General features: G+C 36.1%; 1 long non-coding RNA gene and 1 pseudogene across 1 annotated transcript; both read left to right on the top strand.

Annotated features, from left to right (window-relative positions):
• Positions 1–46,331: 46,331 nt before the first annotated feature.
• LOC120237223 lies at positions 46,332–67,455 on the top strand. Its single transcript, XR_005529896.1, has 3 exons — positions 46,332–46,569; positions 57,422–57,750; positions 65,835–67,455. It is a non-coding gene; the product is annotated as an uncharacterized LOC120237223 (long non-coding RNA).
• LOC120237248 lies at positions 59,373–59,493 on the top strand (annotated as a pseudogene).
• Positions 67,456–72,089: the final 4,634 nt, after the last annotated feature.

The raw sequence follows: 72,089 nt of genomic DNA, 5'->3' as shown, positions 1-72,089 counted from the left end.
TAGAGAAGCGTAAAAAAGTTCATTGTAGGTCTCACACATTGTCGGACCCTGTGTTGGACGGAATCAGCAGGGTCAACAGGATTCGTAGTGTCAGCAGCAGTGTCAGAAGCTGCAGGTGGAAAATGACTGAGTAAAAAGAAATTACACTTTTTGAAAGAGAAGAAGAAGGAATACACAAGTGGGGCAGGGGCAGTGGAAGAGAAACAGAATCTGAAGCAGGCTCCACACCCAGCATAGACCCTGATGTGGGGCTCAATCTCACGACCGTGAGATCATGATCTGAGCCAAAGTTAAGAGTCAGATGCTTAACAAACTGAGCTACCCAAACGCTCCCCCATATTTTTAAATTAAAAAATAATAAAGTAAAAGTGGATCATAATTCTGTATCCTAACAGTGAACACTCAGACACCAAAATTAAAAATACAGTTCTATTTTTGTTCACTTAAACAAAAACAACATTTAGGTATAAATCTAACAAGCACGTATGCTGAAAAATGTAAGATGCTGATGAAAGAGATCAAAAAAGATATAAATAAATATAGACCCAGACGATCTTTGTGAATTAGAAAACTCAACGTAATAAAGACGTCAATTTTCCCCAAATTCCCATACAGGTTTAACGCAATTTCTATCAAAATCCCAGCAAAGATTTTGCATAGCTAGAGGTAAGATTATTCTAAAACATATATGGAAAGGCAAAGGAACTAGAAAACTCTTTTTAAAAAGAGTAAGTGGAAGGAATTTCTCTTCTTTATTTCAAGACTTATTACAATGTGACAGTAATTAGGATTGTGTGATGGTGGTGGAGGAATACACACATTGATCAATGCAATAGAATAAAGAACCCAGAAATAGCTTCACACAATTACACCCAACTGATTTTTGATAAGGGAGCAGAAGCAATGCAATGAAGGAAAAATAACTTTTTCAATCAATGGCACTGGAGTGATTGGATGTCCATAGACAAAAACAAAACAAAACAAAACAAAACAAAACAAAAGACAAAAAAACCCAAAAAACAACAAACCTCAGCCTAATCTTCACACCTTCTGGAAACTATAAATCAAAATGGATCATAGACTTAATCGTAAAATGTAGAACTGTAATACTTTTAGAAAGAAAAGAGAAGTGTTACGGATCTAAGAGTAGGCAAGGACTTCTTGGACTTGATACCACAAGCATGATCTGAAAGAATTAATCAATTGATTTCACCAAAATAATAAAAAAAAAACAACTTCTGCTCTGAGAAAGACCTTGTTGAGATGCTCAAAACAAGCTACAGACTGAGAAGACAAAATTCAAACCACATATCCAACAAAAGATGAATATCCAGAATATAGGAAGACTCAAAACTTAGAAAACAACTCCATTAGAAAACAGGCAAACACGTTTGTGGACAGGATGCACAGATAGCACATAAGGACACAAAAAGACCAACAGCATTAGCTATTGGGGAAAATGAAAATGAAAATCTCAATAAGGTAGCACTACACATCTATCAAAATTACTAAAAGAAAAGAATAGTGACAACCCAAATGCTAGTAAGAATGTGGAGAAACTGGCTCACTTATACATTGCTGGTGGGGATTTAAAATGATTTAACTATTCTAGAGTGCCTTCTTAGCGCAGCGGGCAGCGTGTCAGTCTCATAAAATGATTTAACTATTCTGGAAAACAGTTTATTGGTTTCTCAAAAACCAAACATGTAACTGCCATACAACTCAGCAATTATACTCCTGGTCATTTATTCCAGAGAAATGAAAATTTATGTTCACACAAATCTTGTACACAAATTTTCATAGGAGCAATTTATGTAATATACACTGGAGTGTGCAGGGGAGATACTGTTTAATGGATGAATGATTAAACACACTGTGATATTCATACCATCAAATATAACTTCACAATAACAAGAAATTAACTTGATACACCTAACTTGGATCAATCTTCAAAAAATTATATTACATTAAAAAATGCCAATCTCAAATGTTGTACACTGTAGAATTTCATTTATATAATATTCTTGAAATAACAAAACTGGTGAAATGGGGAACAGATTAGTAGTTTCCAGGAGTTAATAGGTGGGAGGGAACGAGAGACAGGAGAGAAGTAGGGGCTATACTACAAGGGTAAAAATGAGAGATAACGGAAAAGTGCCGTATCTTTTTTTTTAAGTCAAATCTTGTTTAATCTTTTGTATATTGTTTTTTTAACTTAAATTCCAGTTGATGAACATAGAGTGTATTTTAGTTTCAGGTTTACAATATAGTGGTTCAACACTTCCATACAACACCCAGTGCTCCTTGCAATAAGTGCACTACTCCTTAATCCTCATTACCTATTTCACCCATCCCCCCAACCTGTTCTCCCACTACTTTGTTTTCTATAGTTAAGACTCTGTTTCTTGATTTGCCTCTCCCCCCCACCTCTCTCTCTCTCCCTCTCTTTTCCCTCATTGCTTATTTGCTTTGTTTCTTAAATTCCACATGTAAGTAAAATCATATGATGTTTGTCTGACTGATTTATTTTACTTAGCATAATACTTTCTAGCTCCATCTATGTTGTTGCAAATGGCAAGATTTCTTTCTTTTTAATGGATGAGTGATATTCCATTGTGTATATATACCACCTCTTCTTTATCCATTTGTCAGCGGACACTTGGGCTATTTCTATAATTGGCTATTGTAGATAATGTTGCTAGAAACATGCATCCTTTTGAATTAGCATTTTTGTATTCTTTGGATAAATACCTAGTAGAGCAATTGCTGGATTATAGGGTAGTTCTATTTTTAACCTTTTGCGGAACCTCCATACTGGTTTCCATAGTGGCTGCACCAGTTTTCATTCCATATCCTTGCCAACACCTGTTGTTTCTTGTGTTGTTGATTTTAGCCCTTCTGACATGTGTGAGGTGATATCTTTTTATAGTTTTGATTTCTCCTTCCTTGATGATTAGTGATATTGAGGATTTTTTCATGTGTCCGTTGGCTATCTGGATGTCTTCTTTGGCGAAACGTCTGTTTATGTCTTCTGCCTATTTTTAACTGAATTGTTTTGTAGGTGTTGAGTTGTATCAGTTCTTTATATATTTTGGATACTAACCCTTTGTCAGATATGTCTTTGCAAATATCTTCTCCCATTCCATAGATTGCCTTTTGGTTTTGTTGATTATTTCCTTTGCCATGCGGAAACTTTTATTTTGATGTAGCCCCATTAGTTTATTTTTGCTTTTGTTTCCCTTGCCTTAAGAGACACATCTAGAAAAAATTCACTATGGCTGATGTCATAGAAATTACTGCCTGTGCACCCTTCTAGGATTTTTATGGTTTCAGTTATCCCATTTAGTCTTTAATCCATTTTGAGTTTGTTTTTGTGTATGGTATAAGAAAGTGGTCCACTTTCATTCTTTTGCATGTAGCTGTCCAGTTTTCCCAACACCATTTGTTGAAGAGACATTTTCCCCATTGGATATTCTTTCCTGCTTTGTCAAAGATTAATTGGCCATATAATTATGGGTTTGTTTCTGGGTTTTCTATTCTGTTCAGTTGACTTATGTGTCTGTGTTTGTGCCAGAATTGTACTGTTTTGATTACCATATCTATGTAATATAAGTTAAAGTCTGGAATTGTGATGCCTCCAGTTTTGTTTTCCTTTTTTTCAAGGTTGGTTTGTCTATTCCAGGTATTTTGTGGTAAATTTTAGGATTGTTTCTTTTACTGCTGTGAGAAATCCTGTCGGTATTTTGATAGGGATTACACTAAATCTATAGATAGCTTTGGGTACTGTAGACATTTTAACAATATTTATTCTTGCAACTCATGAGCATGGAATGTCTTTCCATTTCTTTTGTCATCTTCAGTTTCTTTCACCAGTGTTTTATAGTTTTCAAAGTATAGATCTTTTCACTTCTTTGGTTAAGTTTATTCCAAGTATTGTAAATAGAATTTATAAAATTTATCTTTCTGCTGCTTCACTATTAGTAGATATAACTGCAACAGATTTCTGTACATTGATTTTGTATCCTGTAATTTTGCTAGTTTTGTATCCTGCAACTTTAGTAGCTATTTGGTGGAGTCTTTCGGGGTTTTTATATATATTATCATGTCATCTGCAAATAGTGAACGTTTTACTTCTTTCTTACCAGTCTGGATGCCTTTTACTCCTTTCTCTTGTCTGATTATCGTGGGTAGGACTGCCAGTACTATGTTGCATGAAAGTGTTGAGTGTGACTTGTGGGGATGAGCACTGAGTGTTATGTGGAAACTAATTTGACAATAAACTATTTGTAAAAAAAAAAAAAAAAAGAAAGTGTTGAGTGTGAACATCCTTGTATCCTTGTCTTGTTCCTGGCCTTAGGGGGGATGCTCTCAGTTTTTCTCCATGGAGTATGGTGTTCACTGTAGGTTTTTTTTATATGAAGCTTTTATTGTGTTGAGGTATGTTCCACTAGACCTACTTTGTTGAGAGTTTTTATCGTGAGTGGATGTTATACTTTGTCAAATTCTTTTTCTGCGTCTATGGAAATAATCATATGGTTTTTATCCTTTCTCTTGGTGTGATGTATCACATTGATGGATCTGTGACTATTGAACCACCCTTGCATACCAGGAATAAATCCCACTTGATTGTGGTGAATGATTGTTTTACTATATTGCTGAATTTTGTTTACTAGTATTTTTTTGAGGATTTTTGCATCTATGTTAATCAGAGATACTGTCCTGTAGTTCTTGTATGTATGTGTGTACGCGTGCATGTGTGGTATCTGTACCTGGTTTTAGTATCAGGGTAATACTCACCTCGTAAAATGAATTTGGAAGTTTTCCTTCCTCTTGCATTTTTTTGGAATAGGTTGAAAAGAATAAATATTAACTCTTCTTTAAATGTTTGGTAGAATTCACTTGTGAAACCTTTTGTTTGTTGGGAGCTCTTTGATTACTGATTCAGTTTTATTACTAGTAATTGGTCTATTCACATTTTCTATTTTTTCCTGCTACAGCTTTTGTGGGTTATATGTTTCCAGGAATTTATCCATTTCTTCTAGATTGTCCAATTTGTTGGCATATAATTTTTCATAATATTCTCTTATAGTTATTTGTATTTCTGCGGTGTTAGTTTTTTTCCTCCTCTTTCATTTGTGATTTTATTTGGGCCCTCTCTTTTTAATTTTTTTATTTTTTATGAGTCTATCTAGATTTTTATCAATTTGGTTGATTTTTTTGAAGAAATACCTCCTGGTTTCATTGTTTTGTTTTAATGTTTTTTAGTTTCCATATCACTTATTTCTGTTCTAGCCTTTATTATTTCCTTCCTTCTGCTGGTTTTATGTTTTGTTTGTTCTTTCTTTTCTAGTTCCTTTAAGTGAAGGTTAGGTTGTTTTATTTGAGATTTTTCTTGCTTCTTGAGGTAGGACTGTATTGTTATCAACTTCCTGCTTAGAGCCACTTTTGCTACATCTCAAAGGTTTTGGATTATTGCATTTAACGTGATACACCTTTACCATGTCCACGTCAATATCTTGGTTGTGATAATCTACTACAGTTTTACAAGATGTTATACTTTGGGGAAAACTGGGTGAAAGGTACATGAGATTTCTATATTATTCCTTACAACTGCTTGCAAATTATCCCCAAATTAAAGGTTAATTTTTTAAAGTGTCCAGTAAGTCACCAAAATTAAGGTTTACAACATCAAATTGCTACTTAAAATTACTTATTTTCAAATTTTAGAGTGTAAATTATGTTTCCTAGAGGTACTTGGGGTTAGGATAATTTCCATTTAAGGTCATGTTATTTTTTGCTGTCAGTTACCTCTCCCATCCTGTATTAAAGAAATTCTTTCAGTGCCATTTATGAAAGTCATTAACAGTCTGAGTTGGGGCTGTGATAGATTCTGGATTTAGTCAATTACTAAATACTCATAAATACTCAGTTATTACCTACTCATATAAATGATTGTGCTATCCCTTTTGTCTAAAAGCATATTTATTAACTTAATATAAAAATTAACATAACTTTTAACTGTATTAAAAGATGGATACTTTCCAATATTGGCAGAATAAAGGACACATACACAGTTGGTGAGAGTACTAGTTGCCACAGATTTTTGGAGAGAAATTTGGTAATAAATAACAAAATATAAAATCTCCCATAGTCTTTGGCTCAGTAGTGACTCATGTAGAAACCAAGCATAAAGAAACAATCGTACACAAGGATAAACAAGTGTGTTCACTATAGCATCAGTTATGATCATGAATACCTAGAAATGATCAATAGTGGGATGATTGGAAAGATTATGTTATATTCACACAGTGGAATATTATAAAGTCATTGAAGAAATAGATCAATATGAATTCCTGATTTCAGGGGCTAGGGGATTTTGCTGTTTCCATTTTTACTTTATATGCTCCTCTGTTATTTGAATATAGTTTCAACAAACATACAGTATTTCTGTAATTTTTTCATGAAAATTAAATGACATTTATGATAGATAAATTATGCTCACTGAAATAGAACTAGCACTGTGAAAATTGTGGAAACATTTATATACTTTTGTGGAAAATAAACTTGCTAAAATCATTTTTACAGTAAATTTCCAATTACTAATATTTGTTAACAGCACAATTATGAGGACAATTACATGTGAGGAAAATTTATATGTGGCTTGGCTTAAGATTTCAAAATTTTAGGGGCGCTTGGGTGGCTCAGTCGGTTAAGCATCCGACTTCGGCTCAGGTCATGATCTTGCAGTCCGTGGGTTCGTGCTCTGCATCAGGCTCTTTGCTGACACCTCAGAGCCTGGAGCCTGCTTCAGATTCTGTGTCTTCCTCTCTCTCTGCCCCTTCCCTGCTCATACTCTGTCTCTCTCTGTCTCTCAAAAATAAATAAACATTAAAAAAATTATTTTAAAGATTTCAAAATTTTAAGTAGATTTAGGAATGTATATAGATGTGTCTTATCACTTGTAAGTTCTGTCTTTAATTAATTAATCAGAGAAGTAAAATAAGACCTAAATTTTAATAATTTTCTAAATATCTGAGAAAAAGCACTATTACCTAAAAGAGGTGAACATGAGTAATGAATGTGTGGGCATTGGACTGGACATTGAACAATTTTCATATACAAAGCACATCTTGTGTTAGCAATGGTATTAAAAGTTTTCACTATATTTAGGTTAAATAAAAAATATGATTCTTGTTTTCAGCTGTTTATTGGAATAAACCTTTAGAAGAAAAAAGTAAATATTTCGAATATTGACATTAAAATCTTTACTATATCATAGATATCTCAGGACTTTGGCTTTCTCACCTTTAAAAAGGAAGGGGAGTGGGATACTAAATCAGTGGTGAGCAACTTCATTACACCAGGTCAAACACAAAAAACAGTATTCACAGGCTACACTTTTAGCAATGGAAATTGTATCTTTTAAAATCAGGAAATGCCATAACTATCAACTGGGCTTAAGTAGTCCTTTATTAATTTGCTGTCACTTGAGGGTTTCAAAATGTTAGCCAATTTTCCAAAAGTTGCATAAAGGATACACACTGTAGTATCCAAGTATAGTGCTGTCACTTAAACAAAATTTGTTTTTGAAAATATTTTTGAAACAAATTATTGTATAATCTGTGTGATGGTTAATTTTATGTGTCAACTCAGATGGGTCACTGTACCTAAATATGTGGTTGAACATTATCCTGGAAGTTTCTATGATGGCATTTTTAGATGAGATTAACATTAAAATTTGTGGACTTTGAGTAGAGCAGTGTAGACAGGCCTCATTCAATCAGTTGAAGGCTTGAAAAACAAAAGACTGAGTTCCCCGAGCATGAGAGAATTTTGCAACAGTCTTTGAACTTGAAAGGCAACATCTGCTCTTCCTTGAGTCTCCAGCCTGACAGTCTTTGGACTTGAACTATAACATTGCTTTTCTCTGAGTTTCCAGCCTACTGGTCCATCCGTCAGATTTTGGACTTGACAGCTTTCATAATAGCATGAGCCAATCCCTTAAAATAAATCTTTAAATATATATAAATCTTTTACATACCTACACACACACAGACACACACACACACACACACACACACACACACACAAATGATTCTGTTTCTCTGAAGAACTGTAAGTAATACAATATGCCTAATTTTCCTAGTGTATTTAACTTTAAAATTGCTTACCCATTGCAAATAAATGAAGCAGCAATCCTCATGTCTCACAATCCTCATTTCAGGGTATCTCTGACTTAGTAACTCTCACTGATCATTTAGTGAATCCATTCTTGAATCTTCTTTCTTTGCAGACCTGACTAAAGTGCACCAAAGTGTTAAAGACCACAGAGGTCCCAAGTGGAACCACGGAACCTGAGTTCTTCCTCTGACACATTAAGCTATATGTGACCAGAACTCTCATGTAGTTCATTTTTAGTTTCTCCCAGAGATATCCTATAGTCCGTAACTCTAAAGGTAACATTTACTATAAATAGGGTGTATAGATGATTGTACAAGTTGGAACGAAAAACTGAGTGGTGGGAGCACCTGGGTGGCTCAGTAGGTTAAACGTCTGACTTCCGCTCAGGTCATGATCTCGCGGTCCGTGAGTTCAATCCCTGCATCAGGCTCTATGCTGACACCTCAGAGCCTAGAGCCTGTTTCAGATTCTGTGTCTCCCTCTCTCTCTGACCCTCCCCTGCTCACCCTGTCTCTCTCTATCTCTCTCAAAAATAAATAAACGTTAAAAAAATTAAGTGAAACTGAGTGGTGAACACTTGAAACAATTGTTGCTGTGATGGGTATGAGATTTTTATTGGCTTTGGAAACATTGGTTTTCTCATAGTAATGATGGTTTAACTGTCCAGGCTGGTGATAAAAAGGAGGATTTGAGGTGTTCATAGATAAGATCATGTAGGAGACCCAGGGTCATAAAGCAAGGGCACAATGGCTGCCAGTGTTTATCATCATTCCAAATACAAAATTATGCTTTTCTCATAGAATTCTACAACTGGAAGAGATTTTATAGAGATGTTATTTCATTCAAACTCTCATTTTTAGAAATTAAGAAATAAGAGTCAAAGAGACATAAATCACACTTTATCAGAACTACCAATCTTAAGATAAAAACAGTATATAAGGATAGGGCACAGGAGGCACCAGAAGGTCCAAGCAAGCAGTGTGGTCTGGAGGCTCAGACTGACACTTCCTCCATCACAGTTGTATGAGGCAAGACCTCTTCACCACTGTTTACTTATTCTGCATAGGATGTCTTACAACAACCGACAAAGAAAAAAAAAGAGCAAAGCTGATTTATGAGCTGTCAGCTCAGTATGAGTGTACAAGCCAAAAATGGATTGGGACTTCATTATAGCCCCTCGCCATGGTGACCTTGAAAGACAGTGATTGGGGAAAATCTTCTCGATAGACAGAGCTCCAAGGGGCACAACTAATTTTGGTGGAAAGAAAATAGCCCAAGATTAAAATTTATGCAAATTCATGGATGGCAAATAGCTTGGAAGGAAAAAGATGGGAAGAGAGGGACAAGAAGGTCTGTTGTCATGGTTCGTGGATGGAATAATGGGGGTGGGCATAAAGTGTGAAGATCTTTGAATTGCATGTTTGTGTCCACAAGAGAACATCTATCCTGGAACAGGCATTAAACAACCAAGTAATTAGAGTAGACAAAACGTCAGCCAGACCATGTCAGCCAACTCTCTCTGTCATCAGAGACCCAGGTGTTTGAACACTGGGTACAAAGAAACAGAGTAACTGTGGTGTCAAGGATGGAGGCTCTGCATGGACCCAACTACATGATCTCCTGTTTACTAAGACTAACATAACTTCTGCCATTGCTGAATGACCAACAGCAAGACAGACAAATGCTAACTCCCATATACGGCACCATCCCTTCAAGAGGCCAACCAGCCATGTAGTGGCAAGTTGAATATATTGGACTCATTCCATACTAGAAGAAGCCTCTGCACATTTTGGATTAACATTTTTTTACTCTATACATATTCTGATATAGACTGGGCTTTCGTGTCTGAAAAACCTCAGACAGCATTATCCATGGGATTACAGAAAGTTTAATCCACCCACATGAATTCCCAAGAACACTGCATCAGACTATGGCAGTAACTAGTTCTTAACCAGGGGCAATTTCCCCCCAGGGGACATTTGGCCAAGTCTGGAGACACTGTTCATTGTCAAAACTGGGAGGATGCTACTGACATCTAGTGGCTAGAGGCCAGAGTTGCTGCTAAATATCCTATAATGTATAGGATAATTCCCCATAAGAAAGAATTATCTCACCCAAAATGTCAATATGCCACTGTTCAAAAACTCTGGACTAAGGAACCCACTTTATGGCACAGGAGGTACAACAGTGGGCCCACAGTCTTAAGATCCACAGGTGCTGTCACATACCGCAGCATCCAAAAGCAGCTGGCATAGAAGAGCAATAGAATAGCTTATAGATGGCACAGATCAGGCACAGGCTCAAAAATGAAAACATGCAAGGATAGGGAGTCATATTGCAGGACATGGTATATACTCAAATCAATGACTATTATGTGATGTTGTGCCATTGGTTAGAATACATGGTGCCGGGAACATAGGGATGAAAGTAGGAATGACCCATAGGGAATTTCTGCTTCCTTTTTCTGAAATTCTGACCTCTCTGTGTTTAGTAGTCTTGGTTACTAAGGTGGAAAACATCCACCAGGGACGTACAAATTATGGCTTATTCCTGTGTATTTCATACTCCTCATGCAAGAAGCCAGCGGCAAGGAAAGGAACACCATATTCACAGAGGAAATTGATCTGATCATTAGGAAGAAGGCTGATATGACATATTGGGGACAGGGAGGAATATGTTTGGTATATGGTTATCTCTTGGTACTTCTTTGTCCTGTTTCAATGGTAAATGGACAAACGTAGTAGCCACAGTCTCAGAAGGTCAGAAGGGCTTAATGACCCCGGGGTTTATGCAATCAGAGATATGACTTTGGGTCATCCCACCAACTAAGCCACCAAGACCAGCACAGGCACAAGCTGTGGGAGACAGGAATCTAGGATAGATTGTGGAATAAGAAGACGATGACTTATCACAGTTGTAGCCTCAAACCCACATGCAGCAGTGAGAGCTAGAGGTTTCCCCATTAATTTTCCTCTAATTAAGTTTACCCTAGGAAAGACAACCACCAAAGTCCCAGAGGAATGACCTTTAGGGCTTAGGTGAAGTAAGAGGAACAAAGAGCAAATGCGGACAGTAATGGATGTTGTGCTACTCTGCTTAGATTCCTCTTCCAAAAATGAAGGACTAATTCCCTCAACTGCTGAGTGTGTTGCTGGCTGATAGCTCTCAGCTGCCTGTCCTCTTTGGGATTTGCTCTCTGCTGAAGAGAGCCACATTGCTCAAGGTCACTCTCCAGAGGGCAAGATGCATCCCAAGACTGGTTGATGTGGGGTATGAAGGCCTGTCTACTTTCCCCAACTCAGGGAATTTCTAAAAGGCCATTCCAACCTCATGGCTCCTCCTTGGGCTTGCCTTCGGTGTTGTTACTGCATTGTTGTTACTGCATTGCTGCACAGTTTCTCCCTCGGCTTAATTCTGCTTCTTTACCATCCTGCACAGGTGTTCATCCTTACAGCAATTCCCCCCAAAACATTGTGAATTCTAAGCTCCATCTCATAGTCAACCTTCTGGTAACTTGCAACTTTAATACATACTCTGCAGTCCATGTAAAGATATAATGAAAGTATGCTGCTTCGACTTGCCAGAACTTTCCTTCTTCGTTGAAAGCTTCCCTTCAAATGTCTGTTCACAGACACACATCATTCTCTTCCTTGCTTTTGCTTATTCTCTTTCATGTTTGGGAAAGTTTTCTGCTAGAAGCCAGAATGGCAATTGTTAGAACTACAAAGAAAAGCACATAAAAGGCTGTCCTTTCCTACTTCATTTTTATCTGCAACAAATACCCTGTGATACAAAGATTGAAAGGAACAATTAGTTTAGTTTAGTTCACCAACCATTTGGCCTGAAGCATTTGTTTATGAAATACAAAACTCACCTTGATCTAGACTCCATTTTACTGGTGATCCTTTTTGCTTCTTCTTTTAAATGCATAGACTTTGTTTATGTCAATGTTGATTTTAATTACCTTCAGGAAGACTATAACTTTGATTTGTTTGTCCAACAGCAGTGTCAGGTTCCTGTGTTTTTCATTTCTCTTGTTGTATGTCAGCCTATATTGGGGGTGGAAATGGGGCCACTGGCTAAAGAAAAGTGTCAGTGTCAAGTGTTAACTGAAGAACAAATGAAGAACCTCAATAATATTACAGCCCATTTGAAATTATAGTCAAATATCTTATTGGCCAGACCTGAGTTCTAAATATTTCTATTCAGCAAATAAGCTTAGACTATTCCCTTAAGTGCACATTTCTATGGGAGAAAAATCAGAAAAAAATTAAATATAATTGGGATAATTTCTTTAAGTGCTTGATAAAATTCACCAGTAAGACCATCTGAGCCCAGCTTTTTCCTGGGGGAAGGAAAAGGAGTTGTTGTGTGTGTGTGTGTGTGTTTAATTCAGATATAACTGACATATAGCATTATATTAAAAGTTCAGGTGTCAACATACTGATTTGATATATGCCTATATTGCAAAGTGATCACTATAATAAATCTAGTTAACATCCATCACCACACTTAATTACAATTTTTTTTCTTGTGATGAGCACTTTTAAGATCTACTTTCTTAGCAACTTTCAAATATACAATACAGTATTGTTAACTAGAGGCACCATTCTATACATTACATCCCTAGGACTTACTTATTTTATAACTGGAGGTTTGTACCTTGTGATTACCTTTTAAGTATGACTTTTATTTACTTAATAGGATTACTCAATTTTTTCTTTCATTTTTATCAATCTGGCTTGGTGTTTTTCTCAAAAAAAGAAATTTCTCTCTTTCATCTGATTTATTTTCATAAAATTTATTACAGTATTTAATGTTTCATTTTTTCTTATATTGTCAAATTTTTACCTGTACCACTTACCATTATCCAAAACACTTCCTCCATCATATCTTACAGTGCATATCTGCTGATCAATGCTTTCCCGAGTTCACAGGTTTCGATTTTTTCTTTAATAAGTTTAAAGATGTTCCATTGTCTTCTGATTTCTCTTTTCTGTTTCTAATGAGGGGTCAGCCTTCTTACTGTTGATTCCTATATTTAAGGTATATTTTCCTCCTGCTTTTTTTATGTACTGTTTATTTGACTTTGGCTTTTAGAAGTTTAAAATAATATGGCTGGGGTTTTTCCCCTGCATGGTGGTGGCTTAGATTCTTATAATTATGGGTGGATTTTTAATAAAATTTTGAAATTTTCCAACCAATATTACCTCGAATAATTTTTCTGCCCTATACTTTTTCCTCCTCTCTTTCTAAGACTTCAGATGCACAAATGTTAGTTTATTTGCTGCTTTTCTACAGGTTACTAATGTTTTGCTTTTGTTTTTTGAAATAATTTTTATGCAAAATTTACTAATAATAATTCTGATAGAAAAATTAAAAATATCAAAAGGTAAACACTATTAACAATTCATCTTTTTTTATAAATGTTTTATTTATTTCTGAGAGAGAGAGAGATAGCGTGAGCAGTGGAGGGTCAGAGAGAGAGGGAGATGCAGAATCTGAAGCAGGCTCCAGGCTCTGAGCTGGCTGTCAGCATAGAGCCTGACGTGGGGCTTGAACCCACGAACCGTGAGATCATGACCTGAGCCAAAGTTGGCCACTTAACCGACTAAGCCACTCAGATGCCCCAACAATTCATCTTATACTGTTGGAAGTGGAAGTTTTTTTCTTCTCTTCCAAAGTTAGTACTTCATTTTCTTTTTAATGTCTGTTAGCTTTGCCAGGACTTGTAGTTTGTATTGATCAAAAGCAAGGATAATAAGCATTTTTATCTTTAATATAATCTTCAGGGGCAAATATCTAAAATTTGACCATAGCGGAACAGTTTGCTAAGATTATTGAAAGATATCTTCAATAAGCCTTAGAGAGTTTCCTAATTTTAAGTATTTTGCTGTTTTTAAGTAAATTTTGAAATTTGTTGCTTTTGTTTTTCTTCAACTCTTGAGAAAATATGGGACAGTCCTCACTAGTGCTAATCTCTAAACATTTCAAAATGTCTCCATTTCTGAATCCATGGAGGATTGCACTTCCTTGTCCCTTAGAAGTCAGATTCGCGGTGTTAGGTGCTTTGGCTTATGGTGTGAGCAGAAGAGATAAGTGTCACTTGTGGGCAGGATTCTTCAAGGCCAATGTGTTGCAGTTTGCCAGGTTCCCTTCTTCTGACTTAGTGACTGTGTAGAATGTGTAGAGAAGGAGCTTCCTTCAGCCTGGCTCCTTCCATGACTATGATGAAGAGAACTTTTTGTCAATGTTCATCGGACGGGTAACATGAGAAAAATTTAATTTTTATCATGATCAACTGCTCAGGTATTATTAGGGTTATTTATTCATGTAGAATAGCCTACCTATCATTTATTCTTATTTTTATACTAAACCATTCTTTTGTTTGAAATACTTACACTTGATCATAATATATTACATATCAATATTTCTTTTATTCCATAGCTTCCTTTTATAGTTAATACCATACCTAGCATACCTAATAGGCTAAACCAGGTAAGTAATGCAGCTTAGGAAATATTTTCTTTACCAAAAAAAGCATTTTCTTCCAAGTTGAATATATAGTTCCTATCCTCAGGGAATACTAGCCAGACAGTTTATTTAAACAAATTAAGTAAGCTTCCAAAGATAATTCTACCTGTGCTATGTGAGCTTGGAGAAAAAAGAAGGAAACTTTTCTAGCCAGAGTGATCCTGAAAGGCTTCCTGGAAAAGGCAACATTTAAACTGAGCTTAAAGGATGAACAGAGTTATGATAAGAAAATTCTAGGTACAGTCCATTAACTAAATATATTATGAGGAAAGTATAAACAAGCTATATTAGCAGAACAGCAAGTTATATACACTTTGCCTTACAATAAATAGTAGAGTTAATCTGTAGGAGTGTGAATTTGATTCTATAGACATCAAAGGCTTTTGAGTAGGGGAGAGAAATTTTTTAGTTTTAAGAAGATGATTAATATTACCATAGGATGAATTGAAAGAGGTAGTTTCTAGAAGTCATGAGAGATTGGGAGGGACAAGGATTTTTCATTATTGAGGTGAGACAGTGAGGGCCTGGACCAGGGGATGGAAAAGAAGGAACAACTTTGAGTTTTGTTGGGCTACATGGTTTACAGGTATATTCGTCTATGACTTAGCACTTGAAAAGCTACCATTCTTGGTTTTTGTATACTGTGAGCCCTATAAATGGAGTCTATAACTAGATACACCTTATTGGATAACCACTTGAAATGTAGTATTTTATGTTATCCATTCCGTATGCTAATGTTTAGTACTAAAGCCAAAAGTGAAAACACAGATGCTTAGGGAAAGAAAAGTTGGCAGCACAAACTTCTGGGAATTAGGTAGAGTATTTTTTGTTTGCTGTTTGTTTTTTGCCTTCTGTTGCACTATAGGCAGTTATGATTCAGGTATCTTTATTTATTCTGATGGGGGAAAAAATCCTCGCACTGAAACTCAGGCGTCATTATAAAGAACTAGCTGTAATCAACAGCACCCTACCTTGCCATGTCTTATATGACAGGAAGGGACTGTTGATCAGACTTTTTGTCGGCTTTTTTAAAGGCCTTTTGGAAATTGTGATATTTTTCATGTTCTAAAGCATCATTTGTCCAAGGGAGAGGGGTTGGGTGTCAAGCATGGGGGTTTTAGAGGTTCTAAAGTGGTCACTTGAGAGTCATTTCATAATATATTTGTCGGCATGTCTTTCTTCCAGTTCTGGTTTTGTTACCTTCTCTCTGTTTTCAATGTAAACAGCGGTACAAAGGGAGCTATCTTCCTGCTGCTCAAAATAACTACTTAGTTGGGTAAAATTTATAATGTTGAATTCTACTTTTAGCCAGGAAATGCAAACAAAGCTTGGAGACTGCTTGTTCCCTGACCCTAAATTCATTCCATGTTGCTATAGCATCACCCCTGAGAAAATGGGCCCGCCTGTTTTCCTCCCCATAGACGCACTCAATGGGCTTTTGTCAGCTCTTGAATTATAGCATTAAAATTTAAACACCAGGGATTTAATGGAGGATTATTATGACACTCCAGTGCATTCTTTCTGTTGCCACTAGCAACAACCCAAGGATGAAATAAAATAATTGTTTTAAGAGATGCTGTTTTCCTAAGAGATGAAGGCTCTACTTCACATTCTTGGAGTTTTATAAACTGGTTTCTGTGGGACTATTACCATGAGAAGAGTACTGATAGCATATAAGACCAATCCAATGATTGAGGGTATTTTTTTTTTCTTTTGGTTCACCAATCTACAAAAGCAAAAGATATTTTCACAGGCCCCCAGAAGATGAACTTCAATCTGCTGCTCCCAAACACATTCTCTACTGTCTGGAAGATGTGCAAAGGCAATGGTGCAGCATTCTCCATCTCAAATCCTTCAAAGTGCTGTGAGAATAAAAGAATCTCTGCCAAAAGCCCCAGAGAGATCGGTCTGTCTGTATAGTATGGTAATGACAGGCTAGTCCAGATAGGATTCTGGGAGAAACCCAGCTATTCAAACTTAATGAATGGAACTGTTACAATACTGTTTGTTTCTACGATTGGTCATATCCTCGGATCTAAGAAGACATCAAAATACATCATAAAAGCAAGATACTGTCGGACTGGTCTTTGAATTCCCAGTGGTTATATATTCTGAGCAATTTTCTTATGGGTAATTTTGCATCTAGATTTATTTTCTCTACCAGCCATTTGCCTACTAATTGTGTGACATTCTTACTTCTTCCCTGTTCTGATGTCAGAATTCAGGTTAATATTCAGGATTGTATTTTTCTTTTCAGCAACGAAGATTACAACAACTTTTGTTGCACTCCCAGCTACCAAAATAAGGAAGTATCCTTTCTTCCCCATTTTCAAAATAATTGTAATTTTTTAGTCTTTGAAATAAATTTAAGTTCATTATATAAATAACACAAAATGAGTAACAGGCAGTAAATAAATAAAGAGTCCTTTGGATTTTCACCACCCAGAGATAATACTTCTTAACCTAAGTGTGATTCTTCATATATAGCGGTAAAAATAAGTCTTATTTTCACCACTTTTCAGGGTTCCCTTGTCCTGTTTTCAGAAGCAACCCTATCACCAGGGCCTGTGTTTTCTTTCACAGGTAATCCATGCAAACATCCTTATGTGTACTATTTTTTGCATGAAAATAATCACTTTTATATTTTTCAACTCCTTGCCTTTTTATGTAATAATAAATCTTGAAACCAGAATTTGTACGGGGGACCATAGAGGTGGTATTGTTGTGGGACCGGAGGGTTTGTGGTTTGAGGGAGGAGTGTAAGGGATTTGCCTTAAAGCTGCCCTTTTAAGCAAGAACACTATTATTTGCTGGGTTGTATGTAGCCAGTCAATAAATGGAAAAGGTTATGAACAGGGCTCTTGTTCATACTTTACATAACACAGAGAAAATATTGTCCATAAAAACAAAAAAGTGCTGATTACTTTTATTCATCATGTTTTGGGATAATTTGACATGGTTTGTATTGAACAACTAGTTTCTCTGTCTAGTCCCTCAATTAGAGATTTTTAATAGTTCCCCGTCATTTGCTATCAAAAACAATCCTTGCAAATGTGACTGTATGCAAACATATCAATATACTTGTACTCTAAATTACTAGAAGTTGAATTACTTAGGTCAAAACATAATGTCCACAGATGTTCACCATTAGGGAACTAGACCAGGCATTTATGAGAACCTCTGTGAATTGAGGGCCACTTTGAACCAGTGGTGTCACTTTGGAAAGCACAGTGGGAAATGGAATTTCCCCAAGAGGACAGCTGCCACTTTTCATATCAAGCTGAGATATAGCTGGGCCAGGCTGACTGTGCTCTTAAATATATCATTTTCACCCAACAAATGTTATTTATTTGGCTGTTCTCCTCATTAGGCTATTCTCACCTTTTTGGTCATTGAGTTCTAGTTGACCCACCCAAAAAATGGGACTGTCAAGCCAGAAAGTCACAAGACTTCCATGAATCAGGTGTTTAGCTTTTCCAAGAGCCCAGTAACAGCTGTAACTGGTTTCCAAAAGCCATACCTGGTAACTATGCCAGAGAGGGGAAGAGTCTGAAAGCCCAGTGTCCCTCAGGGTAGAGGCTGCCTCCCTTTGCCAGAAACCCCAACTGCTTGAAACTTGAGCTCAAAGCTGTCATTAGGGTTGTGTGTTCAATTAGCACTTATCTATATGAAGTTTCCATGATTGGGAGAATCCCTTTAGCACTTTTGGGATGAGGATGTACATTCAAATATAGAAGCAACAACAACAATACATTGAATTGGCCCAAATTTCTCAACCCCCAAAGTCACATTAGCTTTCCCCCACACACACTTTGAACCCTGCCCAAACTCCATTCACTGAATCTGGTTGCCCACTCACCCAGCAAGACTGGGTAAGAGAGTGACTTGGACAGTTGTATTCAGCAGAGTTCCTCAGTATAATGAGTGAGATGATCTTTATATGATCTTTGGTCTTTTTTGGGGACAGGGAGACCTCTCTGTAAAGTAGCTGAGATCACTATAGAAGGGAAGAGAGTAATGAGAGAGTATGGAGGGAGACAGGGGCTTTATGCCACTAAATAAAGCATTGCATTCAATTTGAGTGGGTTTTAAGCACGTACTAGCTTATAGCTCAACAAAAAGAACTTCTAACGATTTTGGTGTGCCCAAAGCTCTGTGTTGAGTAGCAAGATCCTCAGCACTGACACCAGTAATTTTGGCTTTGGAGCCTCTTTGGTTCATCAGTTGTCGCCTCACAACTTTAGCTGAGGCTGTAGGGCTTGCCGCCCCATTGTCATGGTAACATTAGCTCATCTACCTTCCCGGAGGAGAATGAGTAAAAATCAAGGCATCATTTGGACAGCTTCATTCAATCCCACCTCTTGCTTCTCTAAACATTTATTAACAGACAGGGCGGTAGGGGAGCTTTCCCACACCACTTGCCACTTGCCCAAAATTTGCTGTCACATCCCAGAGAGTCTTGTCACATTTCCAGACCTGGCCTATGGGACTCTTTCCATTCTCTTCCAGAAGTCGGCATCCCACCCTCATCACCAAAACTGTTAAGAATTTTGAAGTATCTGATATGTTCTCTTATTTGCAAACTAAAAAGTTAGAATGTGTATGAAGGAACATATGGGTGATATTCTTGTGGGACCAGAGGGTTGGGGGCTTTCGGGAGAAGACTAAGGGGCACCTTGATAAGCATGATTAGCAACATGAACAACAGCTATTTTTGAGAGCTCCTTTTGCTCCCAGGTCCTGTGGAGGTGACACGGATGGACTCAGATATAGCCAACATATACCGTGGTTTGCATTCCAAAAGAGAAACCCTTAGCATAAAGAAGGTCAGTATTTTATAATAGCAGTAAGCATGTCTGCTCTTTGATCCAGAGGGAGATATTATCTTTATTATAATAGATAATAAGCATGCCTGCAATTTGTTCCAGTGGGAAACACTATCTCTACCAGTCAAAGGTATTCATTATGCATTCTTAAAAAGGTAGTCCTGAAAGGGTGCCTGGGTGACTCAGTCTGTTAAGCTTCTGACTCTCGGTTTTGGCTCAGGTCATGATCTCACAGTTTGTGAGTTCAAGCCCCAGGTCGGGCTCTGTGCTGACAGCGTGGAGTCTGCTTTGGATTCTCTCTGTCTCTCCCTTGCTCTTAGCCTTTCCCCCACTCACACTGTCTCTGTCTCTCTCAAAATAAATTTTAGAAATTCTAAAAAAAATTTTAAAAAAGGTAATCTTGAAGAAAAAAGTCAGTGCCTCTATTCTTAAGATGTTCCAAACTGTGAGACCCATGGAAAACTGTTTCCCAATGCATTCCATGGTTTGGATGTATTTAAATGTATTCAACTTGCCACTCTCCACTCCCCCACTGGTAGACATTCTTTTATTAAAAGCCAGTACCAGCTGCTGTAAATAATTCCTATGTATTGTTTATTTCTTCTGGATTATTTCCCAGGTAGAATGATTAGGTAGATGTGGATACATTTATCCTCTACCAAAAGGTTGTTAATATTAACATTTGAACAGGTGTGTCCAAGAATGACTCACTCCCTAATGTGGAAAAAATTTTAATGACTACCTTCATATTCATTAATTTAATCTCTCCTAGACAAGTAACTAAACACAGACTATAGAATTTAATTAGAACTTCTTAGTCCATTTGGGATGCTGAAACAAAAACAGATTTTTAAATGACAGGAATTTATTTTTCACAGTTCTGGAGACTTTTTCACAGTGCTTTGACCTGACTGATACAATGTCTGGTGAGGATCTACTTCCTGGTTTTTAGAGACCCATCTTTTCACTGGATCATCAAATTGTGGAACAGATAAGGGAGTCTTCAAGGTCCATTTTACGAAGGCATTAATCCCATTCATGTAGGCTTCATCATCATGACATAAGTACTTCCCAAATTCCTACCTCCAATATCATCACCTTGGGGATCAGGTTTCCACAATGAATTTTAGAGGGACACAAACATTCAGTCCATAGCAAAATAATAATAAAGAATCTTAAATATAACAAGTAGACAATTGATACAGTTGCTTTGAAAAGACAAAGCTCTCATATAGTCATTATATCTTATTAGGACAATGAGAAAGGCTAGAAAAGTTTACATGCTTGTTTCCATAAAATTAACGTAAGTCTACACTTAGTCTATAGCTCATCATTATGAAAATTGAGTTTTTGTCAAAAGTTTATTTAAAAAGGACAAAAAGTTTTTTCTTAAGAGATTCTAAGGACTTTTCATTTGTAATTCCAGGCATATATTTTTTAAAATAATACAGTACATTTGTTAATATTTCTTGTAAAACACTGTATTGACTTGTTTTTAATTATGTTTCTTGTATGAGATGGAGATTACCTGGTTACCTGCTAGTCTTATAATAATTAGCTGATTCCAAGACCTCACTGGTTTATTCTGTAATTGCCTTGGTAATGCTTAAACTTAGTAGCATCAAAAACATACTGAGAATTTTCTTTTTTTTTAGAGTTTATTTATTTATTTACCTATTTATTTATTTAGAGAGAATGAATGGGGGAGGGGCAGAGAGAGAGAATCCCCTCTGCACTCTGAAAGCACCCCCAACTGTGGTACTCCATCTAACGAACTGTGATAAATAAAATAAAATAAATAAATAAATAATAAATAAATGCTTTTTAAAAAAGAAAGAAAATGTAATTTTTTAAAATTTGTCAATAAAAATCGAAAGAGCCCTCCATTTCTACAAATGGCGGGAAACATTTTATTCTACCCTCTAATTTAAAAAAATTGTTAAAGTTTATTTATTTTTGAGATTTAGACCATGAGCAGAGGAGGGGCAGGGAAAGGGAGACAGAATCTGAAGCAGGCTCCAGGCTCTGAGCTGTCAGCACAGAGCCCGAGGTGGGACTTGAACCGAAGAACCTGGAGGAGAGATCATGACCTGAGCAGAAGTCTTAACTGACCGAACCACTTAGGAGCCTCTCATTTTGCCCTTTTAAGGTAACTCAGACATCTCCAGTTTATTTTTATTTTATTTTATTTTATTTTATTTTATTTCAAATATTTTTATTTATTTCTAGGAGAGAGAGAGACAGCGTGAGCAGGGGAGGGTCAGAGAGAGAGGGAGTCACAGACTGAAACAGGCTCCAGGCTCTGAGCTGGCAGTCGGCACAGAGCCAGACGCGGGGCTCGAACCCACGAACCGCGAGATGATGACCTAAGCGAAAGTCGGACGCTTAACCTACTAAGCCACCCAGGCGCCCCAGACAGCTCCAGTTTAAAAGCTCATCTCTTTGGCAAAAATAACTGAAGTGTGGCAGAATATCCCACCCCTAAATGGGGCACTTTGGCGTAAGGATTATCTTACACTGAAGGCAATTAAGAAGCAGCTGCAAGAAAAGCTCCCTCCCCTACCCTCTTTGCCTAAAATCAGGACTCACATCTACAAAGGTGTCTCTCTTCTTTCTACTAAGAAGGACAAAAGTTAATCTCTGGGGACTTGAGAGCTATCAGCCTGGAGATAGCTCCAGAGGAATCTGTATAACAAACTTCACTACTACCTAGCGCTGATCTAACATTAGTGTCCCATATATTTACCTCCACAATTTGCCACCCCCGGAGACCAAAGGTCCTCTTCCTGTGTCTTGTCACTTCTCTAAAATTTTTTGTTCCTTTGCTAAGATATAAAGTTCTAACCAAACCTTTGAGTTGCTGAGGAGGGTGACTCCCATGTATTACATGCATGATACACATGTCAATAAACTGTTTTCTCTTGATGAATGAGTAATAAACAAACAAACAAACAAACAAACACATTTATTACTTTGCAGTCCTAGAGGTCAGAAACCTGACCCAGATCTCACCAGAGTAAGGTCAGGGTGTGAGTGGGGCTCAGGGGAGATTTTTAAAGGCTGCTTATGTCTCCAGGTGTATGGTTTCTGCCGTCTTCAAAGCCAGAAGTGGTGGGCTGAGTTCTTACCCTGTCTCTCTCTCCTTTTCCACAGCTGGGAAATGTTCTGTGCTTTTAAGAACCAAAAAGATTAAATTGGATCTCTCTGGGTAATCCAGGCTACCCTTCCCTTCTCAAGATCCTTAATGTTAATCATATTTGCAAAGTTCCTTTTCCTAAATGACTTAGATTCCAGAGATTAGGATGTGAACATCATTGGGGAGTAGGGGGCGGGGGTTGGAAATTATTCTGCCTACCACACCCAACAAGTAAATATGAGAAAGGAAAATTAAACATCATGAACATATATGCAAGCATTTTAAACAATATTTTGGCAAAAGACTGCTTTGGAAATCTTAACCCATAATCATATTATGATCAAGAAATTCAACATTGTTGAATTGCTTAGAAAATTTATAACTATAATTCAGTGTGCTAAAAGAAAAATACCTAATCATCTCAGTAGCTACAACAGTTGCTTGAATTCAACAACTGTTTATGATCTTAAAACCTCTAAGCAACCTAGTAATAAAAGAATTTCCATTATCTTATAAAAGAGGTCAACGAAAAACCTATATTAAACACCAACTTTTGAGATAAAATATTCCCTTTAACATGGAAGCATAAGATAGTCAAGATGAAAGAAAGATAAATTATAGAATTTATAAAATTTGGGGAAAAAAACTAAAAACTAAAGTCTTTATGAATTCACAGATGAAAAAACTCCAAAGAATCAACAGAATGAATAAGACAGTATGGCCACTTTCTTGGAAAAAGTTAATATCAAGAAAGCTGGGGGCTCCTGGGAGGCTCAGTCAATTAAACATCCAACTTCAGCTCAGGTCGTGATCTCCAGGTTCATGAGTTTGACAGCATTGGGCTGTCAGACCCTGTCTCCCTCTCTCTCTGCCTCTCCTCTGCTCACGCATACAGGCTCTCTCTCCCTCTCAAAAAAATAAATTTTAAAAATTATGAAAAAAAGAACAAAGCTGTATATAGTTGCAATGGTGTTAAAATTAATTTTAAAATAGATATCATTTTTTTAAATGTTTTATTTATTTCTAGGAGAGAGAGAGAGAGAGACAGCGTGAGCAGGGGAGGGTCAGAGAGAGAGGGAGTCACAGACTGAAACAGGCTCCAGGCTCTGAGCTGGCAGTCAGCACAGAGCCAGACGCGGGGCTCGAACCCACGAACCGCGAGATCATGACCTAAGCGAAAGTCGGACGCTTAACCGACTAAGCCACCCAGGCGCCCCTAGATATCATTTTTTATGTCAACTCAGAGTACATTGAAATATATCCAATGGAAATGTGTAAAGCCTTCATGGAGAAGACCTTTAAATATTATTGAGACACTTTTAAAAGGAAGTAAGTAAATGTAAAACTTTGCCATCTTCAATGAACACTTTGATGTCTGCAGACATCAGTATCCCCAGCTATTCCACAAATTATCATGAAGAGTAACCGTTTTATCTCTGGATCTTGAGACAAGTGTAATAATTTTCTGACAATATTATTCATATAAAAATACTTGAAACTTAAATGACTGTAAACAGAAAACATTATAAATAAATAGGGTAGAGTGATCAACTGGAATATTATACAGAAGTGAAAATAATGAAGCTTTAAACACATGGGAAAAGGTGATAAAACATTACATATATGACTCAATTTTATAAAACTCAAAAAGCAAGAAAAACTGAGTATAGTTTGGAAAACTTTTAAAGAATGAGCAATAAATTCAAAATTCAGGAGAATGGTTACCTTTGGTGACAGGAAGGTAAAATGTGAAAAATTGTTGTATATATTAAAACACTATATAATAAAAATTTTAGAAGTTACACATTATAAATAAGAAGAATAATATTATTACAATAAAACAAAATACAACAACTATAATGTTCTCACCATCAATGATAACTTTGACTACTATTTTGTTGTATTTACTTTTATTACTCTAAAATAAATAAACTCCAAAAAAAAATTGAAAATTCTCAGTGTGATTTTGATGCTACTAAGTTTAAGCATTACCAAGGCAATTACTTGGTAAGAATAAACCAGTGAGGTCTTAGAATCAGCTAATTATTATAAGACTGGCAGGTAACCTCCATCTCATACAAGAAACATAATTAAAAACAAGTCAATATGGTGTTTTACAAGAAACATTAACAAATGTACTGTCTTATTTTAAAAAATATATGCCTGGAATCACAAATGAAAAGTCCTTAGAATCTCTTAAGAAAAAACTTTTTGTTCTTTTTAAATAAACTTTTGACAAAAACTCAATTTTCATAATGATGAGCTATAGACTAAGTGTAGACTTACGTTAATTTTATGGAAACAAGCATGTAAACATTTTCTAGCCTTTTCTCATTGTCCTAATAAGATATAATGACTATATGAGAGCTTTGTCTTTTCAAAGCAACTGTATCAATTGTCTATTTGTTATATTTAAGGATGTTTATTGTTATTAATAAAATTGCACAAGTGTATACAGGTGGTTCCAAAGCTGTTAGCAATACTCTAGTTTATAAATCTGGAAGTTGATTAATTGTTTTTTACACTGACATTGCATTCTTGTATTGTTATGATTTACACTAATACAAATTAAATTAAAAAAAAAACAAACAAACAAACCACTATAGATCACCAAGTATTGAGAGAAAACCAAAAGAGCAAAGAAGGAAACGATACGCTAGGCAAAAGAGAGAATTCTTATCAAAGGAAAATTTAAAACAATCATCCTAAAAAAGTTTTCAGAGACTGTTTTATCAATAAAACAAAAATATGTTGCTTTGAAAAAAAAAGCCGGAAAACCAAAAGGATCTTGGAACTTAAAACTATGCTTCCAGAAATAAATATATGTTAAAGCCATGATTGTGGAAATAAAATGATTCATAAAGAGATTAAATAAAAAATAGTCCTGATACAAGAACCTAGTCACATGAGGAAAATTTCCCAGAATGAAAAGCAAAAAGAGATTGGATTATGGATGTGAAAGTGTTTTGGATATTAAACTTTAAACTACTTGGGGCTCCTGGGTGGCTCAGGTCATGATCTCACAGTTCATGGATTAGAGCCCCACGTCAGGCTCTGCACTGACAGCTAGCTCATAGCCTGGAGCCTGCTTCAGATTCTTTGTCTCCCTCTCTCTCTGACCGTCCCCTGCTCATGCTGCCTCTCTCTCTCTCTCAGAAATAAATAAAACATTAAAAATAAATAAATAAATAAACTACTGTATACATCTAAGGTAGCATTAGTAATGGGTAGTGGAATGTAATATACAATGGAAGAATTCTAAATATTTAGACAGAAGATTGGGGCAAATATATTTAACTAATATATAAGGCTGTGAGAATATCCATGTGTATGTATCTGATTGAACAGTTGAGTAATACAGTTTAACAGTTTAATGTAATACTACTAAATCACTTTCTCTTTCAGGTGACACCTTTTATTATAGAATTATTTCCCAGCATTGTGGAAATACATAGGTTCCTAAAGGTTACAAGGCGGAATTTTATTCAGGCTGCAAACATGGGTAGCATGGAGTTCCGTGCATGTTCTGATACTTCTGTGATTGCAGGAAAGCAGTGCTTGGGTAGGGATACACCAGAGACCAAAAATCGTCATCAGGGAACACGGGTCAATTTTACCAACTTCTTCAAGGGTTGATTTAAGGTCAGACTTACAACAAGGATCCTGCATAGTTGTCATTTCATCTCAGCTCAATTTTCCTTTTTAGCGGCCTTAAAACCAAACACCACACATAATTTCATTTGCATGTCAAACTCTCTGTAATACATTTAGGTTTTCATTAGTATGCAATTTGAGTGTCTGCACGTGGATTTTCCATAAAGACATGTGCTTCCTACAAGATAAAAATGCTCAACTTGATGGTCCCAAGCTCCTAAAATAGGACCCCAAACATACCTGAAACCCAACAGTAATTCCAGGAAGTCTGCTAATACCCATGCTTTCAAACCACAGATACATGCTACTCAGTGAAAAAGCACCTTTAGCCTAGTCTCGCATCTTAGTAACGAGAGGTTAGGTTGGTGGCATACACCATTTCCAACAAAATGAGGAAACTTAAACCACTGACGACCGTTGTTAACTCCAGAAATTGGGATTAGGTTATGGAGAAAATAAAAATATTAAAGGAAGTGACCCTGATAAATATTGACATTCTGGCAAGTTTGGATCTTTTCATGCTAAATAAAAATATGAGGTTTCTTAGTGACACTTGACCTATGAAGTCATCTCCAATAATGTTATAATACATTGGACAAGAATTGCAAAACAAATGATTCCCCTAACTGAGCCAAATTATTACAACAGCCTTTGACTAATTCTCTCCATATTATGCTTTCCTTTTGCCAATTACCACTCACTTACTCCATATGGCTTTCCTAGTTTATAGGAATTCCAGGCTGTTCATATCATAAACTTAAAGAACAATGACCACAGACAGACAGTGTAAACAGAATGTAGTAATAATTCAATATCTTAATATGGGATATAAAGGTGAAAAAACACAAAATTACTGGAAAATGTACAAGAAATGAGATAAATTGTCTTGGTTGAGTTAAGTTTAAAGAATTAGACTCTGACAATTCTATTTTCCAACTCATTTCTGACTTCTCATAAACAGAAGTCAGTCTGTTTCCATAGAATTTTCCTCTTTCTCCTCTCCTAAATTAGGCTTAGTTCAATTTGTCATCATAATCTTCTATAGGAAGTGACCACTGTTAACACAGTAATTTTATGCTTGACACAGGTATGTCTCCAAGTAAATAATATCATGTATAATATAAATTTTGATCATGTGTATGCCAGACAAAAAGCACAATGGCTGTGAACACGTTATGGTGTATGGAAGAATGAATGTAAATACGAAAAATAATGCATGGTCCTTGTACTCATAAAAACTTGCCAAACACAAGAGGAAAAAGACCTGTTCAAAAAAGGTCCAGGAGTCATGAGTGTAAACAAAGAGGTAAAGGGGGTCTGGGGGAACTAAGCTCATTCTGGGTTTAAAATTACGTTTTGACATTTGAATGCTGATTTTATGGCTTGGCATGAACTTTTAAAAAGTCCTATTCTGCTGCCATGGTTGAGTGCCCTTCCAGATCTGGGAGAGAAGGTCACTTTTAAATACTGAACCATGGTATCACATAGGATGTTCTCCTGACTGGATTTCAGGAAAGCCAGCTACACATGGAGTCAAGATGTGTATATCTAGCTCCCCCATACTGGATGTAATCCATAGCTCAAAAAAATGCCATGTACTCTCTTTACATCAAAAACTCTGACTTTAATATCGACAAAATAATTGTTTCAATTTATCAAAGTAAAACAATCCACCATAAAATTTTCTTATGATGCTACGGAGATAAAACGATTGTTCGGTTGATGGATGAAACTCACTTTTCAACCAACTGGTTTTATAGAAACATGATCCTGGCTTCATAACCCTCTTTTTTTCCAGTTCAATTTATGATTCATTTAATGACCATGAGAACGTAGTAAGCTAGTAGCCCACTTATCAACGGTTTAATGATCATTTCTTTGGAGATACTGAATAAATCAGTAGATATTCCACTGGAGCAAAAGGAATATACAAATGCAAAATAATCCCTAAACAGGCCTGCATTCTTTTCTATCCTACTGTCCAACACGCTGCGTTTCTCTGGGCAAGTCGCTTCGACATGTCAAGAGGGAGGTCTGGTAAGTATAAGCTTGCCAATACCTGTTTCCTCTGGCCACATTATAAAGGAATTATATTACCGTAGGGTACTCAAGGTTCATTTTGTTTTATTGTATTTTGTTTTAATCAAGAAGGCAGAAAAGTGCGTCATAGGTTTGGTTCTGCCTCCTGGTAACTGTATGACATTATGCACATTTCACTCCCTTTTTGTGCCTCAGTCTTATTTGTAAAATTGAAGTCAGACTAAATCCTCTCTCTGGTTCTTTCTAGCTCAAAATTCTATTATTGGAAAAAAAAAAGTGCCTCTAGGCTTCTAATTCGAATGCCAGGTTTCAGCCTAATGCGAATTAAACTGTCTGGGTTATAAACCAACTAACTACAAAACAAGGTTTATAATGGAAACAACAAGTGACCCTTGGCTGCGGCAAAGCTAACAGTTCCCGCTATAATATTCGGTTACCGCTCATATCCCTGGGCAGCGACTAGAGTGTTATGTAACAGTGACTATTGCAGGATTACCCAATCCTTTCACCTAACCCTAATTGTACAGTCTGCTTGTGGTTCCTTTAATACCTGGTTCTCTTCAATGACAAGCTCCAGGGTAGATGTGGCTGCCACCACTAAACCCAGCTCTTGCTGGTTTAAAATAACAGTTACATGCAACTTGCAAGTACTGTCCTTTTTAGAGTACATTATTTTTGCTTTCCCTTCTGCCTCTTTTCTAGCTGGCACCGACTTCTTGCCCAAAATGACCTAGCACTAGGAAAAATTCTAACAAATAATAAAATGCTCCAGTACAGGTAGAGTACATACCGTCCTCTGACTTAAGGCACAGACCTAGTAAGGAGGTCCAGCTGGAAAGACCTGGAGGAAAGGCAGAGAGAGAGATGATTTATGTTAACTACAACAAATCTTAAATCGAATGGAATTGACTCTTTGCGTTTGCTTCTAGCCTGTACTCCCTTTATTATATACAAATGTTTTAACCTTCAGGAAAAAAAATTGATGGCCAATTTAGAAGGAAGAGAACATTTTTTAACTGAAGTGCAATTGACATCATTTTTATAACACAGAAGAGAAATGGATATCTAGGTAAATATCAAGTCTGACACTTAAAATGAAACAATAGATTTATTTCAAGATTTGCATATCATCTAAAAGTTTTATGATTAGAGACAACATAAACATATGTTCCTCAACACAGCACAATCCAACAACCTGTTTCTCAAAACATATTAATTTTTCCTGCTTACAAAATTTTTACATTCCTATCTTTGAAAACACAGGTCAGCAGAAAAACCAAAGTAAGAATCAAAGCAGATAACACTTTTTCATCTCATGATTATGTTAACATAATATAGTATATGTATAAACTTTGCATGTGTTTATGTTTAGCAATCATATAAACATTGGTATTATTTAAATCTTATGAATAATATAAAAAATGAGTATGTATTTTGTTGTTATAATGTATTCTGTTTGAATTTTAAATTATATCCAATTTTTATATGTATTTTGTATGAATGATACAACAGATGTACTTTTGCAAACATTTTTGCCTGAATTTCTGATTATTTTATTCCTTAAGCTATATGCCTTAAGCTATTTATATAGACTGACAACTAAATCTAAAAGCCACTGCTAAAATATTAAATTATTTTTCATCCACTAGAGGGAAACCCTAATGCCAAATAAATGTATACTATAAAGACAGAAACTGCAAAAGGTAAAAATTAAGTCTGTATGTGATGCAAAGTGTCTATATACCTGGGCACTTTATATCTCAAAACCATGTTATACTGTGCTGAGTTCTAAAAACTATCCAGAAAGTGAAAATTCATTTAATTACATTAATTATATTAAATAAAAGTATTCATGTAAAACCAGGTTTATGGATGACAATCATAAAGAGACTTGGCTGTGGATAGATTTTTAAATATCATGATACAAAACAAAACTTACTGGTAAAATGAGAACTTCCCACTACTGAAATTACATATGTACCTGCGATCACAAACCATCCTGTTGTCTGTTTTATATACATATACAGTGGGAGGAGTGCTTCTCTTCCCATCTGAAGTTAATTCTTCCACTTATTGTCTGGGCCTCAGCACCCCTCTCCCCTTCTTTCAGGGAGTTTGCTCTATTCATTGTTTATCTCCTCTCCTGTATCTAAAGTTCCTTATTCTCTACTGGGTTTTTTCCATCAATATTTTAAATATGTATAAGTCTCTTCCATTTTTAAGATCTTTTCAGTTTCCACTTTCTCCCCTAGTTATTCCCTATATCTCTTTCCTTCCTTTAACAGTCAAATAGGTTGGTTTTTTTTAATATATATTTGTCCATGCTGACTCTCTTCCTGATTGTCCCGTCACATCTTAAGTAGCTGTAAAAGGGATCCCACTTCTATCATTCAATGGCCCTGTCAACCCCTTAATTGTCCTATTATGTCTCATCTCTGGCCAGTCTTTTACTGTCTCTTTGGGCTCTCCTTCTTTTCACTCTTGTGTAAGGCTGTTCCTCAGGCTTTGTCTTTTAAGTCATGTCAGTTTATTACCTTCTGTCTTTGAATTTTGAATACTATATTGTTATTTAAGCAACACAATCGACTTCATAAATACGTATTAATAAACTTTTTCATCATCAGTATCCATTCAGTTTGTATTCACAGTCATACATCCCCTTAGCTTCCAGTCTTTACTTTTTTTTCTTAATCCTGCTGCTGGAGCTAGAAAATCCCCCATTTAAATCCATTTTCAAAATCCTAGAATTTTCTAAATCAAATAGCAAATTTACAAGGTTAAAAAAATGTTATTTTAAAAGAGCACGTCTATCTATTTGCTAGGGAAGAAACGATCCTTGAAAGCAAGCAAACAGCTTTCTAAAATTTATTTCTACCATGCGTAGAGATGGAGGAAAACCCTGAGAGGCTTGGCTGTCCAGTGGACAGCAGCCTTCTCGTCAGAGGTGCCTGATACTGGCACCAGAGATGCCCTGCCTTGTATGCTTCAGACTTGACTCAGCAACTGGCGTACACTGGCCATGCACAGGCACAGTGAAGTGAAGAAAAGAAGACTCCAAGCTGACAGCTTATAGCTGGACCTCCTCTCTCAAAGCTGCTCCTGAGAACGTTGGATTGTGTTTAGTCAGGTGCATATAGGACCAGTGAAGAACTGCCTGTTCTTCACGTTCTCTAACATACTGTACTTTAGTTCTTTCAAAGGAATTTGTATATCTAAGAAGTTTAAAATCAACATGGTAAGATACTGCTTTAAATTTAACATCGACATGGTGAGATGAGCTTGTTTCTAACAATGAGCTTGATTAATGCCATGGTCTTGTAACACATTTAGGCTTTCTAATTGAATTTTTGTACTGATGTGGCTTGAAAGCAGTTTACTTTGTGTGCATGCATTTGAACTCTAATTTTAGTGAATTACCTGATAATAAGGAACAGAAGAACTGGTATCTTCTGGCAAATTCTTAAGTAAGGGAGCTACTCTGAGAAGTAGATCACCTCTGAATGCATGATTCTGAACATGTGGGTGCCTATTGTTTTGTTGTGTATATTTTATTTTTAATACAAATTTTTGTGAGTTCATTAAAAGTCTTCTCAAAAGTAACACTGAGAAGACCTCTATAATGTACATAAAACAGTGTGCTTTAAGGCCAAAATAAAATTGTTATTTGGACTTGTAAAATAAAAACTAGACAAGCTACATGTAAGGATAAAATTCTGAGAGTGGGAAACAGAGCCCAAACACCAAAAACTCTACAACAGATCAACAATTGGTAAAATTATGCTCTTGTTTGGCACAGATCAAACATTCCCAAAAGTTGTACAGCCACATAGTGGAAATCAGACATAAAACAGCCTTAGCCATTGGGTGAATTTTATTACTTATCCAAGTAAAAAAAGCACATTTTTAGGGCATGACAGACTGAAATGTAAGAACATACAGTACAAACTGTACACTAATAAAATTTTGCCTTGTGTGTGGGTTGGAAGCATGAATTTTCATGGCTAGACCAAGTTATAATCATATTCTTTGGTTTGGGATTTTTCCTTTTTTAATAGTTCAAGGATAACCTTCTATTTTGTAATTTTTTTCTTAAAATATGGATTATAGAGAAAAAATGGAAGTGGTAATATTGCAATAAAAGAGTCTAAATAAACCTTTGGCAAACAGAAGGCCATTTCCCAAATGATTAGTCAGAAGTCTATCTTAATTTGGAACAGATTTCTGCCTAAGACATTGGAAGAAAACACATACACACACGCGCGCGCGTGCACACACACACACACACGCCCATACACACACCAAAAGACAAACAATGATGATGTATATCCAGCACTACTTAGGTTTATATTTGTGTAGGGTAAGCCATTTAATATAGGAACTGACAATGCTTATTAAGCCAACCAAGATATTAAGCAAAGTACCATAGCCAAAGCCAGGATGCCATCAATTATAAAACACTTCCTTCATATATATCAGGTAATATCACTGGGGATAATGTAATTGTGAACACAGTGCTTATTCAAATAAAAATCCACTGTAGATCACCTGTAATAACTTTGTTTATTGTAAGATGAGATGGGAAAAATCAAGCCCCAAATATCTCCTGAGCACAAATACCCCTAAAAATATTTGGGTAGGTCTCTATAGATTTCTCATCTATACTGTCAAGCTTAGCTTGGGAAACAATGTTTTATTTTGTTTTACCTCCAACACAGAGCATAATGTCTTTCTTATTGAATTTCTAAACAAAAGTTTATTCAACTTAACTTGCTAAGAATTTGAAAGGTTTTTTTAAATGTTTATTTATTTTTGAGAGAGACAGAGCACGAGTGGGGGAGGGGCAGAGAAAGAAGGAGAAACAGGATCCAAAGCAGGCTCCACGCTCTGAGCAGTCAGCACAGAGCTCGAAGTGGAGCTCAAACCCATGAACTGCGAGATCATGACCTGAGCTGAAGTCAGAGGCTTACCCGATTGAGCCGCCCAGGTGCCCCAAGAATTTGGAAGATTAGATAAAGTAGCTCTCAGAATGACTCTAGAAGAGTGTTTGGGAGATCTCTTTAATAGGGTATTATTTATAGCCTCAAGTTGAAAGGATCATTAAATCAAAGCATGGCTGGGACACAAAAGAAATTAATACATTAAATAGGCAGAGGCTATGAATAATCAAAGAACTAAGTAAATGGAGAGATAATTCATGTTCATAGATAGGAAGACTCAATATTGCCAAGATATTAAGTCTTCCCAACTTAATTACAGATTCAGTCCAATCCCAACCCAAATCTCAGAAGATTATTTTATGTATATCAACAAAGATTCTAAAGCTTATATGGAGAGGCAAAAGACCCAGAATAGCCAACATATTATTGAAGGACAAGGACAAAGGTGAAGGTGGGACACTCTCTTACTTCAAGATTTACTATAAAGCTACAGGAACCAAGACAATGTGGTATTGGAGAAAGAACAGACAAACAGATCAGTGTAATAGAATAGAGATTCCAGAAACAGACCCACATAATCAACTGATCTTTGAAAGAAACAAAGAAACAAAGGCAATACATGGAGCTAAGATGACCTTTTCAACAAATGGTGCTGGAAAGCCTGGATACCCACATGCAAAAAAAAAAAAAAAAAATTCTAGACACAGACCTTATATACTCTTCACAAAAACTAACTTAAAATGCAAAACTATAAATTCCTAGAGGATAACAGAAGAGAAATCCTAGGTGACCTTGGATATGAGCAATGACTCTTTAGATACAACACTAAAGGCATGATCCATGAAAGAAGTAATTGAAAAATTGGATTTCATTAAATTAAACTTCCATTTTGCACAAAGCAATAGGAGAATGAGAAACAAATCACAGACTGGGAGAAAATATGTGTGAAAGACCCATCTGATAAAGGATTGGTATCCAAAGTATATAAAGAACTGAAATTCAATAATAAAAACATGATTTAAAAATGGACCAAAGACCTTAACAGACACCTCATCAAGAAAGATATGCAGAGGACAAATAAGTGTGGGAAAAGATGCTCTGAATCATGTAATCAGAGCAATACTAACGAAAATGACAATGAGGTGCCATTACACATTTAGTAGAATGGCCAAAGTCCAGAACACAGACACCACCACATACTGGAGAGGATGTAGAGCAGCAGGAACTCTCATTCATTGCTGTGGGAATGCAAAATGGTACAGCTACTTTGGGAGACAATTTTATTTAAAAAAATAAAGTAAATAAACATACTCTTACCATATAATCCAGCAATTGCACTCCTTGGTATTTATCCGAAGAGTTGAAAGCTTATGTCCACTAAACAAAACCTGTACGCAGATGTTTTATAGAAGTTTTATTCATAATTACCAAAACTTCAAAGCAACCAAGGTATACTTCAGAAGGTGAATGGATAAGCCGCAGTACATCTCAATAGTGGAATACTATTCAGCTCTTCATGCCATCAAGCCATGAAAAGGCATGGAGGAAACTTAATATGCATATTACTAAGGAAGAAAAGCCACTTTAAAAAGGCTACATACTGTATGATTCCAACCATGTGATGTTCTGGAAATAGCCAAACTGTGGAGACAATAAAAGATCAGTGGTCATCAAGTGTTGGCTGGCGGGGGGGGGGGGGGGGGGGGGGGGGGGGGGGGGGGGGTGTGCAAAATGAGTAGTCAGAGCAAAGGGATTTTTAAGGCAGTGACAATAGTTTGTATGACATCATAATGATGGATACATGTCATTATATATTTGTCCAAACCCATAGAATGTACAACACCAAGAAAAAAACCTAAGGTAAACCTCGGACTTTGGGTGATCATGATGTGTCAATATGGCTTCATCAATTGTAAAAAAACTACATCATCTAGTGGAGGATGTTCATAATAGGGGAGGCTATGCCTGTGTGGGGTCAGGAAGGATGTAGAAAATCTCTGTACCAATCCTCTCAATTTCGCTGTGAACCTAAAACTGCTTTAAAAAAATAAAGTCTTTTTAAAATTTTTTTTAATGTTTTTCTTTATTTCTGAGAGAGAGACAGCATGAACAGAGGAGGGTCAGAGAAAGAGGGAGACACAGAATCTGAAGCAAACTCCAGGCTCTGAGCTAGCTGTCAGCACAGAGCTCAATGCGGGGCTTGAACCCTCGAACCGTGACATCATGATCTGAGCTGAAGTCAGATGCTCAACCGACTGAGCCACCCAGGTGCCCCTAAAAAAATAAAGTCTTAAAAAAAAAAGGTACTTAGACTGTCATGATGTGAAACTTTACCCAGGTCTATTAACGTGTGTGAGCCACAGTTCCTTATTGATATTAAAAACTCTTCCAAATCTAAAAGTCCAGGACTCTATGAAATGAGTGATCTCAGCTGGAGATGACCATATGCCAACACCATTTACCTTAATCCTTTTGCTGCTTCAAGTCAATTAGATGGAGTCCCTATGATTTCTTATTTCTAAACATAATCAAGTTCATTCTTCACAAGCTAGAAACATCTCAGATACATTGAAGCACCCACCTCATTCTGTTTGTCTCTGAAGCAGATAAATGGTTATATCCAAGAAAATTATAATGTCCCTTCCCTTGTCCCATTTCGCAAAATCTTACTTTCTCAATTCTCCAAATTAGTCTTGTTAAATAAATTCTTTTCCGCTAAGGTGAGGACGTCTAGCAAACAAAGCAAATGTAAACATTGGATGTCCAACTAGTTATCTTAGTACAGTATAAACAAAGCCAAAAACAACCTCTTTATTGCATTGTTAACCTTACACAGTCTTTAGAAAGTTTTCATTTCACGAATGGATCTTTGGTAAAGCATGCCCATGTTGGCTGTTTAGGAATTCAAAACTTTTAAGACGTGTAATTTTTCCTACTGGAAAATACTGATTTTCAAAAAAAATCCATCAGTTTTAGTTGCTCTAAAAGAGTAAAAATTACTATTTTCATGAAAATAGTAAAAATAAACAAACATTTATAGGTTTAAAATACAATCCCCTTGCACAATCCAAAATCCCGTAAGGCCTGGATGCTATAGCCATGACCTCTTCAGGACCTCGTCAGCAAGGAAACTCACTGAATTTACTTCGGACTTGTCCTTCATTCCAGCATCTTCAGGGCAACGTTACTTCATAGGTCAGGGATCTGCTATCAGGGAATGCACCACAGTCACTGGCAGAACAATCAGAGGCACCACCAGGAACAGTTGGGGAGGTGGCAGGCTTGTTTATGTCAAAAGCTCTTGGTGCTAGACACCAAAAGGAACTCCTTTAGAATTTGTTCCCATCATAGTCCCCAAGGTAATGACGCATAGCTGTGGAGAGGAAATAAGCTTTTTAATTTGCTAACCATGCCCAGAAAAGAAGAAAACAAAATGCTCAAAAGAGACTATAAAGAGTTCTTTTTCAAGTCTTCTCCAGAAAGAGCTAAAACCAAAATATCAGTACAAACTCCCCCCACCGCCACCAGTCACACAAAATGTATGTATCTATGGCTTGTTTGTTCCTTCATATGCAGCCAAACTTTGATTTGAATCTAATGAAATCTTTTCTTCTGGCTTCTCAATTGCACCTTTTCCTAATGACCACACTGTCTCAACACTGCTACTGTTAGACTCCCGAATCATTACTGCTGAAAGAGCCCATTTGGAAAAATTCAGCAAGTCGGGGAAAACAGACCTAAACTTTTATCCAAAAGACTGAGTTTAAGAATGTGATTTCCTTAAAATGAGGGTCCCAGGTTTTTAGAACAAGAAGTTAAATATTTTAATCCAACTCCACCCTTGCCCAAGCTCTTTCTTTTTAAGAATTGTTTCCAGTTTCTTAGCTTTTCAATGCATTTATTTGGGTTATCATGAAATATTTCAAGTACATATCAAGTACGATAGTACCATAGCAAGTGTCTAGAACCAAGACTCACCTACCAACCTCCATCAAGTTATAACAGTTTATCATACTTGCCTCAACTTTAATTTTTTTGTGAAGAAACAGCTCATTACAAGTATGACTGACACTCCCTGACCACCTCTCTCCATCTCATGGCATTTACTTCATTCTCTGCCTTCCGAGAGATAAGCATCAACCTGAATTCGGTTATTATTCTCAAACATGTTTACACTGTTAACAACACAATGTCCAGAGTCGTTGGGCATGTTTTAAGATTTTATAGAAATGGTATCATGATGTATGCATCCTTCAGTCATGTGCTTTCTTCCATTAATGTGTTTGAGACTCAGTCAATTTGTTATGTGCAGCTGTAGTTCATTCATTTTCTCTCATGTACCATATCTATTCACAAGATTTTTCCACAATTTATCTGCCCAATGTTTGTCAGTTTTTTGCTATTACTCTTGACACTATAAACATTTTCATACATATCTCTTTGAGCACATATAGCACAGATTCTCTAGATTTCAACTGTATTTGATATTGTCATATTTCAAATTGGATGCAACAATTTACATTTCTACCAGGCTCCACACCTTAGCAACACAAGTGATTGCCAACAATAGATATAATTTTTGTTATGTGAAGTATGGTTTGCAAGTGTGAATTTCTTTGTTTTTGAGCATTTTTATCATATTTATGAGATTTAAGTTTCTATTCCAATCCGTTGCTGGATTTTGCTTTATTTATGGGAGTTATTAATTATTTCTATATAGTTAGCCTTTGTTGGGTATCAGCATTATGAATATCCACTCCAAAGTGTAGATTCGTCAAAACGTTGTTCATAGGTATTTTTTTTACTGAATAGATGTTTTTCAAATTAATACCCTCCTATTTATCCATAGTAAACTCCTTCCCCATCCTGAGTTCATCAAGATATTCTCTTAAATTTTCTTTTAACAGTATTAAGTTGATCACATAATGTTTCTTTTCAGCCTACTAAGTCCTTAATAAACATTATACTTAATTTCTTCGTACTTCATTTAAATTTTCATCTCTGAAAACTGTCTTTGTTTGGCTTTGGTATTAATACAGAACCAGTTGCTATTTTCATTCCTTTCACAGTCTACACATAGTAGAGGTTATGCATTCTTTGAATGTTTTATAAAACTTACTTCTAAAATTTTTCAGCCCTTATTTGGAGAGAAAGGCCAGAATCCCCTAAAATACTGAAACAATTGCTTTAATTATGCCAAGGGCTAATACTTATTTTCTTTGATTTTTTTTTCTATTTCTTTTTAACACGATTCTTGGCAATTCTTTTTTAAATTATGCATTTAATTGTTTAAATATATGGGACAAAAATTGTTATTAGCATGCACAAATGATTTTTAAAGTTGCATTGATCTAAATTTATGTCTTATTTTATTTATGTTATTTATGTCCTTTTTTACTATATCCATCATATAAAATATTTGCCATATGAGTATAAAGAACACTTGTGTTGAGCACTTGGTGTTATATGTAAGTGATAAATTACTAAATTCTACTTCTGAAACCAATATTACACTATATGTTAACTAACTAGAATTTAAATAAAATTTTGAAAAGAAAATAAAAACCAAGGGCACTTGGGTGGCTCAGTTGTCTAAACAGCCAACTCTTGATCTTAGCTCAGGTATTGATATCAGGGTCATGAGTTCAAGCCCAGCACTGGGCTCCAAACTGGGCATGGCGCCTACTTAAAACAACAAACAGGCATGCCTGGGTGTCTCAGTCTATTAAGTACCTGACTCTTGATTTAGGCTCAGATCATGATCTCAGGGCCCTGGGTTAGGCTCAGCTCTCGGTGGGGAACAGGCTTAAGATTCTTTCTCTCTCCTTATCCCTCTTCCCCTCCCCCTACACCCTCTTTTTCTTTCTTTCTCTCAAAACAAAACAAAACAACAGATTTAGTGACAGATATAGTATTTCTTTGTCATTTCATGGATTTCTGCTTTTCCATATATAATATCCTTTCTTACTTCTTTAGGTATTTTTGTTCTTTTTCTAGCTTCTTGAATTAAAAGCTCATCTATTTTCCAAACACTCTTATTTTCTAATAAATGCATTTAAAAATTTAACTTTCCCTTTAAACAGTCACTCATTAGTTTTATCCTCAGACTCATTTTAGGAGGAAGATTTTGATTTTTTTCTCTTCTCCTCACTCTCTGTCACCATTTTATGTAATAGTCTTGCTTCCATGGGTGACATCTGGTTTTTTTCCCCTTTGTTTCTTGTTCCAGAGTTAGGGATAGTTCCATTCTGGAGACAACCAGAATATAGTAAAATTTAAAAATTACATATGTTTACATTTCTGATCAGTCATTAGTAATAATACTCAAATTGTTAAGAAAATTACTATTTATTCCCTGTCTTATGAAAAATGGATACACAAACCTTTACTTATAAAGAGAAAGAACTTGAGAGGGAGTGATCCACATGAAATGATAAAATGTTTGCCTTGATGGTAATGTCCTGTTATGCTTCTCCAATATTTTATAGGTATCTGTTGATAATTAACCACTTGAATGGGATGATAGGGCAGAGAAAAAACCCTAGAGCTAGAATCCATTGGCAGTGGAAAATAATCAGGCACTGTTTTGGGGCATTTCCAGTAGAAAAACAAGACAAAACGAAACATGGTTTCTAACAATAAGGGGTTCACTGTCTAGTTAAACTAAAGCAATCTTTAATAATTTTTAATGTTTATTTATTCTTTTTGAGAGAGAGAAAGAGACAGAGCACAAGCAGGGGAGGGGCAGAGCGAGAGGGAGACACAGAATCCGAAGCAGGCTCCAGGCTCCAAGCTGTCAGCAGAGAGCCTGACGCGGGGCTCGAACTCACAGACCATGAGATCACGGCCTGAGCCGAAGTCAGATGCTTAACCTACTGAGCCACTCAGGTGCTCCTAAAGCAATCTTTAAATCATAATTTATGTAAATGAGGAAATAAAACCCACTTTAGAAAATCACATATTTAAACAACTCTTTGGATTATATCTATGTGAAAGAGGCCTTCAGTAATAGAAAATAATAGAAAATAATGATAGACATAACTGAGAAAATGGAAGTGTGAAAAATACATTTGTATTAAAAATGCAAGAAATAGCATATATTTATTTTTTTTTCTGATGCTTTTTTTTTTTTTACAAATAGTTTACTGTCAAATTAGTTTCCACATAACACTCAGTGCTCATCCACACAAGTGTCCTCCTCCATGCCCATCCCCCCTCCCCCCCACATCCATCAGTCCTCAGTTTTTGTCAGCATTCAAGAGTCTCTCATGGTTTGCCTCTCTCCCTTTCCCCCACCATTTCCGCCCTTCTTCTCCCCCTTGTTCCTCCGTCAAGTTCCTCCTAATCCTCCTATACGTGCAAACATATGATATTTGTCCTTCTCTGCCTGACTTATTTCGCTCAGCATAACACCCTCAAGGTCCATCCATGTTGCTACACATGGCCAGATTTCATTGTTTCTCATTGCCATGTAGTATTCCATGGTATTGATAAACCACATCTTCTTGATCCATTCATCTGTTGATGGACACTTAGGCTCTTTCCATGTTTTAGCTATTGTGGAGAGTGCTGAAGAAATAGCGTATATTTAAATTATTAAAAACTCGTTTAAAAGCATTACAAGAAACATAATTTAGAGAACTTAAATCTGGACCTTTGGTTTTGGTTTTGTTTTTTGTTTTTTTTGCTTTCATTAGAAATTTTATAATTTAGTGCTCTTGAACTTCAAATTACTTTATTTTTTTAAAATATAGGTGAAATTTTACTTTAATTATTATACTCTTTTTTACATTTACAGAGCTTTGAAATATTCTCTCATTAACTTTCAGTTATTACAGGAGCCATGTACTGATTTATCTTTCAAAAGGTTTGCACAAATTGTCAACAACACAATAATTCAAAATGCTATTACAATGCACTATGTATCATGAAAAGATGATGTAAACTATCAAAATACAATAACCATCGTCTCTTCCACATAATCAGTTTAGTAATTTGACCTTTCACTGAATATATGTGCTTTTATTCAGTGTAAAAATTTAATACATACAAATGTTTAAAAATCAATGATTTAATCAGTTTTAATGCAATTGTTCTTTCTCTTTAGTTTTTTCCCCCTTTTTATGATTTTCTTTCTAAAGTCTACTCCCAACAATTTTTGGTTTACTGTTATATATTAAGTCATTTATAGAAATAAAACTGTTATTAAATGAGGAACAGATAACAGTGTTAATGCTAATAGTAAAGGTCCAGGAAACAACATAATGATATACATGCTTTCATTCACTTAACTGTCTAATGGGTATTTGTTACAGGCACTGTTGTAAATTATAATGATGTTACAAGACGTGTCAAAACACAGGTCTACTTTTCTTAGCTTAAATAACAATAATGAAGAAAGTGTAACATTAAAAATAAAGACAGATTCAGGGGCGCCTGGGTGGCTTAGTCGGTTAAGCGTCCGACTTTCGCTTAGTTCATCATCTCGCGGTTCGTGGGTTCGAGCCCCGCGTCGGGCTCTATGCTGACTGCCAGCTCAGAGCCTGGAGCCTGTTTCAGAGTCTGTGACTCCCTCTCTCTCTGACCCTCCCCTGCTCACGCTGTTTCTCTCTCTCCTAGAAATAAATAAAACATTAAAAAAAAATAAAGACAGATTTAAATTGATGTTATTCAGTAATAATAAAAGTCTTGAAATAAAGTATGGAAGTTTTATATATAATTTATGCAGTGAAGAAGACTAATAAATTTCTTACATTTTCTTAATTAACTCAAACTATTATTGAAAAAATTTCATAAAACATGCATTGTGTATTTAATTTTATATAAATATTATGTAACAGTATTATAATATTCCTTCTTTTTTATTATTTTTTTTCAAATTACTTTAATCCCTTTTATTTACAGGTTTTTATGGTACTTTCCACAACTTGTGAACCAATGTTTTAGCATCTATTCTTACAGTAGCATTATAAAGAAGAAATACTAATACAGAAATCTAGAGACCTAGCTTTCTATGTACTACAGTGGAAAGAATACTTTTGAAATTTGACACATTTTTGATATCTGCCTCTGCCACTTACTTTTGTCATTAGAAATTTCACTATGTGATGTCCACATATGGAATTTTGGTGTTACTGGTAGTTTACCTATCTAGCTAGCTCTACCTACTTATGTATTGTCAAAAGCTTATGAAAAACCCAGAAGTGAAACCAACAAATCACTTAAGTAAAAATTAGGAAAAATGTATTATGTATACACCAAAACAACAGTTTACAAACCAGAAGCACTCAAATCAAAACAGAGTTCAATGAAGCATGGAGTTGTATTGTTTTAAGACAGCTTACATAGTACGAAGGTAGTGAGTGTTTACTTTTTATAGTCGTTGGTTACAGTATTAGAATTTTCTTAAATGAAAATTTTCTTAAATTATTTTAAACAAGAGGGTCTCAAGTGGTATTTCCTTGCTGCTGATCTGATTCAAAAAACAAGGCTTTTGGATACTCCATCACTGAGGCTCACCAGTTGGATACTGTCGAGGTTAATAATAGTAAGTGCTCAGTAAATGTTACTTGCTATTACTATTGTTATTGTTACTACTTTGAGTAGATATTGTGATATGTGTTCGTTATGTGGCCATTGTGCCACCCGTTACTACCCATGTGACCTTGGACAAGTTACTCAACAACTTTAATCCTCACATTTGTCATTAGCAAATTCAGATAACAATACCTGTCTCATCAGGCTAGATTGCTATGGAGATTAGAAATAATCCATTTAGTTGTACAATTATGGTGATTTTTCAATAAACCGTAGTTCTTATAATTATAACAAGTAAGTATACTATTCTGGCTCAAATGATTAAAATATCTGTTGGAAAACACAACTCTCCCTGGATTTGCCTATGACCAGCTGCCCCATCGGGTGGAAAGATTGTGTTGTTCCGATAAATGCAACATGACTTAGTGCTCAATGTAATAGCTCATTTATTGGTCCAGCAGGCACTGTTTATACATCATTCTTTTGGGTTATTTCCACTGCTGCAGTTTCCAGTATTGTCAGATAGGGCATTATTCTGAGCGATGTCACCTCAGAGTAGTGCGAATCAGGCGTCACAGAAGAACTAAACGGTAACCTAGAACAGTGACCCTTCAATTGGGATAATGTGGGCTGATGCAGAAACCTAATAAATAGTGGGAGGCACAGTTTTAAGACAGTACATTTTTAGGTCTTTAGTTCAATTTGTACCCTTTCCTCAACATGATCTACCTGAGGACCCAAGAAAGTTTCTTGATGGAAGTGGACCCTCCGCTTCCTGTTCTATCGCCTCCTCTCTTTTCATTTTACGAAAGAAACACACACCCACAGGGATGCATACTTCAAGGATGTCAAACAGAAGGACGCTTTGGGACAGTAGTATTTTCGGGTGACATTACATTGCCAGTCAGGTAGTTTTAATACTCAACTTCCAGCAAAACTGAAGAAGAACACAAAGAATCGATTAACTGATGGATTATTAAAATTCTTTCAAGGACTGATAACAATGTGATATTGCTAGTTCAACAAGTGAATGCTAGTGCTCCAAAAGTCCCCTTCACATTTTTATTTACGTGATTAAGTTTTTTAGTTTACATCTTATGAAAGTTTTTAAATGAAACAGAATTGAAACTGAACTCTCTCTCATTCTAGCAAAAAATAATATTCCCCCAGGGATAGGTGACTTAATAAAAATAAGAAAAGCCTCATTCATCTCACTGAGAACTGCATTTTTTTATGTTTTTAAATGTTTGTTTATTTTTTTAGAGATAGAGAGTAGGAGAGGGCCAGAGAGAGAGGGAGACACAGAATCCGAAGCAGGCTCCAGGCCCTGAACTGTCAACACAGTGCCTGACGCGGGGCTTGAACTCACAGACCGTAAGATCATGGCCTGAGCGGAAGTCAGATGCTTAACAGACTAGCCACCCAGGCACCCTGAAAACCGCATTTCTAACATTTTACTTCTTGTATTAATTACCAACATTTTAGTGTATTTTATGTTGTTTTAAAAATTGTGTATTGATAATAACAGTCATGAGAACTCAGTCTAGACAAAACATTTAAAACATAGAGTCTCATGGTCATAGAAAAGTTGAAAACTTTTGAGTTTCACTTTCATTTATTCAAAAAGTTTAGTCAACACTTACTCTTATTAGGCCTTGTCTCAAGTGCTAGGAAGTCATCAGTGACAAAACAGAAAAGAAACTTCTGTCCATATGAAGTTTGCATTCTAGTCAAATAAGATTCAGATAAAAACCATATAACAAATGCATAGAAATTTAATATTTTTGTGCCAAAAAAAAGTGGCAGAGTGTTTAATGATTCCAAGCATGAAATATTTTAGGATATTTGGTGGGGAAAAACATGATTTAAGGGGAAAAAAATGAACATTAATAGGAAAGGCTAGATCATGCCTTTTTAAAATGGGTAATGGTGAGAATCATATGGCTAAAACCTTAGATCCCACTGAAATATTAAAAAGACTAATATAATAGTACCCTAAATTTTATTTTATATCATTTTTTTTACAAGACACTAGAAATCTCATTCTTCAAAATATGAAAAAATGTAGATATTGTCTTTCAAATGTATGAGTGTACAGTTTTACAAAACCAGGTGAAGCAAGTTTGAGGACCACTAGATAGAGTGCTTATTAGGGGAGGGCAAAGGAGTTTACTAGAATGTAAAGTAGACAACACAGTTTTGATTTTATTAAATATATTTCAGTCGTGTGATGAAATATCACTTAAAAACCAGGATATGAATTCTTGTTAATATCTCCTAAACATGCTCTTTATGTTTACATCAAAGCAAACAATTGTTTGAAATTTGAACAGAGAATGTTCTTTTAATAAATATAGTGATTGAACAACTATTTCTGATGTTTAACCAAAAACCAATTTGACAAAACCTCAAGACAAATAAACAAAAACAGTGAATTCTGAAGATTTTGATAAATTATGTATCAAAAGAAAAGAGATCTGCCTTTATAATAGTCATTATTAGTTTGAGTTATTTCTAATAATAGTAGAAAATATTTGTGAAAACATTCCTCTGACTTAATAGCTCCTGAGACCTGGGGTAATTGACACCTAATATATATATATTATATATATTTATATATATAATTATTATTATTATTTCGAGCATCGAGTACTGCACTAACCCTTGTTTCTTGTTTCTACTCACAATTAGAAACCCATCATAGGTACAGTTAGGAGGGCTTGTCTCCATCTAGTGGTCAGTATATTGTACTAATACTGTTATTCTAAAATCAAAATATTATGGGTGTTTTATTTTCTTAACTACAGTGAAAAATGACTGTAACCAACATACTATTGCTATTTTCTAATCAAGTCTGTCAAATTTGACTACAATCAGCTAGAAGATAAAAATCTTAACATAGATACATTGATATATATGGCTTAAATATATTGCCCACCCAAAATTCCATTAAGTTGTTTCTCTGTTCAAAAAAAAAAAAAACTCTATTAAATGTAATTTCATAGTTTTTCCAGGTACTTTATTTTCATATTAGGCATTTCATTTTGACACCAACATGTACAACAATATTCATTAACATATATGGAAGATTAATGACATTGGTTAGGGCTGTTCTTAACTAACAGAAAGAGTATTGTATCTAACTACATTTAAAATATTATTTACCAAATAAAAAGACTAATTCCTAATGGGTCTATCATACCTAGTATTTTCTTTGTCAAAATGCACCATTCTTCATAATGACTTTTTTCTTTCTTTTTTGTAAATCCATGAGAGATAAGAATATAAATCACATAGAGAAACTGTATTATAAGTATAATACTACTTTTCTTTTTTGGTCTTATACAGTTTATATTATCATCTTTATTTAACAAAGGCGTCGGTTGACTTTCCCATCCCATTAAGACCTTAATAAGATGGGCTTATGCATTAATTTATGCCTGTAGAAGTCCAAAGCTCTGACTCAAGATTTCTGCACAGGTCCAGAGGGTTCCCACTCTCAAAGCCATCTCCATCTCTGGACTTCTGCATTCTTGCGATGCATCTCTTATCTGCAATATGGCAAACAAGACATGAAACTGGACCCATTCTTAATTTCCAAAAAAATACCAATTCAGCCCTGGCACACATGAGTACAGTAAGTGTTGCTGAAGACTAGAAGGAACGAAAGTAAGACAGACAAGTTTAGTCACATCATTCAAACTTCAACTTGAACATTAGGCAGGTAAGTTCCGAAGATGTCCTTTTATCTCTCCCCCACTGGGCAACTTACAATGGTCCTTCTCTCCACCAGCTCCTCCGACTCCACCAAAGTCATTATGACAGATAGGATGATCTCTTTACAAAGGAATTGCAAGCACTTTTTTTCTAATGTAGAAAAAGGGAAACTGATGTGAAGATGCAGTTTCACAGGAATACTGTGCTAAGTATTTGAAACACAGGTAACTAAAGATGCCCCTGAGGTCTCAAAACTTTATATTCTGTTTAAACTTTAAAAAAACAATCAGAAAAAATTCTAGGCCTAACAGGTGAGAAGTTATTTCCTATATAAACTGTGGATTTAATGTGCAAACAACTCAAATAGAGGTCTACCTAGAAGAGGAAGAGGAAAAAAAAGTGTCTTTGTCTTTAAGCCATTTATGACATAATCAGATGATTACAGTTTTATTTTGTAACATAGAAATTGCTTGCCTGAAGCTCTAAAGTATGTGGCAAAGGGGGTCTTTATACCTAAATTAAAAATTCAAAGAACTAAACATGAAAGTAACACCCTGATTTCACTTTCATTCGCAGTAAAAAATAGGTGATCTCATATGAATTATTACAGGTTAGGTTTGCCTTATTTTTTAAAATTTTTAATGTTTATTTATTTTTGAGAGACAGAGAGACCGAGCATGAATGGGGGATGGGCACAGAGAGAGAGAGAGAGAGAGAGAGAGACAGAATCCAAAGCAGGCTCCAGGCTCTGAGCTGTCAGCACAGAGCCCAACGAAAGGCTTGAACCCAGGAACTGTAAGATCATGACCTGAGGTGAAGTCGGACACTTAACTGACTGAGCCACCAGTCACCCCAAGTTTGCCTTATTTTAAAAAGTCATGCTGTTCGGAAGATGTCCCCCTCAGCTTTCTCTGACCTTTGACTTGGCCCTGATTACCAGGAGAAATAGAGAGGAGCTTAATCAGCAGAATAAATGGATAAGATTAGAGCCTTGCCTCAAGTTAAGAAAAGGGCTTCATACTATGAAAAAAGGTAACATAGTATGGGAAAATGATAGAGACCAGTTAGTACTAACTCATTATGTTGACAAGGTTGACAAATATAGGCTATACAGGTCTTTCATGTTATAACAAAATATTTGTTCTACAGGTTAAACCTGGCTTGATTTACTGGGTTTGATAAGCTAAAAGATTTCTGAGACATTAGGACAAGGGTCAAATGGCAACAGATCATGGCCAGTGACTTTCATGGTTTCTTCCTCCCTTTGGGAATTGGGAAAATGTATAGACTTCTTAGGAGAAAAAATGGCTAGGTATATTCAGAGAAATCTTACCAATAGTAACTCTCAAATGACAAGTAGAATTCATATTGGATAAAGATAAAGGAGACAAATATATCATGTATCTCACTGCCACAAAGTGTAGAACAGCGAAGCTCTCTAATTCCTCAAAAAAACCATGTTCTCCTTGTTGAGACTCAGTTTCTCCTCTTTTCCCCATCACCTGCTGAGGTAGCTGCTCTCCATAAATGGCTCCCCAAAGAGCCTTGCCTCCTTTTACTCATCATCTTATGTGCCTTTGCCCCTTGAATCTGGCTTTCCCTGTGACTCATTAGGAAGCAATATAAAGCTGAAGAAGTGATGCTAGAGAGTAGATGAACCTTGGTTAGGGAACACCTTACTGATTTCATCTTAGTCTCTCATGTCCTCTCTGTGAGCCTTGAGCCACTATGGAAAAAAAAAAAAAAGCAACTCCAGTTGGGACAGGGCTTGGAACATAACACACTGTATGAATATTACACAGAGCACAGGAATCTCCCTGTCCAGCCCTGCCCAAATTCCTTACCCATAAAATTGTAACATACAATATCATGGTTGCATAAAGCCTCTAAGCTTGGGGGTAGATGGTTTTGTAGTCAGAACACTTAGTTCCCTTCAGATCACTTTCCAGGACTCAACACAGATTTTGTACCTTTAGGGAAGCCTTTTCCAACCTCTTAGTCTAGGCTGGGCATCCCTTCTAGGTACTGCCTAATCCTAGTAGTTTACATATTGTATTATAATTGTCCACATACTCTTGTCTGAGATTAGGGAGAGCTAGGATCATGTCTTAACTGATTGTTATTGTACCCCCAGTACCAACAGTGCTTGGTATTATAGTAGCTATAAACAAAGATGCCCCATTGAATCAATGGATGCATTTCTTATGCAAATAAACGCTGATCTCTTACTCTGCTGGAAATAAGCCCCTTGCCTGTTATACTATTTGATAGTCAGCTTCCAGTAAAAGCAACCATGTAAAATATATCTCAGCAAACTGTAAGAGGAACATGCAGTGCACAAGCCACAAAGCCACTCGAATTATTAAAATACATGGAGGTTTAAGAAATAGATTTGGGCAGTCGACTTTCTTTTCTAAATATTCACTGAACTCCATTGTTCTTGATTTGACCAAAGTTTGTTTTATCTTGGATCAGTGCTATTCTCATAGCTTTTATGGGTAAGGAGAATTTTAAGACTGTGAAGGCTCATGATTCTCTGTATTCTAAATGAAGAAAAATATCTTCTTGTATCCTATAAATAAGACATCTGTGAATTGGCAAACGCTGGCGCAAACAAGTTCATTTTGTGACAGTAAAACTGTCACGGACATGTTTAAACTGAAAATATACAACTAGGAAAAGTTTACAAGATGCAGATGTCATGCAAGGCAGAGAATTGAGCCAAATGACCCAAAAGTTGTAATGGACAGGAGTTTTTACGAAATGAATAAGAAATCAGAGAAAGTGAAACACAGGTACACCATAGGATGACCCTCACTATTATGTCACTTGGTGGGTTCTCGGAGTCCTCTGTAAAGTGGATTATTTTTCCACGAGTATCTGACCTTGATTGAAGAATTACCAAGAAAAAGGCCAAAGGCATTACCACGCACCCATCTCAGTCATTAGCTTTGGTCAGTCTCAATTCCTGGTAGTTGTTTATAACTTCTTGTGAGACCTACCTCAGTGCTTTTGTATCGCTGTGAGTCTGAGAAGGTACTCTGGGATAAACGGTATTACAGCCTCTGCCACACACAGCAGCCCCCACACATAGCCTTCTCTGTGGAATTCTTTAGGAAATGAAATTCCAATGCACTGACATCTCAGTTAGAGCTGAATTTTTCCTACAGCATTCCTTACCAAGAATTTCCTATCAAATAAAAGTGCAACATGAGAACACCCGACCAATGTGACTTCATACATTTTTTTTCTGACCTACTGCAAAATGTAATCTTATTTTTTATATCCTAATTTAGTTTTTCACTTGCCTTTAAGGTCTTGGATTGTCAACTGCATTTTGTATTATTTAAACATTATCTGTATTATTTAAACATTACACACAGGAAGGGAACCCCCTCTGAAGTCAGTATTATTATCCTAGTTTCTCCCAAGGGGAAAAATTAAGATAGGATTGAGAGGTTACATGTCACAAATTAGAAAAGAATACAAGTACCACATAATAAATTGAACCTCTTTTTCTTCCATAACCCATCCATTTCCCTGTATTCAGAATTATATAAATTAGAAATCAGCATGACCTTAGACAGTGTAGTCAGAAGTTCTTATTTTAAAGTCAAGGCCTAGCATAGGAGCACATGTACCCCAGTGTTCATAGCAGCACTCTCAACAATAGCTAGAACATGGAAAGAGCCTAAGTGCCCATCAACGGACGAATGGATCAAGAAGATGTGGTTTATCTATACCATGGAATACTACATGGCAATGAGAAACAATGAAATCTGGCCATGTGTAGCAATAAACTATTTGTAAGAGAAAAATAAATAAAATGTTGACAAAAAAAATAAAAATAAAGTCAAGGCCTAGAAAGCTTAACTAAATTGCTCAGATTCACAGCTGGTGGCAAAGCAGGAATTATCTGCTAATGTTATTATGAGTTTGTTTGACATTAATTTATTTCTCTATGAGACCCAGATACTCAAACTTCTGAACCACGTAGAAAGTAAAATGTCCTTGAAGAGGAGGCAGAATGGTTTCTAAATCCTGCATTCCAAATAACTAAGTGCAATTCATGGGGATACACTACTTCCCCCAAAAGATTTGATTTGCCCTCTAAGTGACATGGGAAAAAATAAGAATTCCCAAATAACAGCAGCCATGAATAGTCAGATATTTTTCCAATATGTATCTCTCTTGATCAAGTACAATATTTTTACTTCCTGCAAGGGGAAAAAAGTGAGCCAGTAATAAAGTGGTTTAAGAAAGCTGATTTAAGAAGCAAGTACTCATTTTCTTCTTTAGTGAAGAAAATGGAAATACAGAAGTAGTCTTTTGGCTGGCAGGAGAAGTATGGAGGAAAAAGGCTGAAATGGGAAGAGACCAGGAATATAAAAGAAAAGTATCTCTTTAAGGGAATCAAATACATAATTATTTGAGCATAATAATACCAAAGAAAAGCTCTGGCACAATTTCACTTAGCATACCACCCTGCTTCTGACTTTGATCTACTGATCATGTTTTCCTATCCAGTAAATCCTTAGCCATTAGGAAATACTCTTACAATGACAACAGATTACTTGTATAAGGCATAAAATCAGTTTAAAAATAGAGTTTTAATTGGTTTCTCATACCAAAGATCAGTAGTAATCCTTTCCCAAGGTTGTGTTTTCTTTATGTCCTCGCTGTCTAACATTTCTATTGACTTCCTGAACTCAAATATCAAACAAACAAAATGGCAGCCAGCAGGCCCTACAACAGAGGAGAGTAAGGATAAATCCATGGACAAGCCAGATATCTCACATGCTTAGGACCTCACTGGTTTCCATCACACCTCATTATCAAGCCACCCAATGTAGGTGTTCTTATTGGGGTCAAAGAAGTTGATCAAAGAACACATATTTAGGGAAAAAAGGATGATCACATGAAGCTTGAGGTTTCTTTCTTAGAAGTAAAGTAAGAAAAGAGGGAAAGATTTATATATTTCCAAAATTGAACACTGTGTTGGGCTAGGGCTCTTAATGAAACACAGCTGCTAAAATTTGCTCCAGAGTTTAAAACAATAAACCTCTGATATTCCATAGAAATGATAACTCTGTTGAAGTGCTCTTCCCAGGGCCAAATCCAGAGCATGGGATTGAAAATACCAGGGCTCAGAGAATGCTGAAAGATGAAAACTATTTCCATATAGAGCACACATCTCACAAATCAAGGATTAATTCATTTAGGCTGGGAAGGAAGGTTAAACATCCAAATTACTTCACTTATGCTTTGCTGACATCAGCATATTACTGTAGGTACTCATTAGGATGTTAACATAATGTTTACATTTTCTTTCTGTGGTTCTTTTAACCAAATTAATCAGAAACTTTCCAAATTAATCAGAAACATCACAAAATCTTAGATGGTCATGCTGTCACTTGTCTTTCATACTTAGGAAATCCAGCAGATGATCTTTGGGAGAGCATCTTTATGCAGAACTCAGGATAGCTTTATCCATGTGGAGATCATCATGAAGAAATTATTGCAAACATATATTCATAAGTTATGTACTGTAAATAATTGTATAAATGACTTCTTTAGAATTTGAACAAGATTCACTGATTTTTCAAAAGAAGGAGAAAAAAAAAACATAAACAAAGCCCAGACTGTCTTCTTACTAAAGACTATTTTTGTTTGGTTCATTGGTGGGTAGGTGGGTGAGGTAGACTTTTTTCCCCCTTAGAAGAAGAGTAACACTGCCCCAGGTCTGGTCCCCGAGATAGTTTTGGGGTTTCCCTGGATGACAGTAAGTAAAACTGGTCTGGGAGACAATATATTTTGAAGACATCCTTCTCCATGTGAAGACACTGCAGGAACTATACTTTGTGCTTCATGCTCTTTAATTTTATTTAGTTTTCACAGCATCCCCATGACATATGTATTTTATGATTCTCAGTTTATAGTAAGAAATTTGAGGTTCATAAAACTGGAGACTTGAATAGGGTTTTTTAGAGTTTTGGAAAGAAACATTTTCTTACACAATTTACCCCCAGCAGAATTTTCTAGTGAATCACTTACAAATCTGTTCATAAAATTTTCTCTCCCCTGTGAAACAACTATACTATTTCTTATTTTATTGATGTATTCAGTAAATCTTTATGAATTACCCGCTATGTGCCAAGTACTATTCAAAGCACTGAGGATGCAGGAGTGAAGTAAGCATGGAGCATAATTCTAATAAAGGCAGACAATGCAAAGAAACAAATAAGTGAAATGTATAGTTGTGTCAGGTGGTTTTAAATTCTATGTAGTAAAAAGACAAAAGGAGGGAATGTAGAATTCCAGGATGCAAGAAGAGTACAATAGATTAGTAATGGAAGGTCTTATTGAAAAAGTGAATTTAAGAAAAGATAACCTTAGAGAAGTCACCAGCATTGCTGGTATCTGGGGCAAGAGAATTCCGATTAGAGAGAACAGCTGGAATAAAGGCCTTAAAGCCACATGTGTTTGAGGAACAGCAAGCATATCAATGTCACTAGAATAGTAAGAAAACTTAAGAGAGATTCTTAGGGTTATGTCACAGAGAACCTTATAAGCTCTGGTAAGGCTTTGGCTTTGGATTTGAGTGAGATGAGAAGTCACAATTGGTTTCGAATGGGATTGTCATTATCTGATTTACGTTTTCAAAGAATCCCTCTGGACGCTATATTGAGATTAGCTTATGGAGGAACATAGGTGGAAGTTGTGTAAAAGACTAAAGGATCATTCTACTTGCTGGGATAAGATTCACTAATGGGGAGCCATGTTGGAAATAGTCAGTGTGGCTTGTTTATGTGATTCCCCATGCATCTCTGCCTTCCCAGTTCTTAAGACTTAGTCTCAAATGGTGTCCATGGAAACTCACCTTGAAGTCCATACAGCTCATTCCCATAGTAATAGAGTAGGAGGTTTTTATTTGTAAGCCATTTTAGTGGTGCTACTTGTTATGGGAAAGTTGCTCCATCAGCATTGATTTTCTGCGTCATTCCTTCCCTCCATCTTCACATACCCCTATTTGACCTTCTCTGTTTTGGTTGCTCTTGTTTTTTGTTTGTTGTTTGGTTGGTTGGTTGGTTGGTTTTGGTATGTGTGTGTATATGTCTCAAAGCTACATTGAGGATAGAGATTGTCTTCTGTTTATCATTGTTCGTATGACTTCTGGATGATTTTCTTTCTGATGGTCCTTATTTACTCCTGCCAATCACAGTTTTCACAAATATCTCCTTCCCTTCTACTGAAGAACTCATAATGTTTCTTAAAGTTCGTATTTGCTGAAAACGAATTTTCTCAGCATGGATTTTTTTTTGTTCATTTTAATATGATATTGTCTTTTTTTTCCCTTCAGTCCTTTGAAGTTGTCTTTCTGTATTCTGGCCTCTGTTGTTTCCAATAAGAACTTACCCTCCAGTCTTATTGGTATTTCCTGGAGTATAATATTTCAAGATTACTTCATCCTTAGCATTTAGCAGATTGACTATGATGTACTTAGTTTTGGTTTCCTTTATATTTATCTTGCTTGAGGTTCACTAAACTTGAATCTGTTAAGTACCACAGATATCAGACACTGATCAGTTTGTGGATTTTTCTCTTTCCTTTTGGCATTATTTTTTCCTTTGTGCTTCAGTGTACATAAATATTATTGGTCTATCTTTAAATTAAAATTCACTGATCCTTTTTCAGCAGTGTCCTGTCTACTGTTAAGCCCATTATATGAATTCATTTCTGTTACTGAATTTTCCATTCTATAATTCCATTTAGTTCCTTCTTGTAGTTCCCATTTTTCTGATAAAATGTCTCACCTTGACATATGTGAGTCTTCTTGTATTGACTGATTCTTCTTTTGATTTTGGATTACATCTTCCAGTTTCTTTGCATGTCTTATAATTTTTCTTTGCTGGACATGCTGTGTCACTGTCTCTTTTCAGCTACATTTTCACTTGATCCATAGGTTTAGTTTATTTATTCACTGCCAGCACCTTTCTTCCCTTTGTCTTTCCTTTGTTATTATGTCTCCCCTTGCTTTTTATCACATTTGTGTTTTTTGAATGCCTCTGGGGAGTAATGAGCTAATTTATTGTGAGATAACCAAGTCCTTGATTCACTAAACACTAGCAATTTTTTAAAGTTGTAGAAAAACAAATGCTTCAATTCTTCTATTTTGGAGAATTCTGGTTCATACCAGTAAATATTGAGATCAGGGTGGATAAGAGTGGTCAGGGGAGGTATTATGAAGGACAAGGACTTGAAGAGTAGGTTATTGATGAACAGAGAGGGAGGAGGAAAGAGCATTTTTGTCAGAGAAAACAAAGAGCTAAGAGATAAAGAAAAATAAATAGGACATTTGCAAATCTCTGAAGAGATGAATATGAGAACTAAGGTTATGTGAGATCAGAAAAAAATCATCATGAAAGAAAATTTTTAAATTTATCTTTCCTCCTTGTTATTTATTCTTTTATGATTAAATTATATGAGTAGTATAATATCTTCTATAGTATTCCATTACTTCTCTACAAAGAGCTATCAATGCTTTTTCCTGCCTTATATCTTTATGCTCTACCCTCTATGTTCGATAACTTTATCAAAATACAACTAGGATGTTTTCTATTTAGATTTGACCTTTCCTCACCATCATAGATTAATTCTTATCTCCAAAGTCAAATAATAGAAAAGTGAAAAGTGAATTGTTAAACAAATGAACATTTCATCTGTGAGGGATGAAACCACCAGTATGAATAATTATTTTGGTGAATTTATTGATTTTTACAAAACTTTCCAATAAATATAGTTAAAATAATTGAAGTATCTATATTAACAACAATGAATCATGAGACCCAAACTCCTAATTATCATTTTTCATTTTGTCAATTGCCAAACTAGAAACTATTCTCTCCCCTATAAACCTTTAAATTCTCTTCAAATTCTCTTTTATGACCTTTAAATTCTCAACTCTGTTGGACTTCTAACACATCAAAAACTTCATCAGTATTCTACAAAGAACAAATAATCACAAAAAGTGTCTGCTCTGTGGTAAAAGAAATTCCTGACAGGTTCCTCCCTAAATAAAAATAAATGGAATGACTCCCATAAAATTCATGTGGTCTACACAAAAATAGTTGGACTTCATCAAGACCTCAAAAATGTCTGGTTAAAAACACAAGAACCACATTAGGATAAACTTCCTATTGATGAGATCTCTCAAATCATGGAATCCCCATTAAGACAGGCTTATCACTGGAAACCCTGAAAAACACACTGAACAAAATACTAAGCGGTGAAAGTAGCAATCACATATTATGTGAAGGCAGACCAATAATCCGTCTTACCCTCAAATACTAAGATCCTCAGAGATTCATGTAATGTTTGCATTTTTTCCCTGCTATCTAAAGTTGCTTCTTCAGTTAGAAATTATATAGGCATATCTTGCCTCTGTGGTTTGGTTCAACATTTTTGACTTGTTAGATTGTTGATAATCAATGAAATAAAATGAAAATGTTCTTCAGAAACCACTGTCTCTAAGTCATAGGGTTTCTGCAATGTGCTCAGTGTTGGTGGTAGAACTCTATTTTGACTCTCTATCCAACCTACTGTGAGGCAAAAGACTTACATTTATGAGAGGGCTGGCCAGGTCAGAGCTGCTTTCCCTGGCCTTGGTGGGGAGAAGAAAGTTACTTAGGTTGCCAGAGATTGAACTCATAACCTATTCTTCATTAATTTTATTCTATTCCTAACATGAAATGTAGAACTAAATTGCCATGTAATAAACTAGTGTAAGCATAAGTAGTATTTAAGATATCTATGTAGTATGTAAATTTAAACAACTGATATGACAAAGTTTGATGATAAAATGATTAAAATCATGATATTGTAGGGAAAAATATGACTGTGAAGATGCAGATAATAGTGATAATCTCCAATAAAGATGCTTTATTTGAATAGTGACCCCACACTAAAAGAGCAAGTAATGTTTTACACTCTTGGAATTTTTTAACCCAGAAACTCTACTCTGGTTGCATGCTTCTTTTAACTAGGCTACATAAGCATCCATAAGAAATATGAGTTAAGTATACCCCTTATATAAGTACCTGAAAATGATGTTGTGTCACCTTTCAATCTATCTCCCCTCTTAGATTTGGGAGAGGGATTATTTCTTTGCATAGTTGCATCTCAAATCCTACTCCATTCCATTGTGTCCTTGAATGAGCACTTTGAGTGCAATGCCTAAGAAACTGAAAATTCAGTACCTGGCTTATTTGCTTCTGTTTGCCATATATAAAAATAATGCAGGGAAATAGAGCTGAAGTAAACAAGATGAAGGAAACATATTATAAAATATGCTAATCAATTGATGATCCCACGTGGAACTGGTTAAGGCTTCTAAATACCTTCACTGAGCCACTAACCGTTAATAAGCCATAATTTATATAATCCGAGATCTCTAAATATATAAATCATATAAAAGATTTCTAAAAGAGAGAATGATGTATCTGACTTAATTGATCTCTAAATTGTCTTGGCTTTATTCCTATGAGTGGAATGATTGGTAGAATTTTATTCCTTATTGGTTGCATAATACAACCTAGCTTGTGTGGTTCTAGTGTTTTATAATATATTTTATGTGGTTGGCATGTGATTCTCTTAACAGCCTGTACACCAGTTATGGATCATTAGTGTGGTTCTTGTGTTGTTCACACAATGTTTCTGAAGCTCAGATACAATTCATGTTTTATTGATGTGATCTGTCCATGTCTTAAAGAATCTTTTTCATTTGTTGTTGTTGTTATTGTATTTTGTTTTGTTTGTTCTTTTTTCAAGGAGGGACTCATTCGGAATTCTTTACTCTGCAGGGTTTGGGGTTTTCTGATGGTTTCCAGCATTGAAGAGAACAACTTTGTCATATTAGGAGAGGAGGAACCGCTGTCTTTGATGGCAGGTTGACAAAGGCACTTTGTCCCTGGAGTCATTTTATTATATGACTACTGTGTTCTGCCAAGAAGGCTGAGACCACCTACCTGCACATTGAAAAACACAGCTGAGATCTGTCTTTGTGACCCAGACACATGGCCTCTCAACTTCTCTCTGTACTGAAGGAAAACATCATAGCTCCAGCCAGATGAAAACAAGCACTCCCCCCCGCCCCCACTTTTTCTGTGGGAAAGATGAGCTGAAACCAAAGGTAATATATTTGAAAAATCTAGGAAAAAAACAGAACAGATTTTTTAGAAGTCATTCCTTTAGCCCCATCGGTATGCTACTTGAAGGAGTCTTACAAAGAAAACGTCTGTTGGAGTGAAAAACACTGAACGAAACCCATGTTATGTGAGAGTTTAATTCCCTGGAGCTGAGAAAGGTGAAAGAATCAGGTCCCTATACTCTTGGACTGTTTTCATTAGTTACCAACAATGTTTATGCAATCAGTTTTAGCTACTTCATTAGGAATCCCCTTCATCTGTTTGATAGAGTTAACACAAATCATTTGAGGCTAATTTTAAAAGAACTACTATTGTAGTATATACAGCACATTTGTGAGGACAAAGATGTAGAAGAGGAAGAATTTGCTTGTTCTGTTTATTTTTTTAAATGTTTTTTATTCACCAACTGTATATCTGAGCACGTGTCAACAATGCAGCCTGGCACGTGTGCACTGAATCAACTAGATAATGAAATTTAGGTCTTAATGCTTTCATCTTGGAAGGGGTATGCTTGCCACAAAATACCTGATTTTACACAATGAACTCATAGAAACTGAGCCAATCTTGTGAAGCCATCGGCTCATGTAAAGCTAAATCACTTAACATAATTCCTGCATACAGCCTCTTCCATATTTTTAACCACCACATTACTGGCAAATTTAATGCAACAATACCAAAATGAAAACTGCTGGGCCATTAGGTATTTTACATAATGAACCTTCCCCTTTCTACCAAGAGCAGAGTTTCATTTCTATCAGACTAAACAAATTAACAGAGTGGACTTTAGCTCAGTGCTTCTTTAGCTTTTTGGAGTGCGATTCACATTAAGAAATACAGCTTACACCAGGATATAAATATAAAAAAGTAAATATGTAAAATATATATATTCCATCCAAATATACAAATATATAATCTGAAACAAATTTTCATGAAATACTCATGCTTATTTTTTCCCCAAGAACTGAATTTATTATTTTTAAATCTTATTTATTGTTATTAGTGTTTTTTTCTTTTTGTTGTGGTTTGAACACTTAATATAGATTTACCCTTTGAACCCATTTTTAAGTATACAGTACAATATTGTTAACTATAGGCACCATGCTGTGTGCTATACTCATGCTTATTTTATATGGTGGTCTTCGATATTTTCTGTTCTATTCTGTTTCATTAATGTGAATTTTATTTTCACTACCCAGTTTTCTGTCATGAATATTAATTTGAAACACATGGCTTTTGATGATATTCACTCTGGAGTTGAAAGCCAGGCACAGAATAAAATTGCATCTAAAACAATAAATAATAGCAAACTCTTACTGAATACTAAGCTAAGTACTTGCTTTCATTTATTCGCTAGCCTGTAAATCTCCATGATAACCATATAACCATTTTATAGCATAAAGGCATAGATGGGCAGGTATCTTGCCAAGGGTTACATAGCTAGTTACTGGCTGTTGATATGAACCCAGGACTACGTATGCTCTTAGCCACTACATTAACACCTAGACAGACGGCTGAGTTTTGGGTCATATCCTTGACTTCGGAATATTTGGTTGACCCCAAACTCTTCAAATCACAGAAGATATTTGGAACACTTTATATGGTTCTCATCGCTTCTTGGACTTTTGGCTAAGATCAAGTGTAGTATCTGTTCGTATCAGGAACACTTTATATGGTTCTCAGAGGATCTCCATAGTTCTAGAATATTTATGGTCTCTTCAGCACTCTTTTAAATTGCATATGAACTTTAGTGGGAAGGCAGTGAGAGCTCTTTGCCTGGGATTGACCTTTGCATAAGTCAATTTATTCTAAGGCCTCGGGGAATAAATGTACTGGATGACTTGTTCTAGAACTAACAAAAGGGAACAGTAGCCTGTAGTACAGGCCTACAATCAACCTTGGGGATAAGGAGGTAGGTAGGATCATAGCTTGGAGCCTTTTCTTTTCAGCAACTGGAGTGATCAAAACACTAAAGTCACTTCAGATATAGAAGAGAGATTCATAGATGCTGTTCCCCTATATTGACAAGGTCAATTTTGTTTGACCCCTGACCTCTATAACAGGCTTTGGGACTGTTACTAGCTGACTCATCAACCATAGTCTTTCACTACTGTTAATAGATGGGACAGCAATGAACAACTCAAATTTGTTGAAGAACAACCTTATCATGATGTCCAGAGTTCAGTTAAACAAGGGTCTACCCTCATAGACTACTAGATTATTGTATTCTGATCAAGTCAGACTAATATATGACCAAGTAGTTAATGGGTTCACAGAGTGGTCAAAATGAATAGGTAACTTGACAGAAATAACTAAAACAGTGCCTAAAGTTTTAACATAATCCTGTGTTTAATTCAATCAAAAAATGACTATAGATATTGGTAAAGGAGCAAATAAGGGCATAGAGCAGGCCTAGCTGTGAGGCTACAGGATGAGGAATAGATCTGTTATAGGCAGGCACTTATTACAATTTTTCATTCATTTGTTATTTTTTGACGGGGGGGCAGGGGGCAAAATCCTTCTTACCTTAAGGTTTTTTGGTTTTTCTTTACTGACTTCTCTGGAATGTCTACAAAGAATTAAAAATAATTTTAAATTATGCCTGCTATGTGCTTTTTTATCCTTGGAAAAAAATAAATATAGTCACAGCTAAATTTCAGGACCACAGTCTTCATAGCATAAATATGCTCTTACATGATATGTGCTCTTGCCTTCCATTCCCAGAATGGAAACTCCATGGATGCTAGACTTTGGTCTGTCTTTTCTCATTGCTATATTCCAGCACTCAATTTCCTAGAATTTTTCAGCTACTTATTTTCTAAATGGTTACTTTTTTTAAGTAAAAAAAAAATATTTTTTAAGGTTTATTTATTTTAGAAAGAGAGAGAGCAGGGGAGGGGCATAGAGAGGGAGGGAGAAAGAGAGAATCCCAAACAGGCTCCACAGTACAGATCCCGATGTGGGGCTTGAACTCACACAAAGTTAGTATCTACAATATAAGCTGAATACAGAGTCTGCATACAGTTAAAGAAGTTCAGATCATCAAAACGTCAGTGAAAGATGCTACAGTGTTCTTTTCAACTTTAGAACCCAGGGGTCTGTTTTTTGAGGAAGCATCTTGTGATACATTTGTTTTTGTCAATGGTGAGCAAAAATTATTATTGAACAACAGTTCTTACAGTAATTGTAAATCATTTTTAAAACAGTTAGTGATGAATTAATAATGAAGTACAAGAGCCAGGTGACTAAACTTTTCCCTAAGGGGAAAATGCTCCTCTATGAGAGAAATTTTTCCTAAACTAGATGTTGGTAACAATGCCAGTCTCATACACAGGGTTTCTAATTACTCAAGTCACCGATCAAGTAGAAACAAGTCTATGAACTCCTTGTGGAGATGGAGTATTCTGGAATATTCTGACCCAGGAATACCCAGGAAAACAACATCCTACACCAAAAGTCTTTTCAGAGATGCAAAACGTGCATGGCATTTGTTTGTGCATGAAGTTGTAAACCAGACCTCTAGAAAAATCAGAACTCTCCTTACACTAACCACAGGGATAATTACATTGAAAGGTAATTATTATCTAGGCCTAGAAAACAGTTTCTTATGTTTCTCCCAGTTCATGTACATCTGTATATCTTTCATAGACCTCATGGTCTGTAGGTCATAACGATATTCAGTTTGCACACAGACATTTAGATCCTATTCAGCTCATTGGCAAGACAAATTAGGGCTCTCTTCTGAACCCTGAAACCATCATTCACTTATGAAAACATTTTTGCTTTAATGGTTAATTCTATAACAAAAACGTCTTTCATGTGTTCAAGTCAATAGTTACATTTCAGGATAAAGTATGTGTGCATGTGTGTATATATACTATAAATAAATTTATATCCTAGTATATATAGGTATATATGTGTTTATACTATAAATGGGGATAAATTTACATCATATGTGTATGTGTGTGTGTATTCAGTAAATTATATATCTTTACATCTCATAAGCTCAAACCCACCAGATTTTACTGACCACGCTTAGGATGAAAGCAAAATTTAGGACACCCTTCTGGGTTTTTATTTCACTTAGTATTTGCCTTCTAATTATCCTTTCTTTTATTGCCAGGTTATTGATGTATTTGTCTTACTCAGCTTTTTAGTTGTTTTCAGCAGAAAGTTGGTCAGAAAACCTTGTCTATCATACTGCCATGATCATTAGCTGTGTTTCATGGTTTCTTTTTTTTTTTAAGTTAAACCATTAAATGTCACATCCAAAGTTGTATAATTAGTTCACTATTCTATCTCCACTTATATGTAAATATATCTCACCTCCATTATGCATTCCCTTTGTGACAGGGCAAGTTATTTAACCTTTATGTCTCACTTAGAAATGAGGATAACTATAGATCCTCTTCCATAGGTTTGCAGTACACTTTAAATAAACTAATGCACATGAAGTAGTATAAGTGCTTGACACCGTGTGAAAAGTTGATAAGCGGTGCCTGGGTGGCTCAGTCAGTTAAGTGCCTGACTTCAGCTCAGGTCATGATTTCAAGGTTCATGAGTTCAAGAACCCAAATCAGACTCTATGCCTGGAGCCTGCTTCAGATTGTTTCCTTATCTCTCTGTCCCTCCCCTGCTTACACACACACACACACACTCTTTCTCTCTCTCTCTCTCTCTCTCAAAAAAAATGAATAAACATTAAAAGGACTGGTAAATTTTTTTATGCCTATACCTATTCAGGTATTATTTTTATGTCTATACCTATTCAGAAAAACAAGCTTTTATGTGACTAGTATAGCTGGGTGTGAATGGCTAGAAAAGCCCTGCTCAAAGACACATGGCCACTTACAAATTTGAGACAAACAGAAGTCTTGACAAAGTTTGAGAGTGTTTTGTTGACAGAATGCCAGAAATTTTAATTAGTGGTAAAAACAGTGAATATATATGTAATGTGCACTCAAAATCAAGTAGTAATAGTATTATAAAGGAAAAATCATAGTATGCCATAACAAACAAGTGGAAGAAGTTAATAAAGATTAACACATTATTCCAGAATAGTTGTTACATGAGCTGTGTAGGCCTGGTGTGAAGGCAGCTAGACTTTCTACATAAGACTTTTAACTACTTTAATATGGTGGTGCTTGCCTCTGCCTCACCGCCCTTAAAAAGTCAAATGCTCTGCCACTGAGCTATACCCCCAATTCATATCCCTTCTGGATTCAAACTATCGTGATACCTTATATTTGGTGAACCTGGGGATTTGAACAGGTGATTTGTGAATAATTCTAAGCTGTGAGATTTATGTCAACAAAGTATAACTATACTCAGTAATGGGTAGAGAATTAATTTTGAGAACCATTTGAATCTAGACTCCTGACTAATACATTTATAACAACAAGGATAGCAATAAATCGATATTCTGAGAATTGCAAAAAATCAATAAAGACTTAAATTCTCTGGATGCTCCGTTGTCATTTGCTGCCTCTGCCATTGTGGTTGTTGATGATACCAATGACAAGGAAAGTCTTATTCTCCTTGGGTAACCTTGATCATTAATATATAAAATACACCTCTTCAGCATTTTTTTTTCTTAATTTTTAAAATGAGTCTTCAATGGGTGAAAGGTGATTTAGGGACGGTATCTCTGGAGGCAGAGGGCTGTTTGTTCTCAGGTTGGGGACAAGCCTGTGTGGCTTGCATTTGCAGCTTCCCACAATGTTATGGAAACACAAGTTAGCCTTGGCCTGGAAAAATGGCTCTCTGTCATTCTCTGGATGTGTGCATCTTCAGGATACAGGCTGCCAAAACAAACAGGCACCATCAGATTCCTTTCCACCTCCCACATAAGAGTGGCCTTATTGAGGGTGACCTCTAGAATGATGAGAAAGGATTCATTCACCCTTCACTGCCTTTGCCCTCTCCAAATTCTTAGACCCCTCACTTGAACCCTGTGGGGGGTGCAGACAATCAGCAAAGGAATGTTTTTATAAACACCATTTTTCAGACAGTTTTTCATCAGTGAAATATGAAGACACACTGGAGCCTTCCTCATCCTGTACTGCTATGGACTGGTTCAGTAAAATGCCACCTTGCTGTTGATCATGGGTTTTAGAGACCTACATATACATGCAAATGTACTTAATCTGAAGGTACTCATTAGCATAATCTGAGATTTGCTCTTGCTGTTCACTGAAAGGTGCAGAAGGTTAAAAAGCTAGAAAATATCTTAGAGATTAATTAATCCAACCCCTCTTTCCATATAAAACCTGCCTTGCTTGTGACTCAAGGATTCATAGCCACTCAACAAATACTTCCTATGGGAAATATCTTGGATAATTTTACAAATTTGCCTATCATTCCCTTTGAAAACATTTATTTTAAAGGACAATGAGTCCAAGTAACCTATTAATAATTACACTGAGAAATTCATTCTGATATTTACACATTGTAAGATCAATGAGAAAATACTTTAAATTGCAGGGAAGAAAAATATGTTATGAAGTATCGGCAATGTAAGTATCCTTATTATAATCATCTGATTCTAAGAATATTTTTTTCTGGTGGTGTTTTCAAGTGAATAAGCCAAAAGCAAGTATGTGTCTCATGGCCTGATATGTTTCTAAGCTCTAAACTTGGTGTCTTAAAGCACATGAACACACTACCCAACAGCAGGGAATTGGGGTGAAAGGGAGATCAAGGGTAGTTGGGGAAAACTTTACAGAAGAGATGGGATTTGAGTTTGGGTATGGTTACAAGGGGAAGTCTTTTGTTTTTACTTCATTTAGCGTGGAACTTCCTAAGCATGAATTGGCATTAAAGAGCTATTTGTGACCGCTCCACTGAATGAAATGGCCAGCAAGGGAATAATGTGGCTTTTACAGACCACACATCCACTAGTCATTAATGGGATCTTCTGGTCCCTAAATGGAAGGGTTTCACTTACCAGGTCTGTTTTATAAGTTTAAATACAGTATCTGGTGGAAAGAAATGTAGGGTCTAGAAACACTGGTAACACAGTGAAGTGAAAATCATGACTTCTTCAATCATGCTATTTCATAGTGACTTAGTCCCTATATCCTCAGTAGACTTTTCACATTTTCCCATATTAATTCTTTCATCAGTAGTTGGTATATAAAAAAAAATAAATGTCTGCAATTTATTGATGATGTGACAACAGGAACAGTAAAATCAAACTCATAGAACAGACGGCCTTGACTAAAGTTTGTTCAGCAGAAAAGCACAGTGTATAAAGGAAAGCATTGGTGGGGTGCCTAGGTAGCTCAATTGGTTAAGCATCTGACTCCAGCACAGGCCATGATCTCATGGTTCATGAGTTCGAGCCCCATGTCAGGCTCTGTGCTGATGACTCAGAGCCTGGAACCTGCTTCATATTCTGTCTCCCTCTCTCTCTGCCTCTCCCCTGCTCACACTCTGTCTTTTTCTCAAAAATAAATAAACATAAAAATTTTAAAAACGCTTTAAAGGAAAGCATTGGCTGCTCTACCATATTAAAATACTTATAAAGTTATACCATTCACGTGTAGACACAAGTTAGCATACTCGTCACTCGACCAAAAAAATTTTCAAAATTTTTTCAGATGTAGCCTTTTAATAATTCACCCAAAGGCAGATTGCATTCATCACTTTTTATGAAACAAAAAGATATGTAATTAGCTGAAACCAAGGCTAATTATAATATATATTATAATATAATATATATAATAGCATATAAATCTTTTTATAGTACATACCCACATGCCTGCACACACACTTTTTCCTGAACTGTAAGGATTGACTTGAATACATGAAAAACCTTTTTGTTATACAATTCACCATTAAAGCAAATATGTTGCTTACAAGTAAATGATGGTTTCAGAAAGCTTCAGAAGAAATCTCTAATTTATCTTGCAAATGAGTTAGGACTTAAAAGTCTGTGTGTATCTACGAGCATCTATATGACCTATAGACCAAGTCTATGACATATGGTAAACTATAGCATTAGTGATCTATTAGTGATCTACTCCAAAACACATACTTAAACCAACAATAATTATTTATTATCTCTCAGTTTCTATAGGTTGTGAGGTTGCACAAAGAAAGGAGATACAGCTTGTCTCTATTCTACAATGTTGGGGCTTCAACTGGAAGATTGAAAGCTAGCAATGGAATTATCTGGGAGTCTCCTTCACACATGTGTCTGAGGTTTCCCTGCTGGTATTGGCCATTAGCTCAGCTAAAGCTGTCAACGAGAACATCAAACATCTGCACGTGGCCTGGCTTTTTCCTGGGGACTGGTCTCTCAGGGAGAGTGTCCTGAAAGAGAATCCAGACAGAAGTCACAGCTCTTTTATGAGCTAGCTTCAAGCAGTTACACAGCATCATTTCCACAAACTACATCGATTGGGACCTTTACGAGCCTCTGCCTGGGTTCGAGTAACAACAGTCATAAATACAGATTGGTGTTCTTCTGGTTGAGAAGGAAAGAGAAGCTCATTCTCTGGAAGGGCTTTCAGGGTTCTTCTGAAGCAATGAGTAATGTTCTAGGTTTGAACTGGGACAAAGGGATCATGTGCGTGTTCTCCGTGTGACTCTTCTCAAACCTCTCAAAATATAGCTCATCAGATCCATGCAAGGAATCACTATTGTTCTAAAATTGAGGTTTAACATTCTCCATATGTCCTAGCAGACGGTGTACCCTCCAGACCCTGCCTATATCATCAGTTTTATCTTTCACTTTCTTACACCTGATTTTTATTACATGGCAAAGTTTTAATTGTTTAAAAAAAACCAAGTAGGCCCACACCAGTTATGATTAGAAGTCAGGGACCCCAAAACCGTTCCATTTTGGACTGGTCTATATAAAGCCTTGGCCTTTTGTATCAGAACTGTCCATTTGTGTACTTGGCTTGTGTTGTTGTTCTTCTTCTTGACTTTCCTTTGTCTATTCCTTGAGAGTAAGGCCACAAAAACAATTCCTGAAATGATGCTGATTCTTCAAGTCTCTCCTGGAAACTAAAGAGGAAAAATGTGTTTTGCACATTTGAAAAGCTGGAAATAGCTATTCAGGATCTGGGTTTATTCAAACCACTGATTTCTAATTTGTAAAATTCTTCAGATGGTGTTGGACATAGAAAGCTCTACTAAAATTGTTGAAGATGTTTACTCCTCTGAATTACGTATGTGTTTTTGGCCATTTCCTTGAAGGACATGGTGAGTTAGCATGGCTTGTGCTTGACATTCCCCTTAGCTAAAGATGCATCCCTGACCTGACTTTTCTGTCACATCATATTCCTCATGTGCCAGACTGTCAACAAGAATTTGTTGTGTGATTCTCACATGCCAGGCACCATGCTAGATCCCTCCTACACCATGGTAAACAAGCTTCCCATTGTTCCGGCCACTGTAAATTTATAATCTGGTGATTATGCAGCTTCCTTTATTTTTGAGAAAATGTTATTTTTTACCTACATAGAGTAAACATAACATTTAATAAGAATCTGTCACAGTTGATAGAGTATCAATGTCTTTTGATGCCAAAAGGGACCAGTGAGTTGGTTATAAAATAACTATAGATATTTATAGTTGCAAAGATGAAGAAATCTATACTGCAGGATTTTTATATTTATATGTTCGAGAGACACGTGATATCTGTGTCGGTTGTATAAGCAAATAAAATAGCTTAAATATTATTTATTTACTTATGTATTTATTTTATTTTTTAGAGAGAGAGTGTGGCAGCAGGAGAGAGGGACAGAGGAAGAGAGAGAGAGTAGGGAGGGGACAGAGGGGAAGAGGGAGAGAAAGAGAGAGAAAGAATCTTAAGTAGGCTCCATGCTCAACGCGGAGCCTGATGCAGGGCTCAATCCCACAACCCTGGAACGGTGACCTGAGCCAGAATCAAAAGTAAGGTGCTCAACTGACTGAGCGACACAGGTGCCCCACCAATACAAGCTTAAATGATTCTCACTTATGACTCTTCTTTTCCCAGCTACAAGCAATACTGCTTCTAAATGCTCTTCCAAGCAGTGGAAGGAAACAATGGTGCCCCATAAGTCTGATTGCTTGTAGCAATCCTAAATGTATCCACTCATTATTTCTTTTCCAAGATTATTGTAAAATAAACAACATCTACTAAGTTTTGGAAATATAAGTGGTTCTCAAGAAATGTTCCCTAAGGTAAAAACAACATAAAACAGAACGAAAGTCTTCTTACAAATCACTATTTGACTGGTTTTACTCTCCTATAAAAACAGAACTTGTAGAAAATTGACCTGAATTCAATATTTAAACCATTTTTCATATAGAGATAACTTTCCAAGTAACCTTGAAGTAATTTGGAACATATTTCTCCTGCAATTAATTTTCCTAAGAATGTTGTGGAAATGTTAACCTTCTTAAAGTGAGATATATACCACAGTTTTTTTCTAATTACCTATTTATACACACTGTATGTGTATGTGAGTGTATATATATGTGTCTGTGTATGTAGATACAATAATTATTTATGAAAGAACAAGGCAGATCTGGGACAGGAAAATGGACTGTTTATTTTGCAGTCTCTACTTCTGAACACTATGAAAACATCCTCCTTTGCTGCCTATTCAAACATTGGCAAATTACTTAGCAACAAGAGCATATATTTGGGGTATATTTTTTAGTCACCACATCAGTGTCAAGGATAAGAAATATTATCAGGCATGTACCTTCCAAAAATACCACATTATCAAAAAAAATAAAATCGCACCAAGTAGGTCAACCATTCATTAAAGTCTAGGGTAACGGCAGTCAAAAAAAAGTAGGTCTGGCACAGCATAGAGAAAAGCACTTTGTCTGCAGAAGAATAAATACTAAAATTTGGGTATGGAAGAGGAAATCGCTTCCTCTTCAGGTTTTTTTTAAATCTTTAAGTATTCATTTGTTCAATAAATATTTATTAAGTGTCTACATTAAAGACTTCAAGGCCTGGGGGGTGGGAGAAATGGAGAGGTGTTCAGTGGGTATAAAATTTCAGTTATGTGAGATGAATATGTTGTAGAGATCTCCTGTACAGCATGGTGCTTATATAGTTAATAATAAGGTATTGTGTACTGCCAAATTTGCTTAGAGAGTAGATCTCATGTTAAGTGTTCTCACCATAAAAACAAAACAACACAAAAAATATAAAAATAAATGAGCACAAGGAAACTTTGGAAGGTGTTGGCTTATGTCTGTTGTAATTGTGGTGATGGCATCATGGTGTTTGCACATGTTCAAACTCATCAAATTGTCCACGTTAAATATAGTTCTTTGTATATTGATTATACCTCAATAAAGCAGGTAAAAAAATTTTTTTAAAGAAAAAAGGCATTGTTCTAGGCATTCAGGATGTAGCAGTAACAAACAAGTATCTGCACGGATCTTAGTTCTAGAAGAGGAGACAAAAAATAAACATAATAGAATATCAGTTAGTGATATCTTATCATTGCAGGTGACATATCTTCAGTCTAAAGTTTATCAACGTCACCATCAAATACATCCACATTAACATCGGAGTGACCACCTTAAAATGACTTTTATTCAACACTCTTAGAATAATCACTAGGCCAAATGCTATGCAGATCAAGTTAAAAGACACTATCCCTACACTCTGGAAGCTGTCTAATACAGATGAAATTGGCACAAGCCAACAAAGGAACATCTATGAGTTACACAAAGTTAATTTCTAATCAACAATTGGTATTACGGAATGTGGGTATTACAATTATAGAAGGAATTTGAAGTGATATGCAGATTGCTTGTCTTGTTCCATGGGTCCATAAACAGACTTTAAATTTTCCCCATCAAAGGAACAGACTTTCATTTAACTCATGGAATTGCCATGATATTTTTTCCCTACTCAATTATTCTAGGAATGCCTAGGTAATCCTTTGACACTTTCTGTTACAGCAGAGCCAGAGGTTAACATGAACAAAGTAGACTCCTTCCTACAACCAAGGCATCATCCCCAGGTGATCCTTATTGTTTCCCTCAGTGCCATCTTCCTTGAAAAGAAAGCTCCAGCATGGGGACAGAGTATCACAAAAATCAAAAACAGAAAACAAAGTATAGTTGGGTCTCATGTGAACTGAATGTGAGTTCAGTTCCTAAACCTTCCTAACCACAGCCATTAATCCGTGTTCTACATTATGACCTTGTGAATTCAGACAATAAGAATTGGTGGACTTCTTATTTTTTCTGATAACTAATAAATTTGGCACAATACATCTCTATTTGGGCAGAGCATTTGGTACCATGTGATGTCATAGGGTCTCAGTCAGATAATAGATTACTGTCCTTGGGTCACAGGTCAATGTAATTTCCAATCAGTGATAGCAGTGTGTCCTGTGGTGCACTTTGCTGCAGCTAACTGCTCTGAGTGAGGGGGTTTCTGAGGATGAGGAAGTAAAAGGGAGAGAAAATGAAAAATGTGAGTACCCACATTAAATGAAAATATGTCACCTGGAATTGACCACAGAATAACACACTGAATTCAGATTAATTAACTACCCTACAGTGGATCTCAGGATCTCAAGGTGATGGGAAAGAGAGCAGGTAAATTTAGTTGGAAGGAAGGAGAATAAAAGAGAGATGGGGAAAATTAAATGAGCTATCCAATCCAAGAGTCATGTTCAGGTGGTATGCAAATGGGTGATTCTTTGGGTATACAGAGATAACAGCAGGAGACTGGGTTCGCTGTAGGAGGAGTGTGGTTATCAACATGGAGTCAATATAAAAAACACTCTTTCCTCTTTCTTAATTTTGCTAGAGACCAAATCTCTATGTTTGACATGAAATGGCAGATTTTCAGTCTTCATCTGTAGACTTAACAACATAGTTCCAGTCTTGATGTCCATGAATAATCTGGCAAGGGAAAAGTTGAAAGCATAAAATGCAGAAACCAGCAAAATCCTTCTGAGTCTGAATGAGGAGTGAACTATACTAACGGGAATGAGCTGAACACATCTCCCCACGCCACATAGTCCCTCCTGGAGCTATTCGAAGACTCAACTCCTTGTCTTGTACAGGAAAGGGATATAATGTCTGCCAGTGCAACTACTTACCATGCACTCTACAAGACCCCATCCCTTCCCAGAGGGTCCAGCTCTGTGCTAAAAAGCACAAGGAAAAGCAAATGGTTTGGAAAGAAAACTTGTTGATGTCTCTTTTCCCCAAAGGTACTTCAAGCAGTAAATGAACACACACAATCTGTGTTTATTTTCTTTTAAATATATTTTTGAAAATATTATGCGATCCAAAATATGTGTTTTCAATTTGCTTGCCATTCCCTGGCCATGAGTGATGTATTTTATCCATATTCATAACCATGCACAAACTTTCTATTCATAGCTTACTGCAGTATAAATTCTGGCTGCAGGGAGGAATTTCCTTGTGGGCCGCATATGGTAATCCTTTACCAGAGACCTGGCTCCAAATCAGTGTTTGCATTCCTCTGATGGCTCAGGTTAAATGTAAAGGAGTGAGGTATTTGGGTCTTCCTTCAAAAGATTAACTGCATTTACGTGTCCTGGGAGGATAGGACAGTGTGTTCATAAAGCCTTGCTAGCTTCGGGAATGTCTAACCTCATTTCCTGTCATAAATATTACATTTATGAAAAAAAACACTTTAGAAATACGTCTGTTCAAACTCGGTGCAGACCCTTCCAAAACCAGCTCACCTTGGCAGTGGGAACCCAGCATCATAGTCCCCAGTGACCAATGCCAGGAGGTCATGGGCATCCCCACTGTCCTCCTCTTCATCCTCAGTGTGAAGAAAGTCATGCCCCCTGGGGTTTCTTCTGGGTGGTAGAGGTAGAATTGTTGGTGGTAGCCCAGTGTGTATGCACAGCTTGGAGAAGAGGCATGTTTACTAAGGGATGACTTCAAAGCTGTCTCATAGAGGAAGTATCTGTCCCCCTGTCCACCCCTATTCCAGAGAACTGGGTTTTAGTTTCAGGTAGGAATCTTGGTTGGATCCACCTCCTTTGAGTGACTATGGCCTGCCTCTCTCCTTTGCACTTTGATGAGGTGACACTGGCTAATGACAGGCTCCTTCTGGTGCCCAGCCTTGGAGGGTACTGTGCAATGCGTGCTTGTGGGCTGATATCTGAGATGATCCAGCCTTTGGAAGTGAGTGAAGTTGCCTCCTGCGTTAAAACAGTGAGTCTAGGACATTTCACTTTTCAGAGTTCTTCACCCAGTCACATCTTCCCACTTGGCATTCATTCCTACGGCTGCCAGTGAACTGAAACTGAGAAGCTATGAAAATATACACAGGAGGAAGAGGTAAAGGAAGGCCATGGGCTGC

The sequence above is a fragment of the Hyaena hyaena genome, unplaced genomic scaffold, assembly GCF_003009895.1.
Source record: "Hyaena hyaena isolate Hyena2069 unplaced genomic scaffold, ASM300989v1 scaffold_178, whole genome shotgun sequence".
Classification (NCBI taxonomy): Eukaryota; Metazoa; Chordata; class Mammalia; order Carnivora; family Hyaenidae; genus Hyaena; species Hyaena hyaena.
Note: the sequence above shows the minus strand (reverse complement) of the source record. Positions and strands in the feature narration are given on the sequence as shown.